Below are 70,045 nucleotides of genomic sequence, written 5' to 3' on the forward strand. Positions count from 1 at the left end.
ACACATGTTCTCTGCAGTGACGAGTCACGCTTCTCCGTCTGGCAATCTGATGGACGAGTCTGGGTTTGGTGGTTGCCAAGAGAACGGTACTTGTCTGACTGCATTGTGCCAAGTGTAAAGTTTGGTGGAGGGGGGATTATGGTGTGGGGTTGTTTTTCGGACGTTGGGCTCGGCCCCTTAGTTCCAGTGAAAGGAACTCTTAATGCTTCAGCATACAAAGACATTTTGGACAATTTCATGCTCCCAACTTTGTGGGAACAGTTTGGAGATGGCCCTTCCTGTTCCAACACGACTGCGCACCAGTGCACAAAGCAAGGTCCATAAAGACATGGATAAGCGAGTTTGGTGTGGAAGAACTTGACTGGCCTGCACAGAGTCCTGACCTCAACCCGAGAGAACACCTTTGGGATGAATTAGAGCGGAGACTGCGAGCCAGGCCTTCTTGTCCAACATCAGTGTTTGACCTCACAAATGCACTTCTGGAAGAATGGTCAAAAATTCCCATAAACACACTCCTAAACCTTGTGGAAAGCCTTCCAAGAAGAGTTGAAGCTGTTATAGCTGCAAAGGATGGGCCCACATCATATTAAATCCTATGGTTTAAGAATGGGATGTCACTCATGTTCATATGTGTGTGAAGGCAGCCGAGCGAATACTTTTGGCAATATAGTGTATGTAGAGGGCGCCTATAGGTGGAAGAGAGGCAACAATTACGAGCCCAGTGGAGGAAGACAATGTGTGTCACCAAATAAAATAGGGGGTGGATGGGAGCCGGGAGATGACTATCAAGGGGGAAAGGATGAAATCCATCTGGGTGGTTGTGGGACATCAGGGGGCCGCCAGTCCTCTACCCACGGGGCGGGATGGATAACATACCCCTCGTCTTAGGCCTTAACCAAGCTGGAAGTGGTGGGGCAATTTGGATAACAGTTATTGCCGAGTGAAGAAGACACAATGAAAACCACTTCCCTCGCCACCCACCGCTTCCCACTTCATCCCCTCTCTCTCTCTCTCTTTCCCTTGTCTTCTCCCCATCTCTCTGTTTTTCCCTCTGCTCTGTTATTATCACCCAGATCATTATCAGGCTCACTCTCCCCTTGGTGCGATGGAGAGGAGGGCCGGCCGCCCACATGGCTTTGGTGAGAGATTCCTAACAGCAGCGCAGGAGCGAGGGGGGGTGGAGGGTGGGGGGTGGGGGGGGGGGGGGGGGGGGGGTTGACGGAGACAAGAGGCCCAATAAAGTCTGTCTAAATATAGAGGCAGCAGGGCCTTTTTTCCCTTGTCCTTATAAAGAGCTGCTGGTGAATCCGGCCGGACTATCCTCCTCGCTCCACCGAGAGCCGATCACTCCCCCCCAGGAATGGGAACAGAGCCATATGTGCACACACACACACACACAGACACACACATGCCCACAAACACACACATACACACAGGATATAGAACTTTGTAGAACTTTGTTGGCTTTTTTTATGAGAGAGAGAGAGAGAGAGGGAGTGAGAGAGAGTGGGAACAGAGACTTTGACTTGAGTTTTTATCTCTACAGAAGAGGGCAAACAACGTGTGGCAGAAGTTACTAAAATAGGAGAGGTTGAAGGAAACCTCCCAAAAAAAATGACTGGAAAAAGCGGAGGCTCCTGGCCTGAGAGCGCAGCACAGAGCCGGAGATTAGGAAGTGAGTTTCAGATGAACTTGTGAATTACACGTCTGCGCTGATATCAACACAATCTCCGGCCCCTCCGAACGATGCCCCGTTTTGGCTCTCGTTCCGCCTCACCTCACTAATCCTCCCGCTCACTTATAGCCGTGAAACTTTCCTCAGAGGAGAGATCTTTCGTCAAAACTCAAACTCAGAAATCCTCCATCTTGACTGACCATCTTTGTCTCCCTTCCTCTCTCTCACACTCACTGCTATCCCGTGAAAAACCATCCCCCATCCAAAATGCGATCCCACGTTTGCATCTAAATATAGAAGAGCAGGTTCTTTGTTCTGCCTCGCGTTCGAGTTCAAACGCTCCGGAGTTCAAAAACGAAAGAAAGTCCCACGTCTTGTAAATGAAATCAGGTTGCAGTCGGACCCCTCGGTGACTGTCTCCTTTAATCTAGTCATGAGAATTTAGAAAGTGTGTAATGTGATTTCCCCTCCATCTACGGCACGTTGCTGCCGTCCTCGTCCTGTTGTGCTGCGCCTCTCCCAGCTGCATCCACTGACATCAGGCAGCTGCTTGGTCCCCTCTGACCAGAGAGACAGTGCGGTCCAAATCATAATGAACAACACCAGCACCTCCGTCTCCACGTGTAAACATCCACACACACGCCGGAACACACACATGCACAAAAACACAGATGTGACACACACACACACACAAGGCAGAGTAACAGGTCCATCATAGTGACACAGTGACACATATATTATGTTTGCTCTGCTCTGCCTGAGGTAAACAAGAGGGGACTCCTCCAGCTGTCCTCACATGCCAGCGGTGACAGAAAAAGGTTCACAAGTCAAATGGGAGAAACAAGGTTCACTGTGTGTGCTCGTAACGTCCTCCTTACACCTGTTGTTTGCCATTCCCTGCCGTGCATATGTGTATGAGTGCGTGTGAGGCCCCTTGTGGGGACACACACGTAGAAAGCACACACACACACACACACACACACAGACACTCACAAACGTACACAAAACAGTATCATTCTGGCTGCCTGAGCAGAGATCGGTTTAGGAATGCACCGACAGCCAGAGAACCTGAATACAATTTTGCACATACACACACACACACACACACACACACACACACACAAGAACATCACAACTTGTTACATAAGAGCTTCTTCACCACACAGACAACTCCACAGCACAGTCTGACAGAGTCAATGTCAAACTCTGCTTGAGAGAGAAAATGGGTGTATTTTCTATTTGGCCATTCAGTTGCTTTGTGGGCTGCTGTGCTGGATGTGTCTGGAGGGAGTGTGTGTGTGTGTGCGCGTGTGTGTGTGTAAGTGTGTATATTGTTGATGAATGTGTCAGTTTGTGGTCGTGAAAGCCTTACTGAGAGAGGAAGCTCAGCTGTCAGTAGTTGTCAACCACTGGGCCTCCCTCCCTCCCTCTCTCTCTCTCTCTCTCTCTCTCTCTCTCTCTCTCTCTCTGTCTGTCTGTCTTGACCGGTCCTGTTATAATTAACCTCTCCCCTCTTTCCTCTCCCCTTTCCTTCCCTTTTCTGCCCCCCAACAGGCCGTCTCAGAGGCTGGGTTGGAGGCCGAGGTGGAGGCGCTGCTCCTCGGTGCGAGCATGTTGCCCAGAGATAAGGAAATCTGGCAGATAACCAAGGAGAAACCCCCCCCTGCAGAGAATCCACCACACACGCAGCAAACAAGCGTCAAAAGCTGGGAGAGAATGGGGCCACGGGGCCAAGCGTGTTTTCTGTGGTGTGGGGTAACGTGTAAAGGCTGGGGTGGGACGGCGTCCAGTCCAGCTCTTGGTGCTTGGTGCCATCCTCACCTCCTTCCTGCCTTGCATCCACTGTGCTGGGTGTTAACCATGGTACATTAGCTGCTCACATGCAGAATGACACAGAACAAACGCTCCTCCCTATGCAAAGTACAGCAGAGACAGTGTGTGAACAAGCTGATGGTGTACACACACACACACACCAAAAAAAAACACTTACTCAAGATCTGGGGGTGAAAACATTGGCGGCGTTATGTAAAACAGACATGAGGACAGATGTGATGTGGTGTTGTGGTGATGGTGATGATGATGATGGTGATGGTGGGGAGAGTCTGAGCCAAAGATTACAGCGCAGCGTGCCGTCCTCCTAACTCCCACAGCTCTAATTGAGTGAGACACACTCAGATCACATTACAGGCCTGGAGGTTTGGACAGTGGTGAGGGAGACGCACAAACACAGGGAGCTAATGCTGCGCTGATGGAGAACAAATCCACAGACATGCACACAAAATGCACTAACATGTGTGACGCCAGACACACACACACACATCTATAAATGTAGTTTATGGAAGTACAGTTAATTGCTTCACACTTTTACGATGACGTCATACATATTCATAAGGTATTGTTACTAACAACCAAGAGGCTGCCAAGGAGCAACGCCCTCCTCTGCAGAACAGCCACACGTGACCTCGCAATGTCATTTCTTTCTCTCTCTGTGTTCCGCTAATTAACCTCTCTCCACTTCCATTTACTTTATCAGCGTTCAGTACACTTAACCGGCAGTATCAGTGCTGTAGCGGGCCGGCTCCTCTGGCTGTTCTCATTATCACCGCCCCCCCCTCTGGAAGCCCAGCGGGAGCCCAGAGGTGTGAGAGCGGCTCACGGGGGCGGCTGGAGCGGCTGACAGGCTGCAGGCCCCGATGGGTCGGCGCTCTCTGGGCCCTGGTCTCTGCCTCAAAAGCCACTGTGTCCCTGTCTCCCACACTCCAGAACCACAGATACATAGATAGATAGATAGATAGATAGATAGATAGATAGATAGATAGATAGATAGATAGATAGATAGATAGATGTACTTTATTGATCCCAAACTGGGAATTTCCTATGTTACAGCAGCAATGGAAACATAAAATAAAATAAAATTGAATAAATCCACAAATAAATACAATAAAGACTATATACAGTAAAAAAATAAATAAATAAATAAACATCTAACAATATGGAACATACAGCTGGTAAATATGAGATGGTAAATGTGAAATATACAGATGGTATGAAATATATAAGATGGTTAAAAAGCATATTTTTAGCATATTTTTTTTTTGGTATCAGCAGCATTTTTAAAATAGTTTGACTGATTGACCAACTTGTTTTTAACCGTAAGATAAGGTTTTTGTTTTTGCTAATCACCCTTCCTCTTTTTCATCAACACCCTGCATCACACTCAAGGGCAAAGCCTCAGTGCTCTTGTTGTGTACTGTAAAAAAAATAAAAAAAATAATAATCCTATCTTAACAGGCTCATTTAGGCTGATCCCCACAGGCAGATTTTTTCACTTGTAAGAAAAACAAGATTTAGAGTCTGAACATGAGACCAAAAGGCCCGCGAAGATGGAGTTTATTTGCAGAGTGGTAATTAATTTTGGCGCTTCTGCGGAGAGAAAAGGACACTCGAACTGGCCAGACCAGACGAATTCTTCTCACACCACCCTCCGCTGCACAGCTGTCTTACAAGCAACTCCTCATTTCCCTTTGCAGATCTTTGTATTTGTTTACATCTCCATGCTGTTCTGTAGTCAATACTTTCTAAATGAACTGTTTGGAGGCTTGGCTTGCTGAGCCTGTTGGAGGATGTTGGCACCTTTAGAATCAATCAAACAGCTAAATCTAAATCCGTTGTTCTCCCGTTTTTGTCACTAGGCCTGTATATCAGCTCTCCATGGGTTACAGTTGCCTTATTTGTCTTATTTCAGCCCCACTGGAACTGAAGGCAAATTCATCATCAGTGTACCTACTGTAAGTATACACAGTTTTGTGCATTACACTGTTATTTGCTATTGTTCAGTTTCATAACAACCACTTTGTCACTGACTGACACCGGCCAGCTCCACTGGAGTGAAGGGATTTCAACCTGCAACTTTCAGTGATAACCTCGTCTGTCCAAACTTTAGGCCACCGCCATCCTTCAACCCAACCCACTTCCTATCAGTCGAACCCCCGCCCCCCTTCCTCTGCACCCACTGACCAGCTCTCTGCACTCTCCCAGAAAAACCTGTTCTCACCATGCTGACTCTCTGCAGACCTGTCCGTGTTATCTGCACGGGATACTGGCACGGGAACAGGCCCCTGGAGAAAGCGCGTGATGGGTTACTGGGGTCTGGTCACCTCTTTGGAGAGTCTGGGTAAATATAGTGTGAACCTGGAGTCTATCTGACACAGCAGCGCACAACACTCCCCAGGCCCAGAGGAGACCCATGTGGGACTGCAGGACATGGTGCCAGACTGATAGGGACTGTGAGAGGCTTAGAGGATAATTCAACAAGCTGAATTAAGTAAACAACTTGAATGCAAAATGTGCCTTAATTCAAAACAACAAGCTCATAAAAGTACTTATGATTCAATATTTTTTCAACCACAAACTGTGAATAAACAAGAGGAGTTTAGTAAGCACCAACTTGTATCTTAACTCATAGGCAGGTCCCTGTCTTTTTTTTTTTTTTTTAACATTTAATTTCTTCACTCCTATGCTATCTTATTAATAAAATGGTTATTATTCAGCAACAGGTAACTATTGTGTTGACACAAGGCCAAGAGCTTGCATTTTGTAGAATGTATATGTTGTAAATGTTAAACAAAAGCATTAGGGTTGATGACAGTTCTTCTAAAGTGAAAGAAAGAAACTCAGAAGGCAATTTGACAAGTGGCAGGAATGCTGTCCCTCTAAAATGTGTATTTATGCAAATCTGACACACATTTTCTGAACTCTGTGATTTTTCACCGTCTCCTTTCTACATGACAAATATGGCCAAATTATGTGACAATGTGAAAGCAAATGATAACAAATACGTTGTTGAATGTCGGTAATCCCTTTGATTAGGTTCCTTATCGCAATTTTGAGGAGATAACTGTAATCTAATGCATTTTTAAAGAACCTTTGCCAACCCTGGCACTGTATCCACGGTCGGTGGCAACAACCTCAATAAAACACACACTCCAGCAGGTTTTTGCTTTTAAATCAATAATGAGATATCAGATGAATGTTGTTATTACTGCGCTGACACGAATCCTCTGGTCGGAGGCGCAGCCAAAGAAAACAAGAGCGGGGTTACGGAGCCAATGACAAACTGGGTTATGATTCAAACTGCGCCGAGCTCTCCGAAGAAGAAACCGTTTTATGACATTTCTGAGGAATCCCTTGACGTCAGGGTTGCATGACAGGGCGAAGAGCATGTTGAGAGTGAGACCGGACTGAGCCTAGTTTGTGTGTGCACGTGAAAGACAGGGAGAGACGGAGAGGGAGAGAGAGAGAGATAGAGAGAGGGAGACAGACAGAGAGAGAGAGAGAGAGGCCTTGTGGTGACTCAGCATATCATGGTCCACTGGGCCCGTATGACCTCGTTCGTCAAGTTGACACTCTGCTCTGTTTCTCCTCCTCTCTCCTGTGATTCACAAGGAGATTGCGAGAAGTGGAGAGAGGGGGATAGAGAGGGGAGAAAGAGAGGAGTGTGACAAATAAAGGAAGGGGCACGGGAAGAAAACAGGGAGGAGTGGAGGGAGGGAGGGAGGAGGAAAGAAATAACGTTGCGTGAGGAGAAACAGCACTGCTGGCGATGAAGGGGAGAGAGGGAGAGACTTTAGGGGGAGAAACAAGAAAACACAAATGACAGGCAGACATGTAAGATAAATAGATGTGTGAGAGAAAGAACACAAGCAGGGAACGGGGAGGTGAGATAGTGAAGGATAAACAGCGAAAAGGTGAAAGGAGAGACAGCGAGAGAGAGAGAGAGAGAGAGAGAGAGAGAAAGAGAGGACTGACCAGTAAACACAGCAGCAGCACAGACATAAATTCTCTCAACACAAGTGTTTAAAAGTCTGTGACATGAGGCAGCGATGAAAACCACCGCTTGCCCGGCGTGCTGTGAGTTGTGAACGCACTGCACGCTTGTTGCTGTGTTCATTTTATTAACTCAGCCACTGTGACAAAGTCATGCTTCAGAGCTCATAAACACAGACACAAAATGTACCGGCAGCTGCGCACATCACAAAAACACAAATATATCACTGTATGTATTTTTTCATATGAAATCCTGCTTGCAAATCTTTGTAGTATTAGTAGATTCTAAATGGCTTTTTATAGATTATCCCCTTTTGACAAATTGCAGGTTGCTGATTTAAGAGCCTTAAGACACCAATGACAAAAAAAAAAATGTGGAATGAGCACATTATGAGAACCATGCACACTCAACTATCACATCCATTTTGTGTTTTTTTTTTGTACAGAAATTACAAATGAACAAATTATTTTCTGGCTGATTATAATGAAATAGAGACTGGGGGGTTAGGATTAAATAAGTTTTTACTTCTTCCTACTCCTTTTCGAGCATGTTAATGATGATAGATGCATTCTTTATTTTTATTTTATTTTTTATTTTACTTTATTTTTTGGACCTTTGTTTTCTTATTTACCTTTATTTAGTATTATCATTATTTTGTTTTGTTTGATTTTACTGCTGTTTTTATGTTCGAAATAAAGATCTCAATTCAATTAAAATACATGCTAAATTCCTATTTTTCATCAGCTCAGTCTGAACATCCTCACCTACACTGACCTTAGTGTACCTCTAACAGTCTTGTGAAACTTTGTACGTTGAGGACTTGTGTACCGAGAGAGGTGATGCAGAGTGTAATACATTATCCTGAGGTAATTAAATCTCAATAAAATGATGGAGAACGTCTGAACGGATTTCAAATTAAAACACAGCATCGCTAACAAAATATCTATTGAACTCAAGGCCATAGCCAAAATCCTTATGGGGGGGAAAATCAATCAGTGCACCCAAGGTGAGGACGAAACTGGATTATCAGTCAAATGTTTTGTTCGTTTTACAGCCTCGCCTGTGCCTCCTCAGGCCACAGAGTGGTTGAGAGGAGAGATCTCATGAAGTGGCTGATGTAAGCACAAACATGTGGAGACGCTGCCGGGAACCGAGCAGGCCGAGCCTGTTCTGTTCGTCAGCTTGTTTATCAGAGTGTAAAAATAAGTGTTGCTCACAGCCCTTCAAACTCCACACTGACAAGCTCCTTTTCTTCTGCTTATACAAGTTCCTCAGCGACGGCGTGAATGTGTGTGTGTGTGTGTGTGTGTGTGCGGGAACACCCCAAGCCTCTGGCAGGTGGTACTGTTGTGGGTTGATAAAAGCATGGGCCCCCTGCTCCCCTCTTGCACCCCCCGCCTCCCCGCCCACCCTGCACAGGAGCAAACAGCACACACAGCCTTGATAAGAAGCATGGCTCTCACACACATGCATAAGCACACGCACACACACACACACCCCACGGGACTTTCAAAGAATCAAGACAGGTTGATCTGGACTACGGTTTTGTTTTGAATACAACACGCTGCGCAGTGATGACACACTCTACAACACACACATGTATGATTTGTGTGACTTGATGTGTTTTAAAGCCCTCTAAACCCTAAATAACAATGTTTTCCTGTATCATTTCAACAAGAACAAACAAGTCAGGTGGCATTTTAAATACAAATTTTTTATTTATTTATTTATTTTTTTGGTATGGCTTCTTTGAAAGGTCTGTAAAAGACATTTTACTGAAAAAAAAAAAAAAATCTACTGGGCATCTTTCATCCAACCAGTCAGGGGGCTACAAATGAGCATCTAGTTGCTGTGCACACAAGAAAATCCACAGATATGGTGACAGGATTTAAAAAAAAAAAAGACTAAGAAATCATATCTGTGGATCTACAGGTATGCTTCCGCAAGTAAAATGACTTCAGTGCCACAACTATAGTCAACAAAAAAAGCATTTTTTTTTTTTAACTTAGTACCTCCTATAAATACCGACACATAAATATTGTAATTGTACTTAAAATGCTATACATGAATGTCCTTTTGAGAGAAATAGTTTGTGACAATCTTAGCTTAACAGAAAAGAAATAGAAAGAAAATAGAAAAATAAAGAATACACTGGTGTTCGAGCTCAGTGTCAGCTACCTTCCAATGTCAATACCTGGCGCTTTTTGTCCCCATTGCCCACATACTGCATATGATTATCTACATCCATCGAAAATCATCAAGACCCAAATGAGCCAGATTAATGTGTCTTGACAGCTGGAAACAGTCAGGCAAGTTAGGATGGATCTTGGTACTGTGGGTGGCTGGTGTGGGGGGAGCGCTTATGGAAAGAAAAAAAAAAGAGGAGATTCAAAAAGGAGTTTTATTAAGGCCTCTTTAATTTAAAAAAGAAAAAAAAAGAATGAAAAAAGGGGATGACTCCCCCACAGTCTTATACTGAAACTTTCCATTTTGTCCTTTTCGTGAACTGAAATCTGCTGTCAGTGAAATCAGAGTCGCTGTCATCCTCTTGTGTGGAGCTGAACGCTGGGGTTTTGTTCACGGCCTTGTCCTCTGCCTCGGCGTGGACGGAAACAGGATGCGACCGTAGATATGCTGGTAAGGTTGTAGCTTGTGGCTCTGTGCCTTCCAAATCAACACCCTGTTCGCACCACCAGCGCCCACCTCTGTCTAACCCCAGTGTCCTAAAGCAGCAATGCCCTTCATATCCGACCCCACGCTCAGGAGCTGCGGGGGAGGAGGGGGTACACGTCCCAGAAAGCTCTCCAAACATCGGTATGTACCATTGACATTCATGACTTACACTGACTGAGCCAAAAAAAAAAAAAAAAAAACATAAAAAAGATAACATTGATAATAAAACGGCGTACAAACATTGACAATGACATTAATAAAATAATAAAGAATAATAATAAAAAAATTGAAGTGTCAGCTTCTGTAAGCCGGTGGAAGCGACCACATATTTTATGCCGTTTAGCTTCCCAACCTGAACCCTGACAGTCCTAATACCCCTCCCACCCCTCGACCCCTCGACCAATGAGGAAGGGGCTCATATCCTGATGGTGTAGTGCAATAGTCCCACCCTTTTTCCTGAAAGCCCCTGCTGGCGACGACGACAGCAGGTTCAACCCATACAGGGCATCACCCCCATCCTGGGTCCAAAGCTCCACCGTCACCACCGCTGCCCTCTCTCTCCTCCCTCCCCGGCTCACTGCATGCGGTCTGGCTGGACGTGCTGTTGTGGGGCGTAGTGCAGGAAGGCCGGAGCTGGGCCGGCGGCGGAGGGGAGGGTGGGGTGGACAGTGGCCGGGGCTGTGGCTGCAGCGGCTGGGCCGGCGGAGGCCGTGGGACTCGGGGCGTAGCTGTAGCCGAGGAAGCCGGCCGGGGAGGCAGCATAGGGGTACTGCTGGTCAAAAGCGGCCTGGGCATACTGGGTGTAGGCTGCGCTGTAGTCCAGGTACGGGGTGGTGTTGACAGAGGTGGAAACCTGAGTGGGCAGGACCAGGCTGGGCTGGACAAAGGCTTGTGGGTAGAGATACTGCTGGGCCAACCTGGACACAAACAGACAGACAGGCCAAACAGAGGGGTTAGACATGGGCTGCAGCTCCAGAACAAAGACCCCGCTCACACTAGGTTTTTCGTGTGATCCGATCAAAGGTGGGCAACTCTAAGAATAGGTGTGAACGGTGTCCAATGTGTTTTCGAGATGCATTGTGATCCGATCACTCACACCACCTTGGGAGGCGGTTAGAGAGGCCCTTGTAATGCTAATGCATCCTGGTACGCCCCCGAAAACATCGGAGGACCACATATTTGCTTAGGAGGTGGTGTTCAGTAAAAGGTTTGTTAGAATGAACTGCTGTTGGTATGTAATTTAAATCTGAATGAAGCTGTGTTGGCAGTGAGATTGTGGCGTCTGCCAGGTAATCATATAAATAGAGTAGCTTGTGAATGGGCCAGAGATAGGGAACAGAATAGGTGGGGAAAACTGGGAAGACAGTGAAAGCATGGGATATAAAAGTGAGGGGGAAGAAGGGAGCAAGGATGGAGTTGGAGTACACTGCAGAGCAATTAAAGGCAGAAAACAAAGGAAAACTGTAATTCTGACGGTCGCTGGAGATGCATTTGAGACACACGATAATGCCAGGCGTAAACAGCGATCTGTCTTGGCTGTGCACTTGTGATCGGATCACCCGAGACGGGATGTTAAAACCAAAAGTGTGAACAGGGCCAAAGAGAAATCCTAAGGTCTGGCTTCTGTTGTTTACATTGTTTCCCACAGGGCTAGCGTGTCCCGAACATAAACTCTCTGTAGGTGTTCTGAACTTACCGGCTGCAGCTCTCTCAGACTGCCATTGCTAAGACTACATAACAGACAAAAGGCAGAGGTGGTTAGGAAGTGAAGGTGACTCAACCCTCCCTCTGTGTCAGTTAGAAAAACCTACAGAACCTGTTAGGTAGGGCCCCCCTGAGAGCGAGGGAGGGGGTGGGGTGGGGTGGAGGGGGGGGTAAATGATAGAGACAGCCGTTACTGGCAGGTTTTCAAGCTCAGGCACCAGCCGAGTGTTTTAGCAGCTGCTGCTCTTCACTCGCTGAGAACACTCAAACTCACATACACACGGACGGACACACACACACACACAAAAAGGGGAAGTATGCGAGGGCAGTGGAGAAGTTGTAGACACCAAGTTCCCTTTTGGTGTGTAAATCTCCCGAACGATCGCAGGTGATGCTGCTAACAGTGACGAGGGAGCTCATCAGGTTTGGTGCCAGCCTCTGCCAGGCCTCATGGGCTCACTCTCAGATTGCTGATTAGGGCTGAGGGCTCTGGGGACTGTTCTCTCTCTCTCTCTCTCCTGCTGTCTACACTTTGTCACATCATCCAAGGAGAGCGAGCGGGGCCGAGGGGTGGCGGGGGTCTATTTTTACTAAGGGCTTGGAGTATTTCTCCTGTGATGGAAAAGGAGGCTGTGCTTCGACAAATTTCTCCTGTGTTTGTTGCCCTCCGGAGGGCTAAAGGGAGGGAAGGCGATGGCAGAGAGGACAGGACCCTGCTCCATGTAAAGGGTGATGTAACGATGACTGTTTTGAGAACCTTTACCCTTGATACTACAGCTGGGAGTGAGACATCCACAGAGACACACACACACACCCTTAGACAAAGACAGAATAGTCACAACAAATGTCACTTTGACTCACAATCTTCAGCTGCATCTCAGTACTGATAAAAAAAAACAAAAAACCTTTCTTACTTGGACTGTATTTAAGTATCAGTCTTGAATTTTTTCCCCCCCCAGATCAGTGTCTAGGAGAAGAAAAAGACTGTAATGGACAAGTAATGAGAGGCAGCCATTAAGACAACACAGCAAAACATGGAAGCATGCATGGACAGGGATGTCGTCGCAGATGGGCGCATGCCCATGTGCGAGCACACACACACACACACACACACACACACACACTCAGACACACACACACACCCTTCTCCAACCCCCAGACCCCTGCTTTAACTTCACACAGGAACCATAGTCACCACTACAAACCCCAAACCATGCCATAAAAGGGAAAGTGTCACACTGCAATCAGCATAACCTCTTCAGTTCATATCACACACACACACACAGGGAAAGATAAAAGGCACTTCAATCCATCACGGCACACCGCACTGCACTCTCAAGCCATTACTGGCACCTTGGAGAGGGGCTGGCTGTGGGGGAGCAGACTTATTCTGTCAAACCCTCCTCCGGACTAGTCCTGCACTGTGGGCATCTTCTCCTCCTCTGCTGGTGCACTGGTCAGCTGGTAGCACAGAGTAACCATGACAGAGGGTTGAGATAGGAGGACGGTAATTATTACTGTTGCCAATGACATGGAGGGCCTATGGTGTCAATCAGTCAATACAGAGATGGGATCAGGAACACAAAAAACAGGAAAAATGTCATCTGTCTATTCAAAAAGAATGGGAGTCATGTGTCCAAAAGCCCTGAAATCCAAAAGAAAAAAAAATATGTGATGACATAACACACACAGTCAAATCAAAGTAACAGGGCTGATGACAGGTTTAGCCGAGTAACCTGCTTAAATGACCTGCTTTTCAAGGCACATATTCAAAGAAAATTAGCAGTGCAGAGCCAAGTTAAAGAAGCCTGCTGTATTTTGCAGAGACATCTGCCGTGCGTGGGGGCCGAGTGCTGTGGGCAATGCCTTGAGCACATACAATGAGACTACACTGACATGTAACTGGTAAGCATAAGCAAATGAAGGCAACCCCCACCCACAGACACCATCTACACTTTGCCCTCACAGTGCTACCGAGCTACTAACAAAGAGGCATTCACTCTCACACACACAGCATTCAAAGATGACCATACATTAATGCTGTTAGGCATACGTAGCCTACATTCACTGACATGTATAATGAGCCTGGCCTCTCTATAGCCTTGGCAATATGTGCTGCCACAGGCAGTTTGCCTTGATCTAGGCTTAAAATCATGTGACCTTGCAGAGGCAAAGAGCATAATAGAAGATAATGTAAATAATGTAAGCCTAAAGGGCGATAAAGAGAAATGCAGCAATCCTATTCTACTTCTTGCTCTATACTGAGAGACGGAGAGGTTGACATTTTATAGACATTTTTCTGTGCATCTATTTAAAGAGAGACTGATGGGCTGGGAACAGAGGCAAGAAAAAGTGAGGAGAGGCGCAAGATCTCTGGACCATAGGGACACAGTGCCAGTGCATTGTGGGACACTGGACAGGAACTGTGGATGATGGCCAGAAGATCAGAGGTCAGCTGGTTTTGTGCTGACCGCCAGTGGATGTGCGTTTGACACCGAGCCATTCTGGGGAGAGCAGCCCGAGAGACTGGACAAGCACAATAACCAGAATTAGTTTGATGCTCAAATGAAGGCAACAGTGAGCATTCATCAGTGAAACGTATAGCAGCGGTAGGATTTAAGACAGCCTAATCTGAGAGCCCAGGCTATATTCCTCATCGGGCAGCTAAATATTTCTACAAGATAAAAAAAAAAAAAAAAAAAAAGCTCTTCAGTGTGTGACTTCTTGCTGCAACTATGAAGTGTGCAACAAAGAGGGTGCTGCTTGGGTCAGGGAATAAAAAAAAATACCTGAGGACCCATTATTCCTTCTTTTCCCCTCCACCAGCTCGGGCGTTGAAATATAAAAAGGGCTGTGAATATTCTTTCAAAGAAGGATAGAAAAAAGGGTGCTTTATTTGACACCTGTAGAGGTGTGTTTCCCAGTGAGCTTAGTGCCTCATTAAGCATTGGGCTTTTACAGAGCCCCAGCATACACCCCCAGACACCATCCCCCCCCTTTTCTTAAGTCCCCACCTCCCCCTCCCAGTCTCACAAAGGTGTCAGTTTTCAGCGTCTCCATCTGACACCCCAGTAGGAACAGAGCTGTGATGGAAGAAACTAAAAGAGAAAACAAAACCCTTCAACTGATAGAAAAGAAATAAAAAGGCATAGGCCTACATACGGCATGGGAGAGGGGCAGTGTAGAGGAAAGCGGAAGAGAAGATTCATGACGGAGAATGAAACTGCAAACGCATTGACAAGACTGCTACCCTTCCCCTCTCCTCCCTATCAAAACAATGTCCCTGGCCTCAGTGACCCCCTCTAGCCCTCACAGTTCACAGCATCTGCTGACCACAGCTATGCTAACTCACTCTCTCTCACACACACACGCACATATCAGTCTAAACTGGGCACACCACCTCCACACAATGGTCCGCAACTGCTCAAAATCCCACTTTATGCGATGTCCTCACACCATGTTGCCAAGGGCTTTCGGGGCGGGAGAGCGGCTGAAAGAAAGACCACTTGTGTGCTCTGCATCTTAGGGAGGCCTGTGTCTGTCAACCAGCAGATAGAGAAACCTCAGAGGCAGGCAGACAGGTGCTCTGTGTGTCTCTCTCCCTCTCTGGGGCGGTGGTCATGGGAGATTAAGAGGGTGTAAAAGGCTGTAATAAGAGCCAGCACCTGTCAAACACATGCCACCGAGCAGCAGCGCAGTGCGCCATGTTTCAAACCCTTGGGGCTCCGGCGCCACCCGTAGTTACTATGGTAGTAGGAGTGTGGACACAGGGACTTTCCAGTGACCACCCCACCCAAACTCTTGGAACATGATGAGACATGTCCCTGATGGGTCTGGAGAGGACTGGACCCCTGGATCCATCACTCAAGGCTACTGCAATCTTACAGTCTTATCTCTCCTCATTGTCAGTTTAAGCTCTCAGTTGAAGTACGGTTTGTTTTCCAGGATCCCCTTAAGCTCTAGACGTATTTATTCTTTGTTCCTGTACAGAACCCTCAGAGTAACTTTAATCTATGTAGTATGATAAATTATCACAAAATCACCATTGTTTGGATGGGAATCTGACTTAAGTAAGCTGTTTGGAGACACCGTGTTTCATTCAGGTTGAAAGACTGTGACACCAGTTAACCTCACAGTAAAATATGCAGTCTGGTATCCTCTGCTGTGTAAACAGTGTCATGTGATTTTTTTTTTCAGGTAATACTGGGTGAGACAAAAAACAAAACGTGTTAAACCCGCTTGCTCAGTGTAAAAACGTGGTATTAGTCTCTTGTGTTACTCCAGAATGCAATTCATGACAAACCGGCTGACAAAACCACTTCATAAAGCTATCTGAACCACTCAGGGTATTTCAGTCGTGCAGACAGACTGGAGCTTTTTGTTTGCAGAATATGAATGGCTGTGAGCTGCAGGGGGTCACAGGAGTGACACTGCTCCGGTGATATGGTTATTAACTGCTCAGCGGAGCATAGGTTACCCCGTCCAGGCTGTTTCTACAACACAGCCATTTCTAGGGAGATTTCTCTGTGAGCCCGCTCAGCCAGGTGAAAGCATCAAGAGTCTCCTGAAGCCAACAAGAGTCAGAGGTTCTCCTCTGTTATGCTCTGACATTACAGCAGACATGTTAACTATTTCCCCAAATGCCTGTACAACTCAAATATGCTAATAGAGTACAGAGAAACTGACATGTACTATCCAGGGGCCTTGTTTGTCAGAGAAATAGTTGCCTAGTGACTTTGTGCAGGGGGTAATACAAGAGAACACAATAAGGGAGTGCCCACTCCCGCTCGCTTACCCATACTGCCTCTGGATGAGTGCTGGGTGAATGGGCTGCACTCCGATGGATATGCCTGGAAGACAGGAGGCCGGCTGTCAGACACACATTTGCATTTACAGAGGAGGACCAGAGAACAATGCACAGAGGGCATGGAGAAAGACAGAGGCAGAGCCTGTCTCAAGCCGAATATTACCAAAAACAAATAGCAAACATTTCTAAGACCATGATACACAATACTAAAAATATGCATGCATTTGGGAAATCCAACTTTATTTAGTGTGTAAATAATAAAAATTATAAATTATAAATAAGTTGTTCTCACCCATGTTGTCCTCACCTGTCTGCATGCTGCGGGGCTTGGCACCCAGGTAGGCCAGGTTGACGTTGGCCTTCCTCCCGTCGATGATGGGGTTGGGGTCCTTACAGGCCCGCTCTGCCGCTCCTCGGTCTGTCATTGTCACCTGGTGGCAGAGTCACGCTCATCAACAAGGTCTCAGAAGGAGAACCAATTTCATCTCATGTCACACAGACTGGCTGAGCCGCTGCGGCTGCTGCAGTCAGGGTCACTTCGACCCTCTAAGCAAAGAACAAAACAAAACAAAAATCTTTGAAATGGAAACAGAATGCTCTAGCCTATGATCATAAAAGCCCACTATGGCCCTTACACTGCTGAAATTCCTTTTCGCTGAAGGAAAAGGAGAGACTACAAACAAAACACAAATGATTAGCCACTGGGAACCGCCCACAACAGTAGTAGTGAGCTAGCCAGCCATTTGACAGCAGCTCAGCCACAGTCAGACCTGCTGAAATATGGATCTGCGAAGAATAACAAGGAGCTTATCCAATTAGGGACAAGATATTAAGGAGATTGTTATTAGTCCACCCCTCCTCTCTCCCTCCTGGCATTAGACAAGCCCTTCTGTCTTGATTGCCCTGCTCTGCCAACTCAGAGGGTTCAGACACCTCTGTGTGTGGGATGGGTGGTGAATGTAGGCCACGTTTCACATTGTTTCAGAAGACATTTTAAAAGCTGTGCTGCCTCTTCATACTGGATGGATCCAGAACAAAGCCCACTCCAGGGCCTCTGTTGTGAACACACAGGAAGAACGAGGCTGTGTTTACACTGCGGAGAGCCTTGCTGTGGGGGATCTACTAATCCACCTCTGGAGTGTGTTTAAAAAAAAAAAAGAAAAGAAAAGAAAAAAAAAAAGGTAAGCTTGGCTCTGGCGGACACCCCCCTTCTTCCCTCCTCTGCCAGCTACCTCTCTGACTGAAACGCTCAGCAACAGGATTAGCAGGTTGCCCCATCGGTGAGACGAAAAAAAAAAAAAACTCCCAGTGGTTGCTTACTGCTTGGGCTGTACTCTGTACTGCAAGGTGCTGAGCACTTCAGCACGTGTATGTGTGATATGTGTGTCTCTCACTCTCTCTCAGGCCTGAGGCATCACCCACATTGCCCTGAGCCTGTTCAACCTGAAACACGAGACTCAACTCGGCGTCCGTTTGACACCAACCACATTCACAGGACAGTTTTCCTTGAAGTTTGGGAGCTGATGTGTAAACACCGAGTGCAATTGTCTTACAATTCCGCAGTTAGAAATAAACATGCACACATAACAATTTTCCATTCCATCTTTGGCCTGCCAGCTACATTAGTGCTGATGCGTCTTTCCAAGCTTCTGGTAAATATTTGCATTTCGTGTGCTGCTCCTGTTCTTTGTGTCAAAGAGAGAATGGCCGTCTTTATCTGGCTGGACCGGGACAGCTCACCTATCAGTGGAGACTCAAATCAGACATCAATCGGTTTCTTCAGGGTCTTTCATCAATTACACATCCATGGTTAGTATGTACTTTCCTAGACCTCTAACCTCAATCCTTTACTATGAGCTCAGAAGGCATGCAGCTTACAGACTCACTGGGTCCAGCCATCAGATTATATCTTTTCAAAGTTAACTATATTCTCCTGTTGAAGCTTGTAAAGTCCTCAGGTTCAATAAAAGACGGGGTCAAAGGGAAGCTGAAATGATTCTGGGACTAGCAGACAGCCAATTAACTCATCCTGGAATGCCTTCCTCAACAGCCAAGATCTGGTGCAAATCATGTTATGGCCGACTGCTCCAGTCCTTGACAATGGAGGTCAGGCTGTGCAAGGTCGACCTCCCTACTGCTCCAAATTCACCATATAAAGCAAGCAGAAACTGCAGACTGAGCTGCACACACACACACACACACACACACACACACACACACACACACACACACACACACACCTCAGAACTGATAAGCCGGCTGTTCAGGGGGTGAGTTCAGGGGACTGACTACATTGGGGGGTTTAGGGGGGACATCAGACATATGTTGAGATATAATCTTCTTAGTCACCCATCAACTCATGTGATCCCTCATCCTCATTAAGCTAAAATAACAGCCAGCAAGGCAAAAAAGAGAGAAGCTGTGCATTAGTGCGTTTAAAGCTGCTGGGGTGAATGATTAATTTTGACAAGTATGTGAATGATTACCGGATGTTGGAGATTCAAGTTTAGCATCTTAGGGTCTAGCACATATGACGGAAAATAAAACATTGTGGCCGCCGCCGCCTTTGTAAATCGCACAAACAGCAATACAATTATAAAATGTTTCAATGTCCATAACCTAGAAAAGGCTAAACTGTGTTTTGTTTATGTCTGAAGTTGTGAATGAGCGCAAACACCGAGACAATGTGTCAATCTCATGACAGACATTAGTGCGTGACTTTGTCTTGTGCTACTTACAAAGCCGTATCCTCTGGATTTGCCGGTCTGCCTGTCCGTTATCACCACAGCCTCATCTATGTCTCCAAAGGCCTCGAAATATTTTCTCAAGGAGGCATCGTTCGTGTGGTAAGGCAACCCGCCCACAAAAATCTTTGTAAAAGTAGTGTCTTTTTGAATTGCCGTGGGATGCATGACTTCGTTCATGAACTGGTGCAGAAGCATTGGTCGGCCGGAGGAGACACGAGACCAATAACAGAGGAAAAATGAAAGAAGCGGCTCAAAAACGTCCTGGCATCAATCAGGCAGACACAGTATCGCAGGAGAGTGTGTGCTGAGGGTCTCCTCGGCTGCTGTAGCCCCCTTTGTGCCGCGGTCCTTAAAGTTGTGGCAACCTGATGACATCTACGGCTCTCACTGCCTCCACTCCCGCAGGTTCGTCCACACTGGTTGCTTGTTTGTCTCTGTGCAAAAATGTTCCGGGAGCGTTTTATACTTCAGGGCACCGGCCGCGCCCACGCTCAACTCCTGGCCAATCAGGAGGCATTCCGAGAGCTAACTTGGCGAGAAGCCCCGCCCACAGCCGCTCTGCTGCACCTGCTTTTGTCCTTTACTACACAAAGAAAAGCCCCTACTGTACAGCAAAAAGCGCGGCTCCGCCACATGGCACACTGTACTACTGTAATGAGGAAGTAATTGTCTCGGCCACAGGCTTGATGTAAACTTTCACTAACTAAACAGACGACATTTAGCGTATATCTATTTTACCTTTCTGCCTTTAAATAACCATGAGATGTAACCTAGACACCATACTTTCCACTTGTGCACTTTACATTGCAGGTTTATGGTTGTTTTGCGGCAAATCCAAGGTTAAACCAAAGCACCACACTGGATACCACACCAAACAAACAAAAAGCACTTGAGACTTAAAGTGTGTTTGTTATTCTCTGCTACAACAAGAAATGGGCAACAAAGACCCCAGTGGTATAGTGAGTTTGTAGTGACCTTAATACACTATATGGTGTTTTATATACATATATGAACCATGGTATTGCTTTGATATTCCTGTAGGAACAATGTGTACAGTATCTGTGGTAGTTTGAGAATATGCCCTATACTGTGATGTCTTTAAAAATTCATCAAATCATAAATATATTATAGTTTGATGTTATACATATTCCCCAAGAGATAATAAAAAAAAGTGTGACATGGTCAAAGCATGATAAAGTTGTATGAAGCTGACATCTACCATATCCTTTGAAAAACTTATTAGCTCTTTATTGTAGGGGCAATATGAAAATCCTAAGGCATAGCGTTATTGTAGGTCCAGCGTTGACAGGCACTCCTTTTTATTAATTCATAACAATATATATTATACATTGCAATGAAGCCCCACCACGGCAGAGAACCTCTTATGATTTAATTATAAAGAATAATGTTTGGCACATGTTATACAGGCATGGTAACAAGTGAGAACTGGGGCTTATAATTTTTAATTGCTCAAGAGGTCCTCTACATGTTGCTTGTGTAGGCACTTTGTATCTTTGATTAGAAAAGTGCTATACATTTTTTTTTATTATTTTCTAGAGGAGGTGAGGTTCTCTCTAACACAGAGGTGAAAGGATGGGTAAAGGTCCAAGGTCCTAAGCAACAGGTCAGTCAAACAGTAAAAAAAAATCTGTGTAAATACCAAGTGACTGATTGCTCAAATGAAGATTATTCTCTCAAGGTCTAGTGCATTAGACATGCTGGAACAAGTAACAGTGCATGAGCACAGTGTGAGATCAGCCTTGCCTATGACCATGCCATTACTCAAACTGGAGCACTTTATATTGCACCATTTCTATTTTCTACCATTTTGTTCAATGCTTTAGCTGAACCTTTTTTGACTCAATGACTGTGCCGACTTCCAGCTGGGGTGATTCAAAGGAACGGGGGTTAAATAACAGGTATCACACATTAAGACTTTACAGTGAGAGACAGCAGCTCAAGACGACTGGAACCAGTGAGGCCCCGTGAAAGTCGAGGGGAGCCAGTGGACAGTAGCCAATAGGGAGCCTTCCCACCCTCGGTGCCTTGGTGCTCCACTGTTAAGTACCCAGGGTCAGGCTAACAGTGAGGTGATACTCTAATGACCTCAATAAAAGGGCATTTAATTCACACCTTGTCCTCTATGAACTGGTTCACTTCTCACACATGGCCTTTGTAGCTGCCCACGCAACTTCATTCATATCCTCCCGATAAATCCCCTACCTCCAGCTCTGTCAAAAGGACTTACCTGGATGAAGAATCCTACTGCCCTGCTTTGATCCTGTCTGGCCCGCTTGCCTCCCTGACCCCAGCTCTCAGTGTCTCTGCAGGTCACTGAGGCGAATACACACACACACACACTGAAAGGCAGAATGCTCCACCTGCTGGTGACTTGGGATTGAAACACGCAGACACGAAGGCTCATTGTGATACAGTCGTTGTTCAGTGTTATCCATTTGATTTTGCGGCGATTCCAATGTTAAGGAGAGACCCACATGCATGAAGAAAGGAGTTGTACAGCTGGAATATGAGATCGTGGTCTAGTAGTCCATGGTAAAGCATGCAAAATACAGTTCCGCCAAGTAAAGTCCCCAACAAACACATATACAGTGGCCACAACATTTTTGTTTTTGTTTTCTAACGTACTGACTCCCTCAGGTTGGAATAAACATGTAAAAATCTAAGAGTATGCGCAATGTTATTTATTTCACATTTCAGTTTTCAGTTTTCAGTTTTCGAACTACACCACGGAGAAACAGCAAATCAAAAGAGAACGTAAAGTCTTTGGAAAGCTGTGTAAAAAAATAAGGAGCTGCACACAATGATAAAAAAACCCAAAACATCAAGATGAATGACAAATTAACCCCCCTGATGACCTCTGAGACCAATTGTCACGCAGCTGTCATCAACGCCGGGTTGGATAGGCCCCTCTGATTGGTCCATGCACAGTATGCAGTGTCACGGCATTGGTCCAGGTGTTTGCCGAAAGGAAGGTGTCTCTGTCTTGAGCGTATACACACACTAAAGCAGCAGGTCTTCCGCGTTTCCCCACAACTGATGCGACTTGGCACGATGAATCTAAAGACAGGAGGGAGCAGTCAGTCACCAAGAGAATCTTTATGAGGTTGTTTTGTTTATTTCTGAAAGGGTGTTCTTGTCCCTTTCAGCACAGAGCAATGAGTACAATCTCACTCGAGCAGAGAACACATAATCAAAACATTACCTGCAAATCAAGCCAATTCATAATAAATCTTTGCCTTTCCAACGTTACTATCCAGTATTTCCTCACCAAATGAATTTCTCATGAGTGTCTGCTTCAGCAAATAAGTTACAAAGTGCTTAAAATTCTTAGCGTGTTAAGGAATGCACTGCAAAACCTCACCAGCTCAGACAAAATACAATTCAAATGGGTGTAAAAAGCCAGTAGGCTTTTTCGTCTCAAAACATTCCTGATTCTACAAGCACAAAGGAAGCTTGTGTACACTATTACAGCAGAAACCAAAAAAGCTCTCAAGGACTTCACTCAAGTCATTGGTACAGCACCACTCTGATGGAAAATGACTATCTGTACCGCCACATGGCAGTACTGAAATCCTCAAAATCCTCACTGCCCATATCCCTGCATGCCAGGGATAAAAGGATGCCAAGGAAGGCCCCGCAGCAAGAGTCACAAGGGCAATGAGGAAGTGGGGCAGCCCCGTCCGGCGACCACGGTCTCCAGGATTAAGGACAGCGGCTGCCCTTCTCTCACCATTTCTTGTTCCGAGGCTTCAGCTCCTCGGCGGCGTTCCTCAGGAAGATGTAGTTCTTTTTCTGAGGGTTGTAGTACTCGTGGCCCTGAGGATACAGATGGAGCACCAGTTAGTGACAGTATGACAGGGATCATTATTAAATCACAAAAAAATCATAAAAACTTGCTAATTTCGGCTAACTGGTACATTTACTTTTAACAGACAACGCAGTCAACAAAGTTCAAATGTAAATTACACCCCTTACCTTTGACCAGTCGTAACTGGAGGCATAGGCAAAGATGTTGCCGTTGTTGTTGAAGCAACAGGCTGTAATGGGCTGGTCGAGCTGCTCCGAGGTCTTCAGCTTGGTGCGAGCGTCTTTATCCCAGAAGCTGAAGCGCCCGTCTGAGCCCACAGTGGCCAGCGTGCCGTGCACAGGGTGGAAGGAGATAGCATTCACCTGATGGAGACGTGAGAACAAAATATTAAAATATTAAAATTCCAATTAAACCAATTCCTTTCAAATTATGTCATAACGCATATGCACAAAATTCAGTTTCATACTCAATTCATCTATGAGATACTGTCAAATGAATATGTATTTTAACCATCAGCAGTCAGTCTTATCCAGAGCACCACTGAATGAGTGTCTTACACTTACACTGCTTACAGTAGTGTAAGTGTGGATTTTGTATCTACCACTATCTCTGATATAAATTTAAGCAGCGTCAAAATCAAAATTATTTGATGATTAAATCCATTCATTAGTATGGTATGTTTATATTCTAATAAAGTTTCAGCACATTAAAATCTCATTTTAATGGATAAGAGAAACATTCCTCTCACAATATCAAGAGTTTCCCAGCAGGGCTCAGAGTAACTTACAGCGTAGATGTCCTGTGGAGTGGCTGTGTTGGTTCCATTGGACCTGTGGCACTTGAAGGTGAAGTTGTCTTTGGCTCTGACAGAGAAACACAAATTTTCATATTTTCATTCAGGCCTTTGCTGGCCAAAATTATAAACAAAGGAATATGTCAATATTCTTTTAATAATGGAAATGTTTCAACTGTGAGCACGAGTCACACTTGAATGGATTACAGAAGGACACAGTCATCTCACACCCACCCCCACACACAAAACCCATTCACTTGTTAGGAATGTGTTATTAGAGGCACTCACGGGTTTGGAGGGTTGATATAGTGGATGGCCACTCGGCCCTCAATGCTTCCCAGTGCAAAGCCGGTGGGCTTGTTCTGCTTGTCCTTAAATATGGCGACACAGCGGTGCTGCAGGGTGAGAGCACACATGACATGGTGGTCAAAACCCATTCATGCGTAAATAACATCCTGCCTTTCAAATGCTGGCTTCATATATGGCATGGTATCAAGGACAATGAATCAGACTGTACACAAAAATACAAGCATAAGAGGCATGACATCTCGGAAAAAAATTAAAGTAACAGAGGCAAAGACTAGGAAAAATGGTTTAAAAAAGGAGGAGGAGGAGACTCCAGAATGATTCACCTGATGTTTAAGAGGAGAATCTATTCTACGAAACTCTGAGGGCTGGTTCTCCAGCTGGTAGACGATTAGGCCTCTCTCAGCTGTAGCCACCACTGCCATAGGGTACACCTGCACAGAGAGGGGTGACGGACATGCAAAACAACATAAAAAAAAATCTACTTGTTCAACTCTCCAGTCAGCAAATGTTGAACTACATATATTATTCCTTATATCCACTTACAACATCTGCACAGTAGCATCTCTCGGGCATCTGCAGAGACATCATGGGATTGGGAGAGCGAGTGTCCCAGAACTGCAGAGGGAAACAGACAAGCAGACATGTTTTTCAGTGCTCAAGTTAAGCACTATGTTCCTGAGCAAGTGTTTTCAAAGTATGTTCACTGTGATTCAGGTGTAGGCAACTAAATGATTACACTGCAGATCATGAATGATTTTTTTTCCACTTAAGACTGAAAGGAGGTGTGATTATCTGACAATTTAAAAGCTTTAGGTTTGAAAGTATTTGGTGTCATCAGTGTATGTGCAATTTCATTCATATGCCTCAACTATTATAATAAAAACAAATACAAAGCTATAGTTTGTCTGGACAGAAACTCAGTTTTAGTGATCAATGTTTGAAAACTAAGTTTAATTTGTAAAAGCAGATCTTTCAAATAACAAAGACTAAGGTAAGGTCTGAGTGAAATGACTAGGCTCAGTCTTGGAAAGTTGCGTACAACTAATTTAAATATTGCTTGTTTGTTTTAGGGTGGCTGTAACAACATTCAAGTTGTTATCCATTTCATTTAAATGCAAAGCATGTTCAGCTAATAACATCTGTGTGTAAGTGGCTGTTGTTGGACCTTCAATGTTTTGTCCCAGCTGCCGGTCATGATACAGCTGTAGTTGGGTGCTTTTATCCAGTGGATTGACTTGATTGGACCATCATGCTGTGAAGAGAAAATAGGATGGCTTTAAGATCATTCTATTTAATTCTACAAACCACATGGTTGAACTGAGGGGTGTCATTCTAACCTGTGCGATCTGCATTGCCTGGTTGCTGTTAAGGTCCCACATCTTGGCTGTCTTGTCACATGAAGCTGTGAACACTTTGCTCCCATCCTGCTCAAACAGAACAACATATCATACAACGTGATATCGCTCAGCAGATAGCAGACTTCTGTAATAAAGGTGACAACAGGACAAGTGATGAATTAAGAGTCTTACATCGCTCCAGCACACATCTAGCACCGGGCCAGTGTGCATCTGTTGGGCCTTGGGGACAGTCTGTCCATTGTCTTGTACCTCCCAGCACCGAACCTAGGGTCACATGATAAAGTGTCTCTGTGCTCATGCAATAAAAAAATAAAAACATATAGCCTGTGTAGGAATGTTTATTTAAAAAGGAAACCAACTTAAATATTCATTCATCCATTCATTTTCCAATCCGCTTATCCTCATAAGGTTTGCAGGGGTTGCTGGAGCCTATCTCAGCACTCACTGGGCAGAGGGTCCATTGCAGGGCAGACAGACAAACAAGCACATTCATGCATGCATTCACACCTAGGGGCAATTTAGTATATCCAATTCACCTGACCTGCATGTCTTTGGACTGTGGGAGCAAACCAGAGCGCACGGCAGAAACCCATACAGACACAGGGAGAACATGTAAACACACACACAAAGGACCCTGGGTGGCTGGTCGGGAATCCAACCCAGGACATTCTTGCTGTGAGGCGACAGTGCTAACTACGGCACCACCGTGACGCCCTGTAACTTAAACCTAAACATATTTTCCATTAATCTAACCCTCTCCACAAAACGCCTGATTCTCAGCACAGCCCCCCACAACTCTTATCTTATGGAGAACTAGCGCAAGCATCCTCCTAGGTGTTTAATCATCCATTATCTTGCACCCACTTCACCATTTTCAATATACCTTTGAGGTAAATGATAAACTTGCAATTCACTCACATCGTTGGCCCAGGATCCCCCAATGAGGAAGTTCCCTGGCATGGTGGGAGGACTGAACGCCAGGCAGCTGATGCTGTCATCTGGTGGAGAAGTCACCTCAACATCCTGCAGTGCAAGTCAGGAACATCAACATCAACAAGGGCTGCTGAGCTAATCATGACGCTGTCAGCTGAACGGGTGAAGGCACTTTTTCTATTATTGGTGTTGAAGGGGTGCAAAACTACTATGATGTGGGAGCCGAGTCATGCTTTCAGTCCGCTTACCTTCATGGGATTATGGCTATCTGTCGTTGTGCTTCCAAACACACCGGTCCCTCCTGTTCCAAAGCCGGCGCTTGTCCCAAACAAACTCATGGTGGGTTGACGTCGGGAGAAATCTATGCCTGAAAGAAGAAACACAAGCACAACGTGGCAGACCTAATTTATATTTTTAAAGTAGGCTCACATCATGGTGCAAAAATCAAACTGAGAACATTAAGCCACTGTAACTTACTATAACCTCGTGTTGAGTGATGTCGCGATATCATATCATTATCTACATATGAACATGAAAGATATGAATATCTCAAAAGGTGGGTGATATCAAATTTTGGGTTAACGTTAACCTAATTATACTGTTTTTTTTTTTGTTTGTTTGTTTGTTTATTTTATTTTGGGGTTTTTTTGGGGGTTTTTTTGGGAAAATTATTAATTTTCACTGTTTCCACTGGTAAAACAATACTAAAGCACTATGTTTAAGCAGAGGTTGTAGCAAAATGTTTGATTGAATTTGCTTTTGAAATTATTTTAATGCAGCCTAAGACCGCGATTGGTCTGTTCTGACCAAAACAATATTTTAGAAGTATGCTAACTGCATTTTCTACATCCAGTTGGTATCATTAAACTGTGTTTTGAAGAAAACTTAATTCTCACTGTTGCCACACTTAAAAATTCAAGTAAATGGGAGCCCACAGTGATATCACATATCGTATCGCTATCGAGATATCTGACATAAATATCGAGGTATCTCTCTCTACTGAGGTGGTCCAGTAGGAATTACTCCACACGCTCTTCCAATTTTTTGTTGCTCCAAGTACCGCGTCCACGCACTGAACTTGGAAAAACTGCTTTTAGCTTCTCTGCAGCTCACAGCTGGAACATTTTGCAACGTGACCTGCAACTTAAAACATTTGTACACCTCGACCAGTTCAAATCCTTGATTGCTGATTATTTTACTCATAGTTGGAACTGCTTTTAATTTTGTCCCTGTTTTATTCTGTTTTATTTCCCTGTTTTATTTTCTTTTAATCCCTGTTTTATTCTGTTTTAATCCCTGTTTTATTGTGTTTTATTCCCTGTTTTATTCTGTTTTAATCCCTGTTTTATTCTATTATTTGCTATTTTGATTGTAATTCCGTATTGTTTTTATGGTTGTTGTACATTCGGCATCATTGCAAATGAGGGCTTGCTCTCAATGATTCCCCGAATCCAAATAAAGGTTGAATGAATGAATGAATGAAAAAGGTATGAAATTTGGTCCATCTCGTGCGGCAGCGTGTTTGTTTTTAAACCGTCCAGCAGGTGCAGCAGCCGCTAACGGTCGGTGATGCTAACAAATCGGATTATTAGTCGTGACATCAAGCAAGCACTTCATGTCACAACACTGGGTATGTCACTTGGTTCATGTCACAGGGCCAATTAAATGCCAATTAAATGGTCATATTATCGGTGCCAGTGTAGGGACGACAGAGAGCTGTGCTAAAGGAAGCTAAAAACACTTGACAGGGCTAGCGTTTGTTACCGCTGCAAGCTCCCCGGCGCTAGCCAGCTAGCAAACGCACCTTATTAGCGAAGCTGGGCGTAAACGGGGCATTAGCCAAATAATTGGACATTTAAAGAGTGTCTCATAAGCCTGTCTACTGTACCAGCTATTATTTGAGTGGCAAACCGAGGAAGGTGGCTTGTACGTTTCAAAAATTTCCATTGTGGCCAGGGTGGATGAAAAAGTTTCCTATTTAACAGACAACACATCCTCTAACACCGTAACTAAACACTAAACTGCACATTTTTCTGCTTTAACCTAGCCTTGTGACTACGTATAATATACATACCTCAAATGTGGTTGTGTGTACGACTCGATAAGGCAAAAAAATTGACACTATTATTTGGCGCTACAGAAATGTGGCGTTTGCTCTCTTGGTTGAGTCGCTGACTGATGACGTTTCTCTGGGGAAGAGAAGGGCATGCAGAATAAGAAATGGCCACCTGGAGGCAGTGCACGACAGGTGTGTACACTCAAAATGAAGTCAGTGCAAAACTAAGTCAAGACCATCACATTCATGCACATACACTCCCAACTTACAACATAATATAACATTTTTTTGTTTTTTGTTTTTTGTTTTTTTGGAGTCAGTTTGGCTCATAAGTGTCTGTTTTGTTGGCATCTGTCCATACACAAAATCTAAGGTTACAACCTATGAAAGAATGTTTGTAGTGGTGATCAGTAGGGTTTCACAGTGTAAGATACATACTGACTCATATAGGGAAAAGACAAAAGTGCTGCTCATGTATGTGCAAAGGGACAGTAGACGTCATATTGGACTGTAGCCTATGTCTTAATGTTCAAAATTCAGCATTCAAACAGCACAACACACAAATCTCCCTTTTGCAATTAACATGGTGGCTACAGAGACTGTCCTTCAACTGGAGGACCCGAGTTCAAACTTAAGCACTGGACTGCTGAAGTGCCTTTGAGCAAAATGCTGAACCTCTACCTGCACAGGGGAAGAAAATCTGTAGCTGAACCTGCCATCCTTTCTCCCTGGACTGCAGTAAGGTAAGGGAAAACGGAATTTCTCTTTGAAGATCAAAACATTGCATTTTTTGATTATTTGTTGCCATAGTTAGTATTACAACTGTTTTTACTGAACAGAAATTAGGCCAGAGATGACAAAAAAACTTCTAAAAAACCTTATAAAACCTTATAAACACATTATAAGGCTATTTCAGTGTGTTGGATATAGCAGCACATTGGGTATTTCCCTTGGGGATTTTTTTGTGTTAGTCCAGTCATATTTGTTTTCAAACCTGAGAAAGAAAAAAACAAAGGCATGTATAATCTTCAATGCTGGATTCAGCCTTTGTCATTTATTACCTCCCACCTCGTTCCTCCTCATTTTCCGATGAACTGCTTTACATTGTGGTGTACGAATTCATTGGGGCTATTGACATGTCCCTTCATGTTCCTCCACTGCTGCTGCTGCTGATCACTCCTAAAACCCTCATCAACAACCAGGGTGGGCCCAAGTTTATTGTTTGAGTTCAAAGGTGTCTGCCTTGCAGGGAGATTAGGGGATTTATCCTTCATTGCCTTTTCACTGATCATTTAGGAGGTGTTGAAGTACTGCATATGCGAATGGAGTGATGCATTAAACAGGGATGTATAAAAGGGATCAGACTTGCCATGACAGCACTTCTGTACCTCTGTTCAGAACATCTCATGAAACATACTGGCATAACATAAGACATGTGCATATGCAACATATTTTCAGCATGTGGGCGCATGTGCACGCATACATATCTGCAAGTCCAAAGTAATGGATGCACAGTGTTGTGAGAGAATTTTTCCATGTAGCCTGTTATTGTCCAGGTGAGTTGAACTTATTTGATAGTAAGTAGAAAAAAAAAAAAAAAAAAAAAAAAAAAAAAACAGTGACATCAACTTTACATTCCCCAATTCAGCAAAATATGTTAAATGAGTATTTGGGACATGTTTGACCTTTGAATTTTGAGCAGAAGTCTCTGGCTGATCACAGCAGGGGACGGGACTGTGCTGAGCTCCTGTCTGCAGAGACAGAAGACCGGCACTAGAGTACAAAATGGCAAGATGTGGCTGATAAATGATCAGTCAACCAATACATTAGCCATTAGAGCCCACTTCTATCAGTGCTTTGGACTCTTGGACTCAGTAATGGCCAAACAATAGGATAGGACTGATAGGGCACTTGGGTTTGAACCGTTATCGCGGGGAAAGAAAAGGCCCCCACCCCAGCCATCTCATTACCAAGACAGAAGAGCAATCGTCATTTGGAGGACATCTACTCTTGGTCTACTTTCATCCACACTACCCCCCCACCCCCACCCTCACCCCTCTTCACCTCCGCCTCCAATCCTTGCAGTCATGATGGGTTATCCCATTCCAAACCCGTGCTGCCCCTCCCCTGACACGCACCTCAGTAAAATCCAGTCCTGAGTTGCCATCCAGAGGAGCGCACAGCCGCATCACACGAGCAGGCAGTGCGCAGCAGCAGATGATGTGGGAATGGCCTTCAGGACTCCAAGAGGATAGTTTCTTCTTCCCCTCACAGAGCAGGGGCACTCCGTATGAACTAACTTCATTCAAAGTTTAGTCTGTCAAGAAGTTCCGACAGCGCGTAAAGTTGGGGTCAAAATGGTGACAGGCGCGTCGGCGCTGAGCCTTTTGGCGTGGAGTTACTGCGTGTTGGCCACACAGGTCTCCTTCTCCAACTTCTCCGTGGACAACGAGGTGCGCTCCAGCTTCATCCAGCGGCGACTGCGGAGCCAGGAGCGCAAAGAGATGCAGCGGGAGATCCTCTCCATCCTGGGGCTTCCCCACCGTCCTCGGCCGCACATCCACACCAAACAAAACGCAGCCCCGATGTTCATGCTGGACTTGTACAATACAATCTCCACAGATTTTGAACCTCAAGGCTATTCATATTACAAGCCCGTCTTTACGACCCAGGCCACCCCGATGGTGACCCCACAGGACAGCCGCTTCCTGGATGACGCAGATATGGTGATGAGCTTCGTCAATATGGGTATGTATGGCATCGTGGTGTTTTCACGACTCCATGCTCTGTGATGAAAACCTGCTATAATATTCCCTCAGAGGCTTTAATGTAGCCTATGGCATTTTTTTTTTTTAGCAATAATATTCCCATAAGCACTTGTATTATGTCTGTGCTTAGCTGGTAATATATTAGGCCATACATTATAAATATTGTATCGATATCGTGATTTTAAACAGGATATGGTCGCGTAATATATGGAATAATAGCCGTTCTAGTTTTCAAGGCATTACAGTAAAATGATGCAGTTTTCTGAACTTGTTAGACTGTTCTGCTGTTCCATAATTTACCATACCTGCTTGGCCATGTCCACATTGCTAAATATTGTCAAAAATAGGTCTGGTATGAGTATCTTGTGAAAGCACCAATGTCATAATATCAAATATTGATATTGGGGTATTCGGTCATTGATGATATGCTATTTCAAGTGTCCTTATAGCAGTTGAATATTCCTACAAGGAGTTTCCTGTGATATTTATATGGAGCTTGTATCTAAGTGTAAACAATAGTTGACTCTAGTTCTTTTTCAACATGATTGTTTGCACACTGAATAATACAGATATAGATTAGTTCATCCATTCATTCTAAAGCTCTAAAGTTATGAAGCCCTGTGCTAGATATGAGAAAAGACTGGTCAGGCAAGGTGAGGTGTTCACAGACTAACTCCAACAAGATGATTTCCTGCTGAGGTATCCACTGTCATCCTGTGTCCAGCACCCCCCAACACACACACACACACACACACACACACACACACGCGCATACACAGGCCAGGTGCTTTGCTCATATTAACTTCAGGATCAAGGTTTTCAGTGCCTTACTGTTTGTTCTCGGGTTCTTACATCATTGCGAGTACAACAGAGCGCATTATAGCTGAGTGCTTGTGTCTTTGTGATGTTGGAGCTCTCAGAGACACTGGGGCTTTCAGGTCACTTTCTCTTTACTCAAAATCGAGCTGTTCTGCATTCCAAGTTGTAAATGTTATGACAACATGCCTGTATCCGATTTCCCCAGAATCCCTTCAAAGCTGTGGGGGAGAGGCTTTTGCATGGCTTTGTTTCGCATGACTAGGATTTGGACGGGCATTTCTGAACCACTAGGGAGTGGAAGACAAGTTGTCTCCGATGAAGACACACATGCTGCATCTAAACACATTTTATTGCATAATTAATCTCTGCTAGCGTGGATGTTTGTCTGTGTGTCTACGTCGGCTTATAGAAATGTAAACTATATGTGTGTATACATATCTATGTGAGTGTGCAATGTGTTTGTGCATCTATGTGTCTGTGTGTTTGTGTATATTTGTTTGGAGGGTGTGAGTCAAGGTGGTCACAGGTGGGAGTCGGAGGGCTTACTCAGATATTATTGCATTTATAAAAGGCAAATCCTGCCTTTGTTTCCCTTGGAGATCCTACGGCAGCTCTGATATCACTATGGTGAAATAGCAGACGGCATGGTGCCTGTGGCTGCTATCCGGATGTGGGGTTTCATCCAAAACCAACCCTGTTCTTCTTTACTGCCCTTCTCCTCCTGCCTCGGGGCTTGGAGGAGGGTTACAGGTCAATGTGAATAGATGAAGTCTGTTCATCCTAGATATGTGTCTCCAAGGAACTTTTAGCCCGCCCCCAGTCTGTTTGTTTGTATGTGTTTGAGATTAAACTGAAGGCTTCGAATTGAAGGACCACTTGGGATTTTCTTGAATAGCCCATAAACTTGTACTTGCATAGTTAATTCAAAACATTTGGAGCGAGACTGTGATGCATCATCTGAAAGTACACAATATTTTATATCCTCAGTTATGAATGTGCACCACACTCCCAACACAGAGCCTTTAGATAATGGGATTTGAAATCATCCTTTATGAAAACCAATAACAGATTTATGTAGATCTGCCTCTGAAGAGGAAGGGAGAGGTGAGAGGAGGAATAAAGACACAGGGAGTGTGTAATATTGCTATTATGAGTCCATCATGGCTGTTCTCTGCTGATAACTGGTAGTGAAATTCTAGCTCTGTCTGTCTTGGTGGTCCCTGGAGTGATCGTTTCAAGCCCAAACTGGATTATAGTATTTCCCTTCAAAAAGACCACAGCTTCCAGCGCAAGGAACAGCTGCCGTAGAGTTGCCCCCCTTCCCCCCAGTGTACTCAGGTATGTCCTGTAGCTGGACAGTATAATACAGTATAATAATAATGATAATAATAATAATAATAATAATAATAATAATACAGTCATTTTAGTCAGCCATTACTTAATATTCTCCTGAAAAGACATTGGCATCATTTATAAGCCCATTCTTATACTTGTTAGTCTGAAAAGTTTGAGATGTTATTTTCTTCTTCTCTTTTCATTCATTAGACATTCTGTTATAACCGATGTAGTGATATCATTGTCTACACACACACACACACACACACACACACACACAGATCATATCACATCACGCATGCTCATACATGTACACACCTACATAGACTGACAGCTGTTAGAATTCCAACCCACAAGTTCTACTTGCAGCATCCCTTCCCCCAACTATATGCATTTATCTCATTGTCATGTAACATCATACTATGCAGCTGCTATTCAGCTGCACATCTGCAGTTTTTATTGTACAACTGCTAATAAAGACAGACTGAATATTGTGCTCAGGACTGACTTAACACTGACTTTGGACCTCTGTCACCAAAAGAAAAGGGAAAAAGAAAAAACTTGAGTTTCCAAACCTTTTAAGTTCACATTATACTGTTCTTTTTCTTTTTTTCTTTCTTATTAAAAAAAAAAAAAAAAATCAGTGCAGCCAGGACACGCACAAACACCTCAGCTAATGCACTGATTTTTTTGATCTGTCCACCAAGTGAGCTAAGCCATATTTGGACCTTATTGTTTATTGCTGAAGCTTTGCCTTGAGACATATGTGTTCAGTATGGGCTGTTATGTATCAGCGAGTAGACACCTGCAGAGCATGGGAATAAGGCTCAAAGCCAGACATTTCACTGCTTTTCATTAGAAAGGAAAGAATGCAAAATGTTTCTCATCAATGAATGGCGTGTATGGAAAGTTTGCTATGTTCACTATGCATGTTAAGCTCACTTAACAGTAGGAGAAATCACTGTGTCACTCAAGAACAGCAGGAGTATTGTCTTTGAAACTGAGCAGGTAGAAACTTTGACTGTTTGTCCTGCTAAGCTGATCTGTAGGCAACATAAGGAGATCATACTAAGGATTTCTTTCCTCCCACCAGAAAATCTCATTATCCATCTAATTATGTCTACATACATGTGTGAAACAATGGCTTTCTGTTCCCTGCAAAGCCACAGTCTGTAATTGCAGGGTGGCATCTGCTGATGAGTCACTGTCACCACACCGCTGGCTATGGGTTTTGGTGAATTTAATTGAAAATGAAATGACATTGATTGGCACGGCTGGTGATAAGAGAGCTGAAAATACATGAAACTAAATGTGATTTAAGAAAAAAAAAAAAATAGTGTTTTGAAGCTGTTAGAAATTTGGCTGAGGCACTTTGTTATTGAGTTACACGAGACTATAAAAATTGCAGAAATATTCTATTCTTCTATGTCTGAACTGGAGCTTTAACACAGACTTTGTCATGGGAGTTAGGACGTGCCCATGTAACTTCTGTGCGGACTACATTCTGCTGCAGATTAATGCATAACGAGGTGCTATGTTTGTTTAGTAAAGGCCCTTTTGGTGGCTCTAACAATCTGTGAGAAAGGAGCTTAGGTTGTAAACTGGGCAATGTTGTCAAACTTGTAGACACATGCAGAAATTCATGAGTGTGAGGCTGAATGGGGCTGCGGGATTATAGACTTAACAGCAAGTTTAATAAGTTCAAAAGCTTAGGCATCAGGAAAGGAACTACTTGATTGATGCATAGTGTTAAACGACTAACAAGACATATTCTGTCATTGGAAAGTCACATTCTCTTCTTTTTGTTAGTTTCAGTGTTGTTTTTGAAAGAGATTGTGAAACTCCTCCCCCCAAAAAACCACACTGAGTTGTAAAGAATTCAATCTTATTATAAAATTGCAATAGGTTAATGATCATGCCATGGCTGTGTGGCCCAGCAGCATCAGAAGTGCTCTGAAGTGTTGAAATGCCTCCCAGAGGGAAGTTTGCATATCTGTGGTCTGATCTCTGGAGCTAATGGTCCCTAACGTAAACACACCAAGTCCTTACAAGCAATTATTGCTTTCATAAAATGCCCCTCGCCCCCTTTCAGCATTTAATTGCGGTCAAACAAATGACTAGCAGGGTTCAGAATGCACTGCTCTTAACGATGAGCGGGTGTGTGTTTGTGTGCCGTCAGGAGTGTTTTTAGAACGCTGCCAGTCAGTGAGTGTGTGTACGCTCTTGTGTGTCTCAGAGGATTTTATGTCTGCAATGTTATGGTTGTGTTTGTGTGTGCGGTTGTGTGTGCATGAGCATTGGCCTGCATCTGTGCATTAATGCTGTGCATGTCTGTGTGCAATGTGCCTCTGAAACAACAACAGGAGCACATGGTCACGTTATGATGATGTCATGGCGTATACCAGTAGACAGGATGGGTTTAAGGTGGCTGATTGCTGCTCCAGTCTGCACACCTTCAGTAAAGACCTCCACTACTTTTTCCAAGGACAAACACACTGAGTAAAGCTGTAAAAATACAACAGTGGAAAGCTCCAGGAAACCTTGGGGTCCCTCCGACCACCATTCTGGAAAGTCTGAGAGCTATAGAGCTTCAGCTGTTTCAGGGCTGGGTGGAAACCCAAAGAGCTGTGTGCTGCAAGCCACTTTTACTTGAGTTTATCCTCTAGAATCGAATAGTAAGGGAGTGAAATCACTGAACTGTGATACATAGCAAAATGATCTCAAGGGGTGTGGAGTGATGACAGTATAGCCTATAGTAGTTAAGCCATGCAGTTGAGATTCTCTATACTTTGTGTGTGTGTGTGTGTATGTGTGTGTGTGTGTGTGTGTGTGTGTGTATGTGTGTGTGTGTAAAAGCACTGGTTGCTGCGGTTTTCCGGGCAGTGCCTTAACAGGCCTTTTCTTGTGGTCAGCACATGTGTGCAATTTGAACAGGGAGCCAAATTGAGCTCTGAGTGTGGTTTCTCCCCCCACATTGGCACGTATGGTAAACTTAACTTAAGTGACGTTAAGATCAATCACTTCTCTCGTGGAAGCTGGAGTTTCCTTTTTTTGATGCGGTGCTTCCGAGATGTGGGCAGAGTGATGCGGATCAGAGAAGCGTTTGATTCAACGATAGTTTTGACAGATCCTGCAACCGCTGACCTGCTGGCCGTCTAGTCGCCTGAATGTACTCACAGCCATCCGACTTCTCCACACATGTACAGACTTTCCCTCTGAGGATCAGAAGTATTCTTTTACATTGTGTATGCGTGTCAGCTGCAGAAAGCAACCAATCATTTGTCATAGTGGAGTCACAATTGTGTGGATTCTGGATGAAACATTTTGATGAATGAACATCATAGCATCACACCCCTGCCTCTCTGTCAGTAGGAACTAACATATTGTCCTTGTTGGCCTTACTTTTAAACTCATCTGTCTCTCTTGGTGTCCCTCACAGTTGAACAGGATCAGGATCTTCTATACAAACAGCAAAGGGAATTTCGCTTTGACCTTTCCCGTATCCCAGAGGGAGAAGCCGTCACAGCAGCAGAGTTCAGGATTTACAAGTATTACATCCCGGAACGCTACGAGAATGAGACGTTCATTGTCAGTGTCTACCAGGTGCTGCAGGAACCCCCAAACAGGTATGGCCCCCAAAGGTAATTTCCTGTTCTATTTGCAAGCGCTTTCTTAAAGGAACAGGTCATCCATTATACAAGAGAAGATAAGTTCCCACTTACCCCTAGTGCAGTCTATCCATTCAGATAGTTTCTATGTGATTTGGTGAGGTCTCCAGTTTACCGTGATCTTCTCTGTCTCCTGGCACCACAATACAGTGGTGCTGGATGGGTGTTGTTTTCTGAGCTCAAACAATCTGAGAGACTGTTCCCACCTGGTATTAACAACCGTACTGAGAAATCTGAATACAAACTGACATGTCTAAGTACTGGTGTAAACAGCAGCAATGTGTCCTGAATGCATCCTGAGCGATCGGATCTCAGGATGCATTCGAGGTGGTCTGGGATGCTTGTGTCCGCATCACATTAGAGGTGTAAACAGACATGTGTTTCCTAGGATGCACTGAAGGACCTCCCACTCACCTCCTCTGCCTTGTCCAGCCCAACACCCCCGACACGGGCCAGACCGCCACTTTTCCAGTAGAGAAAATATCTTTCCTGACTGCCCAGCAGCTGAGCTGTCAGACTGAAGTGCAGCACGACTATAAAACACCTGGTTAATGAATATAAACTTCCCTTAGTAAGACATGAGCTCCCCCTAAAAATATGATGCAAGAGATTTTGGGGGGGTCTCTAAAATTTGTTTTGACATATGCAGGGTTTTTTTCCTCCATATAAAATTCGGAGGCAGCAGCAGTTCTTAAATGTCATGCCCCGGCGTGATTAAACACATTCTTTCTAACCCTAGACGTGATAGAGTTACTATAGGAATACTACAGAAATATTATAGCAGCCGTGTGCATGTGTGTGTTGCACTTACTACAGCAATACCAGAGAAACGTGGCCGATACAGGCCGATTTATCCACCTAAATGAGAACCCTCTCAAACCCGCTGGAATAATTAAATAATCTGAGCCTGAACTTGATCGGGTCGAGCCTGTAACAGATGTGAAATGCATTTCATGTTATGGTCTCTCTCTCTCTCTCTCTCTCTCTCTCTCTCTCTGTGAAAGAATATGTGTTTATTTGCATACAGAGTGGGAAAGTGAGATCTGGACACAAGTGGGCAGGTGAATGCCAGTTGTGTACTGACAGAGTGACAGCTGTCCACTTGTATTCGGATGTGTCAGGACGGTTGTTAATACCAGGTGTGAACGACCTCTAAAATGTACACGTGAATAATTCAGCAGCAGCTCTTTCCAGGAGCAATGACATGGATACCCAACATAATCCACAGCCCATGAGAGTGAAAAGTTTTGATGAGATCTATTTTATGTCGAAGGACACCTGGAAAGTGGTATCTGTCCACTCCCTATAAGAGTTGGACTGAGGTGTTCTGACAGTTAATCCTTCTTTTAAGGAATTTATATTAAATTATATTTATTTTTTATTATGTTATTTTTTGTTCATTTTCCATCCCTCATTCATTGCAAAGAGGAGAGGGTGCAAATTCCACGGGGAAGAGCTGCAATTTTCCTGTTTCCTTTTTTTTTTTTCTCCACCTTTTAATTGTTGGATATATTTCAGTCACTTGTGCAGTCATCTCAGTAGTGTTTAACATTAAGGCTTTTCTCAAATGACCTACCAAGTGTACACACAGATTGAATGTTTCGTTGCCACATATGATTATCCTCTTATGTTAGTGACATCGTATAAGCGGTCTGGTTGTGCCACACTGAGTTTAAATAAACAAGCCGCGCCACTGTGAGCTTGTCTGCATGGCTGTGAAAACTAGTAGTTAGGCTGCCAAAGTACACATAAATCTGTCTGCTCCGGTTGCGTCTCTCTCTGCATTTCCCCACAGGTTATTTCTGCTGATGTTAAGTGCCAGCACCAAAGCTGTTTACATAGATATTAGTGTCAATTACAGAAACAGAATGGTTCTCACAGTCGATTATAGCGGGTCCCCAGAGGCCAGCATTTATCATATGCAGCTCAAGCCACAAATAACACCCTCATCGCTCATGACGTCTTTTCACTTGCTGTCTCCTCCATAGGTGGTTATCTCCCACCATCTGTCTGTCTGTCTCTGTCTGTGCTGGTCTCACACTCCCTTCACAGTTGGATCATAGTGTGCCAGATATCCTGATTGAAGAATAATTAGAGTTTATGCCCCCCTCATGCACACACGGACACACACACACTCACACACTTCCTCCCAACTCACACAAATCTCTACCATTTACTTGTTTCTTCTACACGTTACAAAATCTCTCCAAAAGAGTTTCCTGCTGGCCTCGGCGTGTTTGGGGAGACGATCAGAGAACAGGAGGGGTCATGTGACACGCAGACAGACGTGGATGTAGCCCTTCGTCGGTGACAGCAGGGCTGACGATTGGTGTTAAGGGCAACACCATTGTCATTCACAGACATGCACAGGCCCCTCCACACAGACGAGCAGGCGGCAAGACAAAAGACAAAAGTCTGCCTGGGGTCTGAAACTCAATCAGTAAATAAAGCCATTGTCTGTGAAATCTGCCCTCAAGCCAGCGTATATCAGTCTTGGTGTTTTCATCTGGGATGTTAAGAAAGTGCACCTTTGATAACGGCTGTTTTTCATGGGGTTTGATGAGTTGGTGTGTTCTGTCTTGTTGAGTATTTCATCCAGGTGATGAGGATTGTTTTGAGCAGGAAGCACCACCCTGCTGCATGTGCAATGCTTTGGTTCTTCAACTGTCTATGCAAAGTTTTACTGCGCAGAACATGAATGGTTGATCAAATTCTGTATAATTTTTAATTTGTATACATTCATTTGAATCTGTGCTGCATTGATTTGTGGTGTAAAAGAGTTATGTATGAAATAGGCTGTGAAAAATTTGATTTGTTATGTTTGATTTGTTATGTTTGTCAGTGTAAGCTGGTGTATGTATTAAATGATCTGTTCACCTTAAGTAGCTCTGTCATGTCACTGATGCACTGTTACTGTGTGCCCTCCTCCCCTCCCTCTCCCCTTCAGCGAAACAGAGCTCTTCCTGCTGGACCAGCGAGTTGTTTGGGCTGCAGAGGAAGGCTGGCTGATCTTTGACTTGACTGCCACCAGTAACCATTGGCTGGTCAACCCTGACCAGAACCTGGGCCTGCACCTGGTGCTGGAGGACAGCGACGGTCAGTCATTGTCTCTAGCTGCAAACATAGTCCAAAGAGAAAAGTCTTTGTGCACAGTAATGATTGAATTCTCATATCGTGTGATCACAAGGAATACCACATGCTGAGCAATCCTCCATAGAGGACAGTCACAGATTTATGGTTCTGGTTCTGGTGGTCATATTATAATAAACAAAGTTATGATCTGAATGAAACTCAGCAGTTGTGTTTAATGTCGTTTTCAAGAATTGGTTGAGTAAGTGTCACAAGACTCATAACTCACTCTTTTCCCCGCTTCTGTCTCATGTCTCCCCCTGTAGGCCAGAGGATGAACCCCAGACTGGTGGGGCTGCTGGGGGGCAGCGCGCCCCAGGACAAGCAGCCCTTCATGGTTGCCTTTTTCAAAGCCACTGAGGTGCGCTTTCGAAGCATCCGCTCTGCCCATGGCCACAAGGGACGCCACTCGAACCGCTCGAAACCACAGAAGACTGCCCAGGATGCTCTCAAGGCAGCTGAGGCTGCAACAGGTGGGCTGAGCTCTGTAGAGCCTAGACATGATTTAAAGACTTCATAAAGGGTTTATCACAATGACAAAATGCCTGCATCTTTACAGACATTCATTTGCACTAAACTCATCTGCATGTTTTCAGTTTCAGCTAACCTCAGCAGTTCCAAGCAGGGCTGTAAAAAGCATGAGTTGTATGTCAGTTTCAGAGATCTGGGATGGCAGGTACAGTAAAAAAAAGTTTTATTTTGATTTAATTTCATTCATTTCAATCTCCAGAAGTGACAATTAATTGATTTTCATCTGTGCTCATCCTCCAATCAGGACTGGATCATAGCACCGGAGGGTTATGCAGCATACTACTGCGAGGGGGAGTGCGCCTTCCCTCTCAACTCCTACATGAATGCCACCAATCATGCTATTGTGCAAACTCTGGTAAGTCATGAACAGTCCCTGATGATGGCTTCCATTCTCTATGAAGACTTTTCCCTGATCTATGCTTTCTCCAACCACAGGTACACTTTATTAACCCAGAGTCAGTGCCCAAGCCGTGTTGTGCCCCTACTCAGCTCCATGGCATCTCCGTGCTCTACTTTGATGACAGCTCCAATGTCATCCTCAAGAAGTACCGCAACATGGTGGTGAGAGCCTGTGGCTGCCATTGACCTGCTCCCTGACATCCAGTGGGTTAAGTAAAAAGGAAGTGGAGGAACCTGAGACAAGAAGTGATGAACTGCCCTGGTCAAGATGGAGCTGCTGCATCAGGACTCGCTTTAATTAGGGTACTGTTTTATGACCCATGACTAGGCTATGCATTGAGCTGTCCATAGCGGTATCAGCCCCTACCACAGCCAAGTCTATAGTGTCAGGACTCGTGGCCATAGAGAGCTGTTGAACCAAGGATTCACATTTTGTTTTGTTTTTGTGGAGGAAAAAAAAAACACTACAAGAACTCTCACCAGTGTGCCATTACTTCACAGGCTCAAAAGCAAGCACTCAGTGCTACACTGTGCATTTAACACTCGAGGTGTGCACTGAGAGGTCAAAAACAATTTGTTTTGTTTGCAGAAATTGTTAAATGTGCCTGCTCAAAACATGTCTGAATTTGAATTTTGTCATGTACATCAGGCACCAAAATATAATGCATTTCCCGGTGGGGAACTGTGCATTTGACAATGGATTTCATGGCACATAAAAGTTTATACACCCGCTTTCCTGCATATATATTTTTTTTATGAACAGCTGGATTAACTTAGGTCCAAATGAAAAAAAAGTTGAATTTTACTGGTGTTGTGTCTTCAGAGGCCCGGTTGATCCAGGTCAGGTGTAAGACATCTGGACCGCTTGTCTCTGTGCTGCTGATGTAGAGGAGCTCAGTGAGGAATGACAGCCCAGGCAGTTAATAAGTGTGTGTAGGATTGATAGGGCTGTCTGTTGGGCCCAGTTTCCTGGAGGAGGTGGTGCAGACATATATCACCAAGCCTGTGAGAGACATGTGGTCTCCAAGATGCCAGTGATTTTGTTCATAACAGACAGGCAGCAGGTTGTACGCCATCACCCTCGTTTCAGCTGCCTTTTGATGTCAGGCCAGAGCTGCAGGTGGGCAAAGGGAGGCTGTATATATAATTTTTTTGTCGAAAACCAAATGTCATATTACAGCGGCAGAATAAACCGAAACTATCCAAGAACCAGCAGGTGTGATGGTTTTACCTCAGCTGGCTGCAGTGATGTTCCTCACTTGGCAGTCCAAGCATTGTTGGCTGGTTGATGTTAATGTTTTCATATGTGACCGGCTGTATAATGAATATTTTTATAGAAACTAAACAACGTGCAGTAAATCATGCGTTGACATATTTATTTACCAGTCAGCTCAAATATTCCACAAATGAATTGAAGTATTTTGAATTGCACAAGCGTCTCCATTCTGTATATGATAGCAAAGGAACATCTGTACAAAAGGCAATACAGCTGTACAACAACCAGGCAAATAAAGGCATTCACACTGACATTCACTGACAGGCTGAAAGCTCCCCACACAACCCACATTGCTCTAAACACAGACTTTATCTGTCGCCTTAAATAGAAAAAAGAGAGGTAGAAGGGTAAAATATGTAAAAACAAAATCTTGCTGATACATTCTGAATAGCTATTGATTGTTAATGCGATTATCCACTGTCAAATTGCAGAACAGACCTTGGACAGGTCAGCCAGGTTAAGGTTTCTGCCGTTAAATTAAAACTTTTCAAAACGGTTGAATTGGGTGGCTATTGCTTATGAAAAAAAAAAAAAAAAAGCTTGTTAGATGGAAGTTGGAAATTTATGTAATGAAATATTTTACCCTAAAGAGATAGACTTATGAGCAGAGCCGGTTCAGTCAGGAATCTCTCTCCAGTACCGTCAGCTGATTAGTTCTTGACTTTTGCGCTTTTCATAGCGAATCAATCATCATCTCACTCCCTAAATTCAAAACCTTATAATAAATAAAAAACACATCAGCTTACCTTGACAGTTTGCTTGTCTAGCTGCCCTGCTGCTGCTTCTTGCACGTTACAGCATCGCTAACCCGTCTCCACCTGCTTAGATCTGTTTTTATGTTCCAGGGGGGATTGCTTTTATCCCCGCAAAATGCTATGTTTATGCACCAGCGATCTATGAAACCAAATGTGTGTGCACCAGCTAATATAAAAGCAAATCCAGTCTGCCAAAGTCAAACCCATTGTCATACCTCATGATTCAATAAATATGTTTCCTATATGTTAGCTGTCCTGACTGAAGTACAGTATTTGGAATGAAATCCATCACTGGTAAACATGAGCAAGTGCCACGTAAAACAAGGCAGAAAAGACAGCAAATTGTTCAGTGATACTATCAGTACTGAAAGAGCTGAGTGGGTGTTGTGTGTGTTTTTCAAAGAACATGAACTGATTTTGTCAGAACTGCTTGCTAGTACTATGAAAGTTTACTTTGAGGGTAAAAAGCTCCAACAAATATTCTTTGAGCCGACGAGATTAGTCTCAAATTTACCGTTTGAAGAGCAGCTCAACGGTTTCTCTCCATTGCATCATAGATTTATGCCTTGATTCTCCAATCTGGCACAAATATTTATCGAAGTGCCTGAGATCTGTCATAATGATGGACTTCCACCAGGATCACGATAATTGGAATACAATACACTGTGTTCTGTGGTTTCAGAAAAGGATTATTTTCACACATGATGTCCTTATTTACAAACACAGTCAGTCTGTGATCACCTGACTAACTTGGACAATCAAATCTGTGCAAATGTAGATTTATCTCTAGGTCATCCTGAGAGTCAATGCCTATCGTCCCTCTTCAGCTGTAATTCCTTTGATGCAAATCACACGGAAGAAAGAGAGGGTCAAGCACAGATACAGATAGGATTTACGAGGTAGAAATACAGCAAATAGAAGTCAACTTTAGCAGAGCTTAGAAGAGCTTGGCTCACTCGCAGTCCATGAAATTGTAACCCGTACCACTACACATAATTAGTGCCTGAACCTCTGAGCTCAGGGGCTGACCAGTGTCGCCTCCGGACCGGATCTGCCTTCTTCTTCCGCCCCCCTGATGGACCCTCTGGTGCTGCAGGGAGGCTGGGTGCTGTTTTGGGCTTCAGGGTAGCTCCTGGTGGAGGCTGGGGGGGTGATGCGGGGGTGAGAGCCAGGCAGATGTCCCCTACAGTGAGTTGGCGGCACTGCAGGCCACACAGACGAGCAGTTCTCTGTGGGCAACAGGACGACCAGCCTCGCCCGCGTACAAAGAATGGATACTCCACATACACATCCACTAACTCCTGCAGGAGGGAAATGCAGTTAGGTAGAGAAATGCAATTTATACATTTGTCCATTAGGTGGCGGTGTTGTTCCAGTGTTTTCTGTGGCTGTATTCATGTCAAATGAGACAAAACTGTCAGGACTTCTTGGAAACGATCACACTTAAAAAAAATTTTTTTTGCCTTTCCAATTTAAGAGCTGTGATCACAAAATAGCAGATGTGAAAAATAATCAAAAAGTTTTATTTTTAAATCAACATTTTACCAAACCTGAGGTGTTTTATTATTTTTGGCATCAGAATTCAGTTAAGTCTGGGTCTATTCCTAAATAAATATATTTCCTGTATGCAAGTGTCCATATGGATGTATACATAGTATTTAAACAGCCCTATAAAACATATTGGTTTTCTTATGTGACAAGAATGCAGTACTACTAGGGTTTTAAATACACCATTGAATGATTTGTGAATGATCTGCTGTAAATAGTGTATAACATAGCAATATTTTCCGTCTCAGTTGCTCTCTTTTGTTTCACCTGGGAGTGCTGGTCATGGATCAGGATGAGGAGGCGTGAGAGGGAGGAGGAGGAAGCCGAGGGCGAGATGCTCTGCACTGTGCAGCAGCTCAGGCGGAGGTCTGGACAGGCAAGCGAGCTGAGTAGGAAATCCTCTGTCTGCAGGTCCTCCACCCTTCTCAGTCGCCCGTCTTTGAGCTCAATTAGAGAGCCTGCCACAAAGTGAGGGAGCAGCCAGGGGAAGCGATCAGGAGAAGAGGAGGAAGAGGAGGAGGGGGAGGCGGAGGAGGAAGAGGAGGAGGAGGAAGCAGACGTCTGCAGAGAGGAGCAGAGAACAGGAGATCCTGCTGTGCCCTCTTTAACTCTCATGGATGTGTACTTGTCGTTGAAGTTCTTCCCAGAGGAATGTGATGAGGGCACAGAAAATGAATGTCTGACAGCTCTTGCGGTCTGATATTTGTACATCAACTCATCTTGCGGCGTAAGGTTCTCCATGGGAGTGGGAGGTAGGCATGTGCCCAAGGAAGAGGGATTTGCCTTTATGGATCTAAGAGGATGTTCCATCTTTCTGTCTATTCTCTTCATATAGGGTCCCTTATTCCTGCCATTGGTCTGCCTCTCAGTGCTCAAACTGTCCTCCCTTAAAGTTAGTGCCTCCCAGCTGTATCCTCCTCCCATCCCGGGAAAACCCTCCGTGACAATGGAGATGGGTCTGAAATTGGATGGGTGGTGTAGCTGGCCGGGATGGAGGCCTGGGTGCCTGCGGTGTCCAGAGAAGTGACTCTGGTGGTGAAAGTGCTGGAGGTCCCATCCAGGGTGAAGGGAGCCAAATTCTCTCCATTCTGCCCAGCCGGGGTGCTCCTTGAACGGGGAGACGATGTGAGTTTTCGCCTTGGTGGGTGTGTACATCTGGACCCAGGGCTGGTAGAGTGCAGGTGCCCTTCGGGGAATAGGCTGGAAAGGACCCGTGTGTGTTGTCTTCAGCCCATTGTGGCTTTTGTAAGGGTAAGGCGCCTTGAACGTTGCAGCATCAGAGGGTTGCTGTGGCGAGTCCACCTTCGGGTCCCTCTTCTTGAATGGGAGACTGTCCCTGTCCGGGCCCGGGGCCGAGTTCGGTGCGGTGCTCATTGGCTCACTCTACCTGTCACTCACACTGGCACTTCACACCCTCCTTCTGGAGCCAAGGAGGGGTTTTGGTCACATGACACAGATTCCATTAATCTCTTGCCAAGCATTGTGGACAGTCGAGCCGAAAGGGCGTCACGATCTGAAAAGTAAGAAATGAAATATGTGGTGCACTGTGTTTCAAGAGAACAACTCAAAATTTCAAAAACTTTTTTTCTCTTGTATGCAGCCTCTTCACCTTGTGTTTGCTCTGTTCCCACCAAAGCAGAGGCAGACGGCAAGACAGAACAGAATTAACTTGAGCATCCAGACTAGCTCAAGCAACTTATTCTCCCCCCTCTCTCTCTTTCTCTCTCCATGTTTGTGTCTATCTGTCACTTTCTCTCTAACATCTACTCAGTAAATGACAGAACTTTTCCCTCCCCTCTGAATCTGCCACCTGATGAGATCACAGGCAGAACATATGCCCTTGACATCTTAACAATAACTTCACCATCGCCTCCAAATGAAAGCTTTCCAATCACCAGTTGCTGTATTGAGGGGCTCACACTTTTGATGGACATCTACCGTCTCCCCTTTAGAAAAAGTTACTATGGTAACAAAAGTATATTACAGTGTCGCTGATGGAGAAATAGTGAGCATAGTGAAGGCAACGGCAAATGTAAACTTACAGGGTCAGATTGTCTAGCCACATTCCAGTCCCATGACATCGACATCATTTTCCAATCAAATTTTCATGTTTAAAAATAGTAAGAATTTCAGCGAAAACAACTGAAAAGGCATGTATTTCTATATTTTGTGACAAAATAAGTGGAAGATGTTAAAACACGCAAACAAACATGATTCTCATGGATCTCCAGGAACCCAAGCTTCTGAGAGTCTGTCATTCAACATGCGGTGAGGCTGAGCATGTTCAGTGAAAGGATGTAATTATAACTATCCTGTGGCCACATACGCAAATTCACACACTTACTAAAAGCAGCTACTTACCTATTCAAACCTCCCCAGACAGTGCAGACTCATTATTTAGACAAACAGATGCAGGGAGGTGAGAGCAGTGCCGGACTTTAACAGCCTGTCAATGCAAAGCTCATCTCAATGCCTGGTATTATGTCATCATCATACCAACGTACTGAGCACCGCCACTGAATGGAGCTCTTTCACTCACCCTGACAGGCATGTCTCTGATACGAGCTGTTGCCCAATTGTGTGTGTATGTGTGTGTGTGCATGCCTGTGCAATAAAACCCTGATGTGTAAATGGTGAATGTAAATTAATTTACATATAGGTTCTGACACTTGCCTGACATAGAAGTTAGACAGAAGAGGTGCGATGACACAGACAGGTATGCAGACAGGTCAAGGGCTCAGCGATAATGAGCCGTGCACTCAAGCTGAATGACCTTATGAGGGGATCAATTCACTACGTGCCATCAATCTATGGAAATTAAGTGTGTACACAATGCTGTTTGCTGTGTTTGCGGTGCAATCGCGATATTTAAAAGACTCTTTGCATATCACCGGCGACAACAGTGCTCATATTCAACCTGATGTTTCTGTCTATAGGGTTTTTTTTTTTTGTGCTACCATAAAACTTAACCTCTGACACTGAATCTCCCAGACTATGCAAAGTGCTCTTCAGACATGCATTCAGACTTGCATTAATGTGAGTATGGCAACTGGCTTTTTCACCTTTAGGCAGACTAAAAGCCTTGTACCTATCACCATATAAATTCCTGCACAGACAGGTGTATGTTATCCGTTTGTTAGCAGTCATTCATTGAAGAAATAGCAAGTGATTATGAGAAATGATTAATAAAAAATGCATTATTTGTATTTATATTAGCAGATGCACTCAGAAATGTAAATTCAGCCTGAGCAGATGTAGTGTTAGCTTCATGTATGTAAGCACATTTTTTTGCATAGCCGAATTACATGTTCCTCCATCCATCCGCCTATCTATCCACTTATCCATCTATCCATTCATCCATCCATCTACCCATCCATCCAGACATCCAGACACCCAGATATGCTGTGCATTCATCTATGGTCACACAACAAAGACATCAGGCCAATATCATAGCTCCACACACCTGTCCGCCTTGTGTCCTCCCTCCAGGCTGCAGGGTCCTCAGCAGTGCAGATGGCAGAACAGAGGAGAGTGAATGGGAGCATCCAGACAAGCTCAACAGACTGTCTGTCAGACACACTCTCCTCCTTTCTCTTCTCTTCTCCTCTCTCTGTCTCTCTCTCTTCCCTCCTACTCGCTTTTACATTTTACACTCCCACTCTACTCAGTCAATCCTCTTAACCTACCTCAGACAGATTTGATGTCTCTCTCTCTCTCTCTCTCTCTCTCTCTCTCTCTCTCTCTCTTTCTCCCTCTCTTCCTTTTTCTCTCTTAGTCTCTCACACCTGATCTCGTTCACTCTGTGTGTGCTGCTGAGTGCCACTCTCTGCGCGGCACTCTCGCCCTCTCTTCCACTTGTAATCACCCTCTTCTTCCTCTCTCCATATTCCACATGCTCTCGTCCTAGCTCTCTCTTGCTGGGTATATAATTAGAAATGAGACTGCTGTGCAACTCCTCAGCTGATAGTAGGCGTATGACTGCCTGATGGCTTTGGCGTTTTGCCCGGCTGTAGTGAGGGCGGGAATCCATTGCTTTGGACAAGTCTGGAAACACATAAAAAGTAAACCTCCTTGAGAAAAGAAAAAAAAAAAAAAATAGGAGGAAACTGCAAACCAGAAACCTCACATTCACAGCATATCAACATTCTGTCCAGATAGGCCTCGCTTGGTGTTAATTCTTACAGTTGTTTCTCACTTCCTGCCTCTCTAGCACTGATCATCACCTTGGATGATAGATGATTCACCCTGAATGAGCCAGATGCCACACAAAATGAATGCTTTAAAATGAGCCCGAGTAATTGCTTTTGATTGAAGTGTTCAAAGGTCAACATTAAGTGGTGAAGCCAATCATCGGCAGAAAAAGAAGGCCTTTTACAGTTGTGCAGACAATATAAAAGATTTCCCTTCACCCACTCCCCACTCCCTTTGCTTTCAAAATGTTTTTTTTTTCTTACTTTTCACCGCTTGCTCGCCGCCTAATTTCATCTCAATTCAAAATATAAGAAAGAGATCTTGGTTTTGCTTCATGGCTGGCTCGGCAGCAGAGCATCCTGGGTCTCAACTATTGATTTTGCAGGGCCTCAGCAGGTGAACCCCCAGTCATGAGAGAACCCACGCACAATTTAGATAGAGGTGAAGAGGACTTCTCACTTTGAGTCATATGTTTCCTCTGCCCACACACGCTCTCTCTCCTCTCTCTCTCTCCTTCTCTCTCTCTCTCACTCTCTCTCTCTCACAGACACACAAAAACACACTGAGAGAGGTCAAGGCATGGGAAGACGTCGCGTAACAGTCTGTGCTGCAACTAGCACACTTACACCACCATAACCCGTGACATTTACAAAGAGTGTGTTTATTGATAGACATCATCAGTCACTCCCACCACTTCCAAACTGCCTTTAGTTTACGTTTGCAGCCTGTGGTTAGCAGTTTCAGTCTGCAGCTTGGCACAGCTGCCAAGTGTGAGTTTTTGACATGAAAGTTTCCATGGTTTTTACGCACGCAAACACAGGAGCGTGGCTGTCTGTTTGTTCTGCTCGGCTGTTTATCTGTTGATGGACCTCAGGACATAATGTTTCATAATGTCAGCTGATTATTGAACAGAAACAACAACAACAAATAGATACTTGCGGAGGTGGATGCATCTGGGGTGGTTTGAAAGACCGAAAATGGAAAAGGTGATGTTTGTTTGAAAAAGAAAAAAAAATGTGCAGAAATAACAAACTTTTTTTTTTTTTTTTTTTTTTTTAAACAGAATTTCAATCACTGTCACTGTTTCATTTGTTTTTTTTTCTCTTCCCTTACCTTGCATTAGCTACCATCTTTTCTTGCTTGCACCTTTGAAAATACATGCTGGAACCTGAAGCAGGCTGTGAACTTTTCAAAAGCCTCCCTACAACGCTTATGTGGTTTTCATAAAGTGCAATGACGTAATGCTGCTTTTTGAAGCCTCTGAATGCAAATATTGTGCAATCAGCAAGTGTAGCTACTGGGGAGATAGAAGTGACGTCATTGCACCACTAGATGGTGTCAGCCACACGGGTATTAATGCCTTGCCTGCCAGCAGTTTTCCAGTCACTATCACCACATTAGTGCAGTGCATTTAATCCATTTCTACTCACCATCTGAAATTTGCTTTGTAAGCACATATGACTCAATTTTATCAGAAACAGTAACTTTAAAGTCCAAATACATTGCTGTGGTGTTCGAGAAAAAATACAAAGAAATTTGTCGATTTTTGACAGCTGGTTGGACTGAGGAGAGATTATTTGGTTTGGTGTTGGTTTGGTTGGGGTAGAGCTGTAATGTTTACTTTAAATTTCCATTCCCAACTGTTTTTTTTTTTTTAAATACAAGAAGAAAATTTCTATAATGTGTAGTTTAATTTAGTTTGACAGCTTGGACTTACTAACATTTACGGCACAATAAAGTGAATAAGACTTTGTCAGTGATAAAATAATAAAGCCCGGGACTTATTTCTATTGTTATCCTGGGTGTTGCCAAGACTAGCAATAATTTGATTTTCTTCAACAGGTAATATACAGAATATGTGCAGTTGCATACTATAACCATATTGTATGAAGTTCTGCTTTTAACTATACATTAACCCGTCGATTCGAACTTGAAGCCTTTATATAATAAGATTTCACAACGCCATTTCGTCTCTTAAAATAGACTTCATGGTTCATGGACTTTGCATTCAGCGTTCGTATGCTACTGTGTGCCCAGGAGAAACCTTTGATGCAAAGGGAAAGTCCTTGTTATCATTCAAAAATGATTAGCCACACACTGTACTGTCCTGGGATGTGCTACCTGGCTGTCCTGATAAAATATAGAATGAGGGAATGCCATTACTTGAATTATACATTAAGTGTCTAAATGCATCTTATTTCCGTGAGGAACGGTATGTGCTCTATGGAGAGAAAACCTGGGGGAAACAAGATTTGCTCAATAACATCAATGCTCTTCCAATAATGGCTGGGATATCCTGTATCTTGTCATGTTGCCATTTTGAACATCAGTTGACCCTGAAGGTGAAACACAAGAGAGGTAGTTGAGTCTGCAATAAAAGGGAGGGAGGGTGGGAGAGAGAGAGAGAGAGAGAGAGAGAGAGAGAGAGAGAGAGACATGGTGCATGGGAGACAGAAATAACAACGGCATGTGTCTGTCTTTCTTTGGTATTTTCCACTCAGTTACATAAAATCCTCCCTTCCCTTTTCTCAGTCCCTTCCTCACCCACACTCCGCTCTGCTCCTCCCCTCCTCCCCGTCACCGGTCAGTTGGTACGCTCCACAAAGCCCTAAACTTGTTCTCGCCTCATCCAAGTGGCTCAGTAGCCAGAGAGTCCACTGAGGGAAGCCGGGAAGGAGGGGAAGAGTGCAGTGTGGCTGTCAGCATCAATCAGTTTGGAGCAGCCAGACCAAGAGGTGGTGGGAGATGATCTGTGGTGGATCCCAGCCTCTCTGCTGAACTTCCAGAGGGCTGACCGGCCATCAGGCACTGATCACCTCTTTCTTCAGGGTTTGTGTGAAGCTTTGTGTCTCCTCTGACACTCCAGCAACATGAGCTCCTCAGCAGCCAAATGCCTGCCATGTGAGTAGCACTCAAACTCATCTTTATTCCTGTTGCTTTATAACTTTAAAAATGCTTACAGAGACACTCCTCTTTTAGTTTTTCCAAAAAAAAAAAAAAAAAAAAATTTGAAATGCACCCAAAGTCGTGTGTGTGCACTGGTTAACTTTATTCACACTACTTTCAGCCCTAAATGTTCCACAGGAAGTTAGTGAAGAGAAACTTCCTCTCCATATTTGGGTGTAAGAAGTAAAGTGCATGCATAGAGAAATATCAGCCAAAGCCACAATCATATTGTGTGTATGTGTGTATGTGTGTGTGTGTGTGTGTGTGTGTGTGTGTGTGTGTGTGTGTGCGTGCGTGCGTGCGTGCGTGCGTGCGTGCGTGCGTGCGTGCGTGCGTGCGTGCGTGCGTGCGTGTGTGTGTGTGTGTGTGTGTGTGTGGGAGAAAGAGAGAAAGATTAAAATATGCAGTGTGTATGTCTGCTTTGTACATGTGTGTCTGTGGTGTGCATCCCTGCACACCACAGACACACAACTTTTTAGGCTGACATAAATCTTTATAAAATAATGAAATCTACAGTCAATATCATAGTAAATGGTGTAAAACTGATGTCCATTATGTGAGAATATAGACTTTTATGGAGGAAAAAGCAGACAAATGGATGCTGTGACACATCTATAGGATTTTGTCTATACTGGTGGTTGTTTGCCTCATAATGGACTGACCGGAGCTCATAGTTTACCATTTAATTTGCCATTACATCACTGCTGGTGTGTCTGTGTGGGGAAGAGACAGAGTGTGCAACCTGGTTTGACAGCACTGAATATTCAGCCAATGTGTTAAATAGCTGCCGCTGTTGATGCTGCCTGAAGTGATGCCGACCCGTGGAAGTGATGTGCCAGCCAAAATCAGACAGGAATGTTGAATCATCATATGAGTAATGTTCACTAATACCAAATGAATGGGTCACACTCACACACAGACGCACATTCACACATTCACACACACTAATGAGCAAACACGGGGTCGCATGCCCACACACATCCACACACACACACACACACACACACACACACAGGCCTGGATTGGGGCCACCTCTGAGCTCCAGACAAAGATCTCTTATTCCTAATGGGATTGGGCCTGGAGATCTCACTGATCCAGATTGACTGCAGCGGGGTCTGCAGACTGTCCTAGAGACACACCAACCCAGATAGGACACACACACTGGAAATTGAATTAGTCCCGGTGAGATCAGTGTGTGATTTTGTGAGGCTAAACAGGATCAGGCTGTGACTCGAGAGAAGACGTCTCCCATCTGTTGCTCTGCCCCGGCATCCGTGCCTCCGCGGCCCAGCCGGTCACGTCTTGATTGTGTGGGAACCATGTGCCAGAGAGTGGCACGTTGGTGCGCTGTGGAGTGAGGGATTGGCCAGCTGTTGTCAGCGTGTTATGGAGTTGGATGGCAGGCAGGAACTTGGGAGGTGAAGGAGGTCTTTGTATTCTCCATGTATTCTTAGCTCAGTCCCCTTGGACGTGACCCAGATAAGACTGGGGAGGTAGATTCTCTTTAACGAGTAAATTAGCGGGGAAATCCATATCATGTACAGCCTGTATCTTTAATTCATCACCCTCTGAGGGCAACATATGTATCTCTGGTATCTGCTTGCTACTAGTGGCTGCCTGCGGGAGCTTGAGTTTTGTCGCCTCACCCTGATGGTGCACAAATGAAACCAAATTTCCTTGGATTGGCCTTAAAGGGACAGAAGTTTTAGTTTTTAGTTTTAAGGTGAGTTTAAGGAGTTATTTAACGGCACATTAAAATCTCTTTAATTTCATATCCGAGGCAGAAGCCTTAATTCTTATTTTGAGTGTAATTTTCTTTGTGCTTGTGGTCAGAAAAAAGACACCTTTGATGTTTTCTCTTCTCAACAAAAGAAGGGGCATTCCCTGCTAATAGACTGAAGCTGAAGCATCACAGTCACCCAGGAACAAGGATGAAGCAAAGTTAAGATATGCCCATCATAAAAAAAAAAAAAAAAAAAAAAAAAAATTACAAGGCCAGTTGCATAATCAATGTCCTGCTTTTACAACAATCACTGTTGATGCTTTTCCCACACCACTCAGTCGATGTGGGAAAAGCTCATTTGGTGCAAATACACATATTATTTGTATTGTAAGTAATGTCCCGTTGCATGTGAGTGTTTTAAGTTAATTGTTTGTGTGTGTGAACTTGTGTGTGATTATACTCAACAGCCTTGACTGACTGCCAGAATGAAGTTCCCATCTATTCCTTCCTTGTCCGGCCTTCTAAGCTCTGCATACCCTCGGGACACAGACCAGCTCCTCTCATTAGCTCCCTAACAAATCTATCGCCTCACCGTTCAGCAGAATATTCTATGTATAGGCAGAGCTACGCCTCCAGGCATGGGCCGGCTGCCAAGGGACCCTACGCAGAACAACAGGGCCAATTTATCATGTACACACGTATCCCAAAAGTGTAAACAGTGTCGCACAAATTCGCTCGATTTGTCAGTTAATGACTTGCGATTCCTCCGCAGAGGCGCTGATGTCACTCGGAGGACGCTTATTCCATGCTTTGTAAATATAGCTTTGTAAAAAATGATGAATGCCAAAAAAAGAACATGGCCTCAAGCCTTAGGAAGGCATGTGGTGAATAGGGGCTTTTTAGCAGCGGGGCGTTTGCTCACTGCAGGGAATAAAGGCTTGTGAACAAAGTGTTACAACCAAGATAAGTAATGAACTCAAGACCACGGTGAGATTTGTCACTAGAGAATCAGTTACACCACAGGCTGGATCAAGATAGAGTTAAGATGTAGTATGGTTTAATTAATCAAAAATAAATTCATCACTTTTACAATACTCATCCCTGTGTAACAATTAAACCTTTTAGTATAATTCGGCAAGTTATAGCACCAGTGACACGGCAAAATGACAGAAATGTAGTTCTAGTCTTGGTTGCTTGTATCCGCCACCCACCCTGCCTTAAACTCAGCAAAAAGAAGTGTATTGCCAGAGGTATTGCGTTGAGTTTGACCAAACATTCCAGTGGTTCTCCCGGCTGAACTGAAAAATAGCGTTGATCCTCCCTCACAAAAATGGGGAAGGGCAGTCGAGCCGCTCGAGGAGCAGCAGGGAGTGTTTTCAGCAAGGGGCTCATGTGTTGGTGGGGAAAGTGAACTAGAAATGGCTTCCCTCTCTTGTTGTGGAGGTGTTCTTGTCCAAGGCGCTTAAAATCGCCAACTGCTCTTGGTAGAGCTGGTGTGAAGCAGGGAAGCGCCAGTGAAGATGAGAGTGTGTGCTCAGTCAACCTTCTCTGGTTTTATAATATGATTAAGATTATGAATTCCATCATTAGATAAAAATGTGAAAGGAGTTTCTCGGCTGAATTCTTGCCCTTTTCTAAAATTCACTCCAGGAAACACTTTTTTTTTTTACAAGTTTCTTTTACAAAGTGACAAACTAAGAAATACTTGCCTGAAAGAAAACACTGTCTTTGCTTTTCTCTGATTTTTGTAGCTTGCACTTTGATATGAGGCTACTGGCCTGCCTGATAATGAAAACCTCAAAGGAACAGAGGTGTTTTTGCATGTTCCTTTCTTGTCACTGCTGTTTTTTGCCCATGGAGTCATCATTACAGGCTTGTTGTAATGCTTTTAGGAGAGTTTAGTCTTACTCGACATCATCGCCAAGTCATTCTGTGAGCGGTAAATGTAAAAACTCAAACACTGTTGTGTTGTTGTGTTGAGCAGAACTCATGGCAGTCTGCCTGTGGGCTTTATAGAGGGCACTGGGACGGGACACTGACCTACAAACAGTCCTATTGTCAATCTGGGTTTAATCCAGGCTGGGGTTGCGGGGGGAGGGGGGTGGTGGCGGTGATGGTGGTCAGGAGAGGGTTAATAATGATGTCATTATTGTGCGTAACAGAGTACGGTACGTGATGATGGTGCCTGGTGAAAACAGGCGGATCTACACATATGAAAACACACACACATGCATTCACACACTGTGCATTAACACACAGAGATACTGACACTGACAAACACACTCACACAACCACCAACAATCATACACTAACACACACACACACACACACACACACACACACACACACACACACACACACACACACACACACACACACACACAACACATCAACACTTGCCATAAATAATTCCCTCCTTTTGCAGTTTGAGCCCAGTGCAGAGGACAAAACAGGAGACTGACAGAAACCTAAAATAAAAGTGTGAGACAGAGTAACAGCATAGTGTCCAAAGATATTGTTATCCATTTTACAAGATGGGGCACCTGTCTGTTCCACTTGGTTTACACTGACATATTAAACCTTCTGCCTGTCCTTGTGAGGGCTGAGCCGTAGAAACAGCGTCTGGGTGCAACACTCTGTTGTGTGGCAAGTGTGTCGACACACAACGAAATGTTAGCTGACTGGGATATAATGAAGGGCTGCATGGCTTAAAGTCATAAAATGAAAAATAACTTTCCCCGCTTGTTTGCAAATTTTCCATGCAAGAGTAGCAGAATCAGAAATCATCATCAGAAATACTTTATTGATCCCTGAGGGGAAACTGGGTCAGTTGCAGTTGCTCAGATTCTCAGGAGAAAAAAAAAAACATATAAGCAGAAGTGAAATTACAAGAACCAGAACTAGAAGAGGAAAATAAGAAAAAATAAATGCCTTAGAATTTTGTAAAAAAAAAAAAAAAAAAAAAAAAAAAAATGTATGTACCATGTGTAATCCTACAATAAAATTACAAATCACATAGAGAAATCAGAAATTGAGAATATGCAAAAACTATACCTATATGCACTATATATACACAGGAGTATTGCACTATTGAATTACTGTAAAGGTATACACCTATTTAATAATACATTCAAAAGCATTTATATTTATATATTTATTTAATTTATCTATTTTATTTGTTTATTTTTTTTTTTATACCAAAATCCTATTACTATTTCATTCTGGGAAACAGTGCATCTTCAGTGGTGACACCATGGAAAGTGAACAAAAAACTATGAAAAGCATCACATTTTTGAGCAATCACACCCCTCCCATCACGTAAAACAGCCTTTCTGCCCTCCTAACTGATTGGTCTATTGGTTTACACTTTTGAAAGATGCCATTAGACCACTGTGACCTCTGCAGCGCCATCAGTTTTATCACAGCTCTCCTAATCTGCTGGTGGCCGGCTGTAGGCCATTTGAACTTGCTGCTGTTGGGTTATGTTTTGCTGCAAGGCGCGGAAGAGACACTCAGTTAAAACAGCAACACATCCTCCTTTGCTAATTAGCGGATTCCTGTCTCTCTAGGCTCTCCATCTCTCCATTTTTTCAACCTGTCTCCTTCATCTTCACTTAGCTTTGCTTTCCCCCTCCTCCTCTGCCTTTTCAACTTCACAACCTTCTCTCCTCCACCCTTATCTGTGTTTTCAGCCTCTATCTTTCTCTCTCTTTGGCTGCACCACCTTCCCTCTCCCTCTGTTGCAGCTGGGAGCCGGTCCATGTGAAACAAAATCTCTCTCCTCTGACCCACCGAAGCGTCTGGATGGAAAGGGCAGGCAGTCTGGTCGCCTCCCTTCAGCCCAAACAGTGTTACGTCAGTGTTTCAGGTTCATCTTAGTGGTGCTGGCTGGTTCAGTGCCAGCAGGAGATCCATGCCTGTCATACTCAGTATCACACAGAGACCATGTGAGAGGTAGACAGAGGGAGAGAGAGAGACAGACAGAGAGAGAGAGAGAGAGAGAGAGAGAGAGAGAGAGGTGTGCTGAAGGTCTGGGTTTTAGACTTGTTTATTATGTTGCATCTCGCTATTTATTTTTCTTTATTATACTGTTATTTATTATACTGTGTCATTTACTGATGCATTGTTGAAGTGGCAGTAAACTAATTAAACATACTGAACAGAGTGAATTGAACTGGGTTGAATGGAGGGAAATGGAAAGGAAGCATATCTATTCAAAATGAACCTAACTGAATCAAACTGATCTGAATTGAACTGAACTGCATCAAATCAAATTAAGAGGGTGTGTATGCGTGTGGTGACTGTGGTTGGGTAGGGACAGTAGCTAATAATATTACACATCAGCTGGATAATTTTGAATTAGTTCGACTGTCACTGTGGTCCCTGGTGTTTCATCTCGACTCTATTAGTTAAACTTAATAAAAGGCAAACCAAAAACTAATAAAAGGCAAAATATGGCAGGATGTACAGGCAGTCTTCACCACCAGAGCAATTTAAACTGGGATTACCTCATCCATTTGTATAAGGAAACCGCTTCTCAGAAACAGCATTGGTGTGGTTACACAGAGTCCCTCAAAAGGAGGGTCTGGCAAACTAGTCTACAATCAAAGCTGAGGAGGAAATGATGGTTCCCGCTGGGCTTTCTGTTTAAATACTGTTTATTAAAGGAGGTTACCCAGAACTGGACAGCCAACTAACAAATCTAAAAACAACAGGATCATCTGGTGAGGCAATCTTCTCTGCTGTGTTCCCAAATGTATTATGTCTCTCCTGGCCTCTGCTCTTCCTGTCACAGGGGCATCTGAGTCCAAACTCACTTTTTCACTTAGCACAGCGATGGCCTAATGGCAGCCTGTGGGGTACATCCAGCCCCTGTATCCTTTTCGTATGGCCCCCAGATCAATGTCTTGGCTCTACCAGTGTATGAACTCTCAGTGCCTCCAAAACCAATTGTCAGCAATGATTTCGAGCCACTGTCCTTGCCAATGTGACAATGAAAAGAGCCACAGAGAAGCAATTACTGCACGACATGCAGTGCATAACCATGTTATAACACTTCTGCAAACACCAGCACACATTCAAATTAAATTGCTTCAGAAATGTAGCTGATTGTGTACATTTTATGCATCAGACACTTGAAAATGTGGTCTGGTTAGCAAAAAGGGCACTTCTGAGCACGCACATTGAGGACAGTAGGGCTCTGTGTGTTTCACTGTGTCATCGTGTGAGAATGATGTGCTATATCTGCAGGCAACTGTGCCTCAGTCTTTTCACGAAGACTCATAATGACACCATTTTTATGTAGCTGTAACAAACAAAATAAAACAGGCTGTCAAAAGTGCCTACTGGCAGCAAAAATGTAATTCTATCATGGTTTTGCACCACAAAACCCTCCATCCAGTACTGCAGGGTGGGTGTACTAAGGCCTGGTGTACTAGAAAAACTATGCCAATTTTGAAAAACAAACAAACAAACAAACAAAACAAACAAAAGACACCCACACAGAGATATCAAAATATATTGAAAATTTTCTTTTATCTACAATTTATGATGCCACATTCTCAATAACAACAATAACAGCCTTGCAAAATTAAAAAAAAAAAAAAAAAAATAGCACAAATAACTATAAACAATCCAAAAACATGGACATTTACAAAGGGTTACATTGGTTTGAAAGGTGGTTAAGCTCTATTTCCCAAATAAAAAGGTGCATTTAGGTGAATGCACCCTCCTCCACCCATCTGAAATGATTTCCTGTCACTGGCATCATGTCTAAGGAGTGCAGGCCAGTCCCGCTCCCTTACATCCCCGCTTTTGTCTGGCTCTGAATGGGCTCTTTCTGTTTCTACCCCCAGAGCGGAGGATCTGGGTTTGTCTTTATGTGGGGAGGCAGAGTGGCACATAGACACGTCCGGCCCTCTCTGTCTGTCTCTCTATTTTTCTGTCTGTTCCAGTCATTCTGCATGTCCAGCTGGTTCTGAGCCCTACGACCCCCTTCCCCAAGTCCCAGAGCACTCAGAGGAAGGAAGGGAGGAAGGAGGGAGGGAAGAAAGAAGGAAAGAAAGAAAGAAAGCCAGAAAAGAAAAAAAGAAAGAAAGGAAGGTTAAGTGTGAGAAAGAGAAAGGGAACAGCATGAAAAAAGAGCAATTAAAACATTTAATAGAGAATCTCGGGTCAAGCTCGCAGAGTGTCAGACAATGCCCCTCCATCTTGTTTATCCCATCTTCTCCCAGGCCTCCCTCCTGTCCCTCCCCCCTGAATGGCCACTCTGTGCAGACTGCTGGCAGGCACATTGGATGTCTTGTGGTATGAGGGTTAGGGCCAGGGTGGGGATATGACTGACCGCAAATGTGATCTCATCAGTGCCGGACACAGTGACCCTGCTTTTTTTTGTGACCAATTATGTTCCCTTGTGACCGGTTGCACTAATCAGAGGTCGCTGGGGTCATCTGCGACTTAGGGAAGCCTTATTGATCAAGGTATTCGATGGTAAAAGAACTGGCTAGGGTAGCAAAATCAATTTGAGGATATGCATCTTTAGCTTACCTTTAGCTCTATACCGTTCCGGAGCTGTAAGCAGCAGCAGTCGATGCGGCAATTGATCAGTGTGTTCAGTTGTGTGGAAAAACACGATTCATAAGGGCTACAAAATGGAATGAGCAAGCAGACATATGATTGAGGCTGTGCTGTTATGAAACATATGGTTTTGCTTGAGACTGTCGAAGCACAAGCATGACATTTTACTCCTGGCCGCTCTCCTTTAAAGGGAAAGGGAAAGAGGGTCATTCATCCAATACAGATCTTGTGTTTTGTCTACCACAGTGTCCTGGCTGGTGACAGGAGTCCAGGGTCTGACCACAGAGACCTCTAACATGTTGTGATACCTTCATAAAAAACAAGGGACGGCCTGCATCTGAACACACATTTCAAACCGGCCAGCTCCAAATTGCTACTGACAGATCCCTTTGTCAGCGAGGCTCCCTTTGCTTCCCTATGAGTCTACAGACAATGGCATTTCTGATTGTGTAAGAGTGTAAGGAGAGGAAAGCACTGCACACACACACACACACACACACACACACACACACATACAAAATGCCACCAGTGGCAGCTCCAGGCACACAGATACAGCCCTTTGAGTGAGGACTGCCACACAGTGTATTGACAAAAGACTGCGACTTTGTAATCACTCTCATGCCCATAGAGCTGACAAATAAGCACCACTAATCCGCTAATGTACTCAGTCAGCCTACCTCATTGCATAATCCGAGCCTCATCACTCCCATCACAGTTCCTACAGGGGACACATTGATGACACCCTCGTCCTCTTCCCTTCAGGTTATGTAAAGAGCAGCGCTGGAAATGACTTAACCTTTTAGAAAAGACAAGCTGGAAATGACAATTAAAAAAAAGAAAAGAAAAAAGAAAAGATCTTTGAGAGTTGAGGAGTGTTTGTTTGATTGCTATGGCGATGAAGAGGAAGGACAGGAGAGGAGAGGATAGAGGAGAGAGGAGATGCACAGGACAGGATAGGACAGGACAGGACAGGACAGGACAGGACAGGACAGGACAGGACAGGACAGGACATGCTGCGTCATAATCTTTGTCAATGTCTTCTGCTTCCTTTGGAGCAAAGTAGAAATAATGCTGATGTCAATATGATCAAGAAAATACATGAAGATGAAAAACACTGGAAGGAGCAGTCAAGGTTCAGAGTGGGATCTGATTTTGTTTGACAGGCCGGAGCATTTCAAATAACAGTTTTCCCACACGATTTCATTTCCTCAGTGGAAGAAAAAAATGCCAAAACCAGTTGTTCAGTCCGCAGTTCTGCTTTTTTTTTTTTTTTTTTTTTTTTTTTTTTTGTCCTGCTGATGACACACCGGGGTCTCTTGAAGTGGGGCTTTGCAGTGTTTGACCGGGTATACTGAGAGTCTAATGACCAGTGACAGTGTGCCCAATTATGAATTCATACAAAATGTAATTAATGTATTGAAGTATGTAAGCCTTAATGAGAGTGAAAGCCTAAAGCACAGTGATGCCCTCTTCAGCTAATATTAACTTGAATCAGGCAGGCCACACTATGATCTCTGTGTCATGGCAGATATTTTTAGCTCCTCACTTTTTGCTGTCACTTTGCTTTTGAACGCCTGTGTGTGAGAGATTTGTTTTGGATGGTAGTGATGTGTTTCCATCCATGCCTGTGTATTGTATGCCCACAGGTGCTGTCAGTCAGTCAGACCCAGGGGTTTAGCTCTCCCCTCCATAGCTGTCTGCCTATCTGATCCCAGAGCCGTGGCTACATCACAGTGCCCAGGAGGCAAGCTGTCAAATCAGGGCAGAGCAGAGCCACTGTGACACTCGTGTGTCCTGTAGTCACCACTGACATGTGCCTGGGCAAGACTCACGGGGGGGACCGGGGCTGACAAAGCACTCTCGAGAAGGCAACCTGTTGCTGCTCTCGGGCCACCTCCACACATTTTGGATTTATAGCAGCAGCAGTTTTATCTGGATTACTGTAAAGTTATAGCTGTAGCTAATGGCATTATCAAATTTTCCTTTTTGAGTGTGCACCACTGTCAGAGCAAGGTTTTGCTCTAAGGAGGGGAGCGGTGCATCCCTGGAATCCCAGAGATTTTCCTTCAGTGGTACTGTAAACATCCTGAGCTGAGCATTTGGCTGTTCTCCTTCACTCGCTGGTCTGTTTATAGAGCTGCTGCAAAGGTAACCAGGCCTCACAAACCAGATCAGATAATCTTTACATTATTCCCAATTTAGACCTGGCTTGAAAGCCTCATCCAATTAGTTCAGTCTCAGCTCACGGCTTCTAATTATGCCTTGAAACTCAGACTCTCGTCTGAAGATTATTCAATATATGGATTTTAGGTAGAGGGAGAAACAAAGTGGGAATGCCCTTTGGTAGAACCGTGATTAAAGGCTTTGTTAGTTCATCTTCATATTTGGAAGACAGATAAACTGGATTAAACAAAGCCAGTCCAGCCATTCAACATTTAGACGTCACTTGAATTCTACGCAAATGGTTTGTTTCTGACTACAAATAAATTTACGATATGTATTATAAGAGGTGAACTAAGATGGTTAAAAAAGGAATCTCAGGAATTACCGTGTGTAATTCCAGAAGCTTATTGAAACACAGTAATTTACAGTATTGTAAATGGCACTGGAAGTTCTTGAGGCATGGGTCCTGGTGGGATTGTTAGTCGTAAGTTACCTCAGATCCTTCTTTCTGTTTGTCTGTCCATAATATTCACAGACAGTGGTTGCTGCCAAGAGACTAGATGGCGCCTCCTTGAAAACACTCTCAGTCTCATTTCAAGTACTGTCTCCCTCTCAATGGTAACCATAGTCTCTGATATTTACAGTGTGTCAGTTCACCAAGGCCAGCTTTTCCCTTCCCATCCATCCCAGCAGCCACACTCCACCACACCCACCCCTCACATGGGACATGCACTCTGCTTTATTACAATGGTGCTGATGAGGTGGAAAATGGGATTGCTGGTATCTTAAACAAGATTAACTTAGTAAGAGAATTGACCACCCACCTTCACAAAGCATTCTGTAGATCTGCAGTGATTTAGTAAAGTACAGGCCAGGGCAGTGTGGATGTTTGGACAGTTTGTTTTCATCAGCATCCTGACAGACAAATGAGACTGCGGGAGTCATTTATGTGCTGCATCAGAAACAGCAAGTGCTCCTGGAGGTTCAGTGGATCTGAGCAAACAGATATAACCATTTGTTGACATAAATCATCATAGCGACAATATCTTGTGTTAGTGATGATGCAGTAATGCTCATTAATTTAAGCGTCACTGACATGTCAAATGCCGAAATCCAGCAGCGCACTTCTACCAGCTGAAAATCAGATTTGTGAGGGATGAACCAACTCCTGATTGCTCTCACTCTTCTGATCACAGCTCAATGCCTCCCCCTTCTGGCTACAAAGTTTTCACCCCTGCATGTCTGTGTCTGTGCAACACACCACACAAGCTGGTAGTTAACTTCATGTCCTGCTGCTGTGATTCCCCAGCGGAGACAGAGCACAGCCAGCGGGCTTCAGATGTGGACGCGGGGCAGCAGCTCAAACTGAAAGAGAGGCAGCGCTTCTTCGAGGAGGTCTTCCAGCATGACGTGGATGTCTACCTCTCCTCAGCACACCTCACTATCAGAGATTACAAGAGACGTGAGTTTGAATGGTAGAATTTGCCCGAACCCATGCACAAGTACACACAGAAACACAAATAAGTACAAACACACATATTTAGGTTCCTTCATAATTTCTCCCGGCAGCTCCGATTGGCAGCATCTCGTCCATGGAGGTGAACGTGGACATGTTGGACCAGATGGAACTGATAGACATCTCTGACCAGGAGGCTTTGGATGTCTTCTTCAACTCTGGGGGAGAAGAGGGGGTGCTGCCTTCCCCACTGCCAGGTAGGGAAAAGGGAAGGAGGACACCAGTCAAAGGAATAATCCATCCGAGAAAAAAAAAAGTTAGCTCTCACCCATTATGCAGTCAATCCAGCCAGTTTCTGTATGATTTGGCAGGGTTTCTAGTTTGCCATTATCATCACTGTCTCCTGGCACCCTGGTACAATGGTGGCTGGATGGGGATTGTTTTGTGGAGCTCAAACCCTCAAAAATTTACATGTGAAAAACTAAACAGCAATATCTTTTTGCAAAAACAATGGCATGGATATTCAGGATAATCCAGAGCCCTTGAGGACAAAGTGTTGTATTTCATGTCAAAGAACCCTGCAAACTGTATCTGTCTGCCTGTAATTTCTGCTTGTCGGTGTGGTTAGACACATTTTGACCATGTTATTCCACAGGATGTAGGTCACAACAAACTGTAAAACTCACCAAATCACACAGAAACTATCTGGATGGATTGATTGCACGCGGAGTACTTGGGAAAATATCTTTTGCATTTTCTTGAATTCTCACTCAAAGAGTTAAGAAGTAAAAGGAGTAATGAAAGGAAGTTGATAGATAGTTGACTTCTCTAATGATGTTTTTCTTTAACTCATAGTGCAAGGAAACAACAACAACAAGGAGGAAGTCATCAGCAATGGACTTTTTCGACATGTCCTTGAGGGTCTGGACACCAAGTCTCGCATGTCCTCCACTTCCTCAAACTCCTCCTCCCACAGCCAGAGCACCAACGATAATGGAGGAGACACTCCTGTTGTCCAGTCAGATGACGAGGAAACACACAGCAACACAGTCCTGCGGAGAGCCACGCCCCCGGGGAGAGAGAAGGTGAAAAGTCAGTCTTTATCATCATCATAAGAGGAACACCTCTCCTACCACCACCAACACCCTCCACCCCGCAACTCTGACCCCCAAGATCTTCAACGCCAGCACAGTAGCAACACCAAGGCAGGGGGAGAAGAGTGGACTTTGGGATGCGATCTGCAGAAAGTGGCCTCGCAAACACCAATGTCTTCCACATACTGGTTCTTGTCACTGTCACCTCTCTTGACCTTTCCTTTGAATTATGACTTGCAGACTCGCGTCTCTGTGTGTTTTCAAGGTGGGGACACTGAAATGTACATAAAGAGAAATCTTACCTGTTTCTGTTCTTGTTTTTGGCATGTTTTAGAGGACATGGTCTGTGTCCCTGTTTCCTGCATTACAGGAGCTGTAACCGTTGCAGCATTATAATTTACTGAATTTTGTATGGTATTAACATGAAAAGTGGTGAGGGAGCAATTATACACACATTTCATGCAGTAGGTGCAAGGCTATCAAAAGCTGTGTCAGTGAAGGAAAAAAACCTGCACTCTTTGCTCCAAGCCACACAATGTTTCAAACCAAACTGGATCTTCGCCAGGTAAAATTTTGCTTGCCTGACTCTAATAAAATTTGTGGCTTGGAGCAAAGTGGGCAGGCATTACTTTTTCCTTCACAGTAACACGCAAAGTAAAAAAATTACTGGAGTGAAAATTGGGCAGGGAATTAAGTATGACCTTTAGTAAATATGGTAATTCAAAGATATCCTATGGTTACACCTCCTGGCTTTGAAAACAACACATGGTCCTGCAGATGCAGTTTCTCACTTTTCTGTGTTTAATATCAGCAAACATTTCTAACATGGTTTGTTTGTTTTAACAATAAAGAAAGAGAAAAACGTGTTCCACTCCTTTTCCTATGAATAGAAAAAAAATTAAGAAACCCTAGTTATTTTCAAGGTGGGTTGTTGTTTGTGGGCAAATACTATTAGCTCTCTTAGACAACAGTTAAATAAAATGCTCAGGGAAAGCTGTAGGACAGCCCATCCAGGACCTTCAGTTTAGCACATTGTGTTCAAATGACGCATCATGAATCACAATAATCAGGTTAGAGAATGAGATGCATAGTATCTCCTTGTAAAACTCAGAATTTTTTCACATTTTAATGATACTCAGTAACTATCATGCAACAAAAAATGACAATAACAAGTCATGCTGTGACCACAAAATGTGATCAACCTCAAAACCTGACCACATCAACCAGGAATGCAGCTCAGCTCCATTCAATCCATATAAAAAACCATGAGACATAATTTGCTGAATGTTATAGAGACAAGCTGTTGCTGAAAGACACACTAACACATATATGTACATGCACACACACATCCACACATGCCCAACCTATGATTATGCTTATGTACGTAGGTGTGTAAAGAACAAAAGAGGAGGGTCTTTTCTTTCTTCGCTCATATGTATGTCAGGCAACACATGAACACACAGAGCTGGATTTACTGAACAAACACGATGCTGTACGTCTACCTTTTGGTAAGTAGTAACACTAACAAAAACATTTCTTAAATTACTATCCTATGACAAGACAGAAAAAAACATAAATTTTATTGCCATTTTTTATATAATCCAAATTTAGTTAATCTAAAAGATGAACACGGGATGTCTTTAATGTCTTCATTTTGTCTAGAGGAACAGTGTAAAACAATATTACTATATGGGAAATAGTTGATTTAATGCTTAGATTTAGATTTAGATTTAGTTGTTATGCCAGCAAACTGTTATGTTTATGGTCCATGGTTTGAAGGATATACAGTTATTATTATATATATTATATTATATACAAGGATATTTCTACCTCACAGCTTTAATGTAAATGTACACTGTCACACTTTGTTGTAATATGTGTCATGCAATGTGAAACCAACCTAATCCACATACAATATCTACCATGAAGATGGTATGTTTTATGGTATGGTATATAGGATTGCATCACACATGATGAATAAACAATAGTCTTTCAAAAATCCAGGTGTCTGCACACCACTCCAAGAACCGGTTCACCAGCTATGCAGGGCAATAAACCTTGAACAAGTAGAAATTACATAAATCATAACTTGCTTAAGACTGCCGCATTTGTCTGAAATATGTAGTTTCTCTCACGGTTGGATGGTTATTCATCCTTCAGGTGTTTAGTGTGTCTGGTGTAACCTGCTCAGAGCTGCTGAGCCGCCAGAGAAGGACTTGGATTATTGACACCTTTAGTATTGAGGAGGGACATCCAGGGCCATTCCCATATGTGTTGGGCAAGGTGAGTAAACCCCTGAATGAAGAAAACTACCAGTCTTCAAAGTCATTAACAAATGCACATTTTCATCCCAAAATGCATGGCATGCGTCCATTTTTGTGAAGCTCAAATTCATCAACTGATTAACTGAAAAACAGAATTCTTCTTTAAAAAAAAAAAAAAAAAAAATGCTACTATTATGTCAACAAAGCCCCTCACATAGCCAGAATTTTCACTGCTTCTCTTCAGTTTTCTGCTATGAGCTTAGCTTTGATACCAACCATCATTTTGGCAAAATTAACTCCCTTAAAAGAGGTGGATATGTTCTTTTGTAGTGAGTCTTCTAAATAATAAATGCACATCTCACACCCCCAAAGGCTGCATATGATATACATGTAATGTTGTATTGTAGATTAATATCGAGCGGAGGTACCGTGTTTATTTTGAACTCTATGGCGAAGGAGTGGATGAGGAGCCAAAGGGAGTCCTTTCCATCGATAGAGCAACTGGCACTGTGTCTGTCCACAAGGCTGTGGACTATGAGGAGATGAAAGTCCTCAAGGTTTGACCATATGCACATCTCTGTAGACAGTGGCATTAAACATTTGCAATCTGCTTTGCTCTCAAATTAGATTTATCCACCATGAATAACTGACTAACTGGTGAAACATTTATCCTATAGCTGAGATTCGAGGCCAAAAGGACTGATTTATCACTGGACACAAAATTAGGGGTTGAAATCAGCATATTAGATATCAATGACAACCCGCCCAGCTTCCAGAGAGATCTGTATGAAATCAGCATTGGAGAGGAAAGGGCACAAGGTAAAGAATACACCACCAAGATACATTCACTCACATGAATTGAATAACCATCTAAAGGTTTTTTTTTTTTTCATTTCCCAACAGGATCATATCTTCTGTCTGTGCTAGCCCATGACCGAGACAAGGCAGGGACACCAAACTCAACCTTCCACTATGAAATCAAATCCATGTCCCCGAACCCACCAGATGCTGAATTCTTCATTAATGACCTTGGGGTGATCTCATTCAAGGGCTGTCTGGATTACGAGGCATGTGCTGGCTTTCCTAGTATATCAAAACCTCACTGAAGATTTACAAAGCACGAATATCTGAGCAGTAAATACAGCGCCTGCTGTGCTACAAGCTCACCTCATATGAGAATGTATGAAAAGACTTACATCGGCATTTGACACCGGAGCTATGTATGGCATTCATGCAGGAAAACTGCCATGTCTGTGTCAGGGTTGGCGTCATATGATGTCTATTGCAGAAGTGGTAAAATGAGACCTCGGGTGAGAATGCCATGGGGGTTTTTAAAGAATAGTTTAATCATCTATGCTGCCAGCATTAACTGTTACTGTGTCTGATGGGTGTAAAGGGCAATGTTAATAGGAACTTTATGTTTCATTTATCAGCTATGTCTCACAGACAGTGTATTCAAAAATGACTTCATAAATACCATCTTCATTTGCTTGTATGCAGGTGGGTGAAACATATACAGTGGTGGTGGAGGCCAAAGACCATGGGGAAGTGGTAAGCCTGTCGAGCTCAACCACCATTCTCATCCACGTCCAGGATGGAAACAACCACCTCCCGTCGATCAGCGGGCAGACAGTAGGCAGCACTCTGAGTTAACAAGTGGTTAACAATATGACAATGATTTCTTCAGATCAATAAGTTTATTCATGGTACTGTACACATTTAATCACCCTTGTAAGCTATTATGCTGATTGACAGTGTTACAGCTGTTCAAGGAATCACGCACAGCTGTTTTCAGATGACAGCATGACATCTCTGAGATTCTCTCCAGAAATCCTACAGCGTCTACAAGGGGTATCCCTTAAATTCATGTAAAAACAGAAAAAAAACTACAACAATACTGAAAAATATACTAGAAATGGAGTCACAATAACAATGCCCACAGTGTATACCTGTGTTATTTTAACTCTGACAAATTGACGCTGTGCCAGTGTTTACATAAATGCACACCCAATGTAGTTTTGAACTGCCACTCCAGAGCCATATCAGCGCTATGAGTGGATAAAATCACTCCAGTCAACACCTCTCGACCACAAATAACCGTCAATGAAAAATGAACGCTCTTTAACCGTGGGAAACGAGCAGCGCGGTGATGTACAGAGGTGTGTGCTCACTGAGTGCATTTGGGATTGGATTATTATTAAATTGTTAATGCCAACAACAGGGCACTGACAAAGTGAGAGAGGGGGAGGCCGGCTTTTCTCTCGTCCGGCTGCACGTCACAGATGGAGACTCCCCCAACACTGCGGCGTGGAGAGCCAAATACTTCATCCATGGTGACGAGGGAGGGCACTTCAAGATAGAGACTGACCCAGAAACCAATGATGGAATCCTGACAGTAGTAAAAGTGAGTGTTGTTTGACTTCATGCTTTACATTTTATTGGCATGCACCTCAGGTCTGACACATTTTTTTTTTTTTTATATAAGTCTGCTCCCATTTGTTATAGCTTTGCAACACTTTCATATGCTGTACTGTGGTTGAATTTATGAATTTATCAGGCATAAATAATAATAAAAAAAAAAGATATATATATATATATATATACAGTGATTCACACTTAATATAATAGTAAACTTTACAGTCTCATATTCACCAAAACTTCACACTGGCTGGCTTTCAGATGCAAATATGTCT

The 70,045-nt window shown here is 43.9% G+C and overlaps 6 protein-coding genes across 8 annotated transcripts in view; 3 read left to right on the top strand and 3 right to left on the bottom strand.

Annotated features, from left to right (window-relative positions):
* Positions 1–9,195: 9,195 nt before the first annotated feature.
* On the bottom strand, positions 9,196–19,863 carry LOC115359078 (RNA-binding protein 38-like). 2 transcript variants are annotated; one of them, XM_030051372.1, is made up of 4 exons: positions 19,425–19,863; positions 16,994–17,117; positions 16,675–16,729; positions 9,196–11,092 (listed from the first exon to the last, which is right to left on the bottom strand). In XM_030051372.1, exons 1-4 carry the CDS (start codon positions 19,626–19,628, stop codon positions 10,750–10,752), a joined length of 726 nt encoding a protein of 241 aa, XP_029907232.1. In that variant the 5' UTR covers positions 19,629–19,863; the 3' UTR covers positions 9,196–10,749. The 2 variants fall into 2 exon arrangements, with proteins under 2 accessions (XP_029907232.1, XP_029907231.1); XM_030051371.1 differs by having other exon boundaries at positions 16,979–17,117.
* Positions 19,864–21,854: 1,991 nt separating this feature from the next.
* On the bottom strand, positions 21,855–28,847 carry rae1 (ribonucleic acid export 1). 2 transcript variants are annotated; one of them, XM_030052500.1, is made up of 13 exons: positions 28,730–28,847; positions 26,904–27,022; positions 26,641–26,745; positions 25,894–25,986; positions 25,702–25,788; positions 25,530–25,616; positions 24,908–24,979; positions 24,688–24,795; positions 24,344–24,450; positions 24,050–24,125; positions 23,430–23,624; positions 23,185–23,270; positions 21,855–22,511 (listed from the first exon to the last, which is right to left on the bottom strand). In XM_030052500.1, coding segments are annotated over exons 2-13 (1,107 nt in total). In that variant the 5' UTR covers positions 26,994–27,022; positions 28,730–28,847; the 3' UTR covers positions 21,855–22,510. The 2 variants fall into 2 exon arrangements, with proteins under 2 accessions (XP_029908360.1, XP_029908359.1); XM_030052499.1 differs by lacking the exon at positions 21,855–22,511 and having other exon boundaries at positions 23,181–23,270.
* Positions 28,848–31,068: 2,221 nt separating this feature from the next.
* LOC115359815 (bone morphogenetic protein 7-like) lies at positions 31,069–41,546 on the top strand. Its single transcript, XM_030052459.1, has 7 exons — positions 31,069–31,459; positions 37,073–37,259; positions 40,249–40,397; positions 40,697–40,903; positions 41,033–41,106; positions 41,206–41,316; positions 41,397–41,546. The coding sequence occupies exons 1-7, from the start codon at positions 31,069–31,071 to the stop codon at positions 41,544–41,546; spliced, it is 1,269 nt and encodes a 422-aa protein (XP_029908319.1).
* Positions 41,547–43,024: 1,478 nt separating this feature from the next.
* On the bottom strand, positions 43,025–48,517 carry LOC115358800 (uncharacterized). Its single transcript, XM_030050818.1, has 3 exons — positions 48,403–48,517; positions 45,207–46,452; positions 43,025–44,692 (listed from the first exon to the last, which is right to left on the bottom strand). The coding sequence occupies exons 2-3, from the start codon at positions 46,311–46,313 to the stop codon at positions 44,378–44,380; spliced, it is 1,422 nt and encodes a 473-aa protein (XP_029906678.1). The 5' UTR covers positions 46,314–46,452; positions 48,403–48,517; the 3' UTR covers positions 43,025–44,377.
* A 3,260-nt stretch (positions 48,518–51,777) lies between these two features.
* Positions 51,778–65,954, top strand: LOC115359430 (dysbindin-like). Its single transcript, XM_030051926.1, has 4 exons — positions 51,778–52,031; positions 63,848–64,000; positions 64,108–64,251; positions 64,850–65,954. The coding sequence occupies exons 1-4, from the start codon at positions 52,001–52,003 to the stop codon at positions 65,107–65,109; spliced, it is 588 nt and encodes a 195-aa protein (XP_029907786.1). The 5' UTR covers positions 51,778–52,000; the 3' UTR covers positions 65,110–65,954.
* Positions 65,955–66,575: 621 nt separating this feature from the next.
* The window catches only part of cdh27 (cadherin 27), a 6,342-nt gene continuing 2,872 nt past the window's right edge, over positions 66,576–70,045 (top strand). The window contains exons 1-7 of the mRNA XM_030052460.1: positions 66,576–66,596; positions 67,249–67,371; positions 67,760–67,909; positions 68,030–68,171; positions 68,256–68,419; positions 68,853–68,984; positions 69,574–69,756. Coding sequence (XP_029908320.1) covers positions 66,576–66,596; positions 67,249–67,371; positions 67,760–67,909; positions 68,030–68,171; positions 68,256–68,419; positions 68,853–68,984; positions 69,574–69,756 — 915 coding nt within the window. The remainder of the gene's footprint in view (positions 66,597–67,248; positions 67,372–67,759; positions 67,910–68,029; positions 68,172–68,255; positions 68,420–68,852; positions 68,985–69,573; positions 69,757–70,045) is intronic.

The sequence above is a fragment of the Myripristis murdjan genome, chromosome 5, assembly GCF_902150065.1.
Source record: "Myripristis murdjan chromosome 5, fMyrMur1.1, whole genome shotgun sequence".
NCBI classification, from domain to species: Eukaryota; Metazoa; Chordata; class Actinopteri; order Holocentriformes; family Holocentridae; genus Myripristis; species Myripristis murdjan.

Excerpts from the sequence above, each read along its gene's own strand:
- LOC115359078 (XM_030051371.1), bottom strand. The coding sequence starts at position 19,628 with ATGCTTCTGCACCAGTTCATGAACGAAGTCATGCATCCCACGGCAATT. Across the intron at positions 17,118-19,424 it reads AATCCAGAGGATACGGCTTT|GTGACAATGACAGACCGAGG; the intron begins GTAAGTAGCACA and ends CTCTGCCACCAG. Across the intron at positions 16,730-16,978 it reads GACAGGTGAGGACAACATGG|GCATATCCATCGGAGTGCAG; the intron begins GTGAGAACAACT and ends CCTGTCTTCCAG.
- rae1 (XM_030052499.1), bottom strand. The coding sequence starts at position 26,993 with ATGAGTTTGTTTGGGACAAGCGCCGGCTTTGGAACAGGAGGGACCGGT. Across the intron at positions 23,625-24,049 it reads CTCCACAGGACATCTACGCT|GTGAATGCTATCTCCTTCCA; the intron begins GTAAGTTACTCT and ends CGTCTCCATCAG. Across the intron at positions 23,271-23,429 it reads CCAGTTACGACTGGTCAAAG|GGCCACGAGTACTACAACCC; the intron begins GTAAGGGGTGTA and ends CTGTATCCTCAG.
- LOC115359815 (XM_030052459.1), top strand. The coding sequence starts at position 31,069 with ATGGTGACAGGCGCGTCGGCGCTGAGCCTTTTGGCGTGGAGTTACTGC. Across the intron at positions 37,260-40,248 it reads CTGCAGGAACCCCCAAACAG|CGAAACAGAGCTCTTCCTGC; the intron begins GTATGGCCCCCA and ends TCTCCCCTTCAG. Across the intron at positions 40,904-41,032 it reads GGCAGCTGAGGCTGCAACAG|CTAACCTCAGCAGTTCCAAG; the intron begins GTGGGCTGAGCT and ends TTTCAGTTTCAG.
- LOC115358800 (XM_030050818.1), bottom strand. The coding sequence starts at position 46,313 with ATGAGCACCGCACCGAACTCGGCCCCGGGCCCGGACAGGGACAGTCTC. Across the intron at positions 44,693-45,206 it reads TCCATGACCAGCACTCCCAG|GAGTTAGTGGATGTGTATGT; the intron begins GTGAAACAAAAG and ends TCCCTCCTGCAG.
- LOC115359430 (XM_030051926.1), top strand. The coding sequence starts at position 52,001 with ATGAGCTCCTCAGCAGCCAAATGCCTGCCAT. Across the intron at positions 52,032-63,847 it reads AGCAGCCAAATGCCTGCCAT|CGGAGACAGAGCACAGCCAG; the intron begins GTGAGTAGCACT and ends GTGATTCCCCAG. Across the intron at positions 64,252-64,849 it reads GCTGCCTTCCCCACTGCCAG|TGCAAGGAAACAACAACAAC; the intron begins GTAGGGAAAAGG and ends TTTAACTCATAG.